Source organism: Sander vitreus, chromosome 3 (genome assembly GCF_031162955.1).
Source record: "Sander vitreus isolate 19-12246 chromosome 3, sanVit1, whole genome shotgun sequence".
Lineage (NCBI taxonomy): Eukaryota > Metazoa > Chordata > Actinopteri > Perciformes > Percidae > Sander > Sander vitreus.
In genome coordinates, this window is record NC_135857.1 from 17,670,719 (window position 1) to 17,731,666 (window position 60,948).

The 60,948-nt window shown below is 39.9% G+C and overlaps 4 protein-coding genes across 5 annotated transcripts; 3 read left to right on the top strand and 1 right to left on the bottom strand.

The window, feature by feature from the left end:
* The first annotated feature begins 5,972 nt into the window (after window positions 1-5,972).
* On the top strand, window positions 5,973-9,089 carry LOC144515448 (uncharacterized). Its single transcript, XM_078246299.1, has 2 exons — window positions 5,973-6,109; window positions 6,750-9,089. Exons 1-2 carry the CDS (start codon window positions 6,077-6,079, stop codon window positions 7,992-7,994), a joined length of 1,278 nt encoding a protein of 425 aa, XP_078102425.1. The 5' UTR covers window positions 5,973-6,076; the 3' UTR covers window positions 7,995-9,089.
* A 26,267-nt stretch (window positions 9,090-35,356) lies between these two features.
* Window positions 35,357-40,123, top strand: LOC144515449 (mRNA decay activator protein ZFP36L1). Its single transcript, XM_078246300.1, has 2 exons — window positions 35,357-35,546; window positions 36,924-40,123. Exons 1-2 carry the CDS (start codon window positions 35,493-35,495, stop codon window positions 38,166-38,168), a joined length of 1,299 nt encoding a protein of 432 aa, XP_078102426.1. The 5' UTR covers window positions 35,357-35,492; the 3' UTR covers window positions 38,169-40,123.
* Window positions 40,124-45,795: 5,672 nt separating this feature from the next.
* Window positions 45,796-49,210, bottom strand: trappc6bl (trafficking protein particle complex subunit 6B, like). Its single transcript, XM_078246303.1, has 7 exons — window positions 48,949-49,210; window positions 48,468-48,565; window positions 48,213-48,280; window positions 47,932-48,049; window positions 47,574-47,657; window positions 47,210-47,303; window positions 45,796-46,948 (listed from the first exon to the last, which is right to left on the bottom strand). The coding sequence occupies exons 2-7, from the start codon at window positions 48,561-48,563 to the stop codon at window positions 46,917-46,919; spliced, it is 492 nt and encodes a 163-aa protein (XP_078102429.1). The 5' UTR covers window positions 48,564-48,565; window positions 48,949-49,210; the 3' UTR covers window positions 45,796-46,916.
* A 111-nt stretch (window positions 49,211-49,321) lies between these two features.
* Window positions 49,322-51,312, top strand: bloc1s3 (biogenesis of lysosomal organelles complex-1, subunit 3). 2 transcript variants are annotated; one of them, XM_078246302.1, is made up of 5 exons: window positions 49,322-49,382; window positions 49,700-49,815; window positions 49,951-50,140; window positions 50,236-50,336; window positions 50,539-51,312. In XM_078246302.1, exons 2-5 carry the CDS (start codon window positions 49,702-49,704, stop codon window positions 50,722-50,724), a joined length of 591 nt encoding a protein of 196 aa, XP_078102428.1. In that variant the 5' UTR covers window positions 49,322-49,382; window positions 49,700-49,701; the 3' UTR covers window positions 50,725-51,312. The 2 variants fall into 2 exon arrangements, with proteins under 2 accessions (XP_078102428.1, XP_078102427.1); XM_078246301.1 differs by lacking the exon at window positions 49,322-49,382 and adding an exon at window positions 49,389-49,482.
* The last annotated feature ends 9,636 nt before the right edge of the window (window positions 51,313-60,948 follow it).

Below are 60,948 nucleotides of genomic sequence, written 5' to 3' on the forward strand. Positions count from 1 at the left end.
TGTGTGTGTTTCACACTGATAACTTTTGTACTATTGCTTTTGAGTGTTTAGCTGCATTACAACTGATCCTGCCTTAGGACAAAACCTTGCAGAAACAAGTCTAACCAGTCCAGTGGCATGTGCATGTGTGCCATAGACTACACCTTTGCTGTTTACATCTTTAACCCTCAGTTCACAGTCCAACATCCTTTAAAACAGCCATCCTCAGTGTGGAAAAGTTTAAGCCAAAACTGAAGGTGACGTCTGACAACGGGTCATGTAGTTTATGCTTGTGTATTCATTGTTGATTTTTTTTTTAAACAATTCTGTAATGTTTTATTAATAGAGGTTATCATTAATAACAGCCGTGGCTTTACTCAGTAAAATCAGGGAAAATGAGGTGAAAGTACAGTACAGAAACAGAATGAAAGAATATAACATACATACAAACAACCTGAGGAAAAAATAAGAATCATTTCCTATCATTTTTAGTGTAATCATTTCACTTGATTTATTATGCCATCGGTTTCATAACCCCACACTCCTCATAAACAAGAGTTGAACTTGAGAAAACAAAATTAGAAAAGAACAAAACAGAAACTTGATTGAGGTACATGTGACCACATGTGAGAAGAGACCAGGAAATAGGTTTGGTTTGAGGAAATAAGGGTCAGTACGACAATCAAGAAAGGAAAACACCAGGCGAGGATGGCCAAATGACTCTTTCATGTTTTCTTTGTTGGTCCTCAACACTGACACGTGCGCAAAAAATTTGGGCCAGTCATCGTCTATTTTGACCTGGCAGATTACTGGTAATGATGTTCATAATTTACTATGCATACGGACTGATGAAAACATAGAGACAGGCAATTGTTACAACATGTGGGGATTTCTCAAAGTCTCTAACACTCTGCTATAGCATAGGGAAAAGAGTGTGTGACTTTAATATTATCTAAATCCATTTGTCCTGGTTTGTCTTCAATTAGTTTGTAATGTAGCTGCAACACCTCCACTGATTGAAAGCAACACTGTTTACACTGTGACATAAGATACAAATCCTGCCCTCTCAGCGTTATTAGCATTTTTGATTGAGGACTAGTTCTGTCAAGTCAAACGACCCTCATAGTAACGTACATGTATGTGTTTGCACGTTTGCAGTGCATTGTGGTATAGTGTGGGTTCAGTGCATGCTTTCCAAAGCACAGTCCCGATCAAATTATCGCACACAGAAACACCCTTATCTGTTACATGAGATGTATAAGATAAAGATGGCAACGCTGTGTACGTGCCTCTCCAAATATACTGTATGTATTTGGAAAAGGCAGGTACTTTCCCGGCCACAATGTCAACACGGGCTCCCGACCAACTTCAACCACTGACTCACTTTCTCTCCTCCCTCCTCGTGCTCATCTTCCTCCATCTTTCTCTCTTCTCCTGATGAATCACCTGATAAATTCAGAGGCATGAGCAGCTTAGTCTCATCACATTTCTGTGGCAGCCATGTTAGCTCCGCAATCCTGCTCCACCGCGGTTGCTAAGTAACTGTGAAACCTGTGCCCGCTTATGTGTGCAATGTTTGGCATGTCACCATAGCAATGTTATGGAGGGCCGGGTTAAATATTTGCAAAGTATCATTATTAGAGGTGCAGGCTGGTCAAACTGTGTCCGTCAGGGGCTTTAGGTGAAACTGGGCCTGGGATAAATTAAATAAATAAAAAAAGATAAATAAATAAAGAGGAAAGAGTCGAAAAAACGATTTAGGAAGGTCATATCTTTAATATACTATTAAAAGCCATTATTATTGTCATCAGAATAAATTCGAATAAATAAAAACGAAACGTTAGCAGCCACCATATTGTCACCTGTCACCATGAGCCATATGATGATGATTTGGCAGTTTACAGCCATCCACGGTAAGTCAGACTCCTTAAAAAAAAGTCCTGAAATAATCTATAATATTGCATATTATAAATTCAAACAGTGTCTAAAAGTCGCGGAGGAGGAATTGTAACGACATATTATTACGTTTTCAACCACTGATCTAGTTTCACGATTGACGTACATGTAAAAGCAGATGCTACATGGTAGATAAGGGTAAACACAGGCCTAGTTAATGATCCATTTACACAGCTCAGTGACATTACACGGTCACAGTATCAGTCGCCATGCAAGCACACTATATCAGTTTGGGGTATATTCTGTGTGACCTGTTCTGTATGAAGCTTCTTCATCTCTTTATGTTTAAAGTTTTACAGTTACTGTAAGAAATTAAATATTTCCCTTTACGTTCATTCTAGCACAACACGAGGACAACCAGCTTTTTGTTTATAATATAAATGTTTTTTTTTAAAATAGGTCTCGATTAGAATGATAGATAGATTTGCAACCTATTTTCTCAATTTCTGAAATTACACATTTTCCCACAGTCTACTCATACGTACTCAGAGTCACACACTTTTAGAACATGTCTGGAGCAGCGTTGTGCGATCAAGTCCAAACGTGTCAGATAGCTACATGTGTGCTGGCATGTCACTTACGAAAAACTTTGGTGGAAAACCTGGCACTGCAACTGCAACCTGGAACACTTGCTCGCTTAGTCACCAAGGAATAAAAAGAAGAACAAACAACAACAACACAACCACCTGGAAGCCACCGTCAGCAGGAATGCTCCTTTAAGCTTGTGTGTGTGTGTGTGTGTGTGTGTGTGTGTGTGTGTGTGTGTGTGTGTGTGTGTGTGTGTGTGTGTGTGTGTGTGTGTGTGTGTGTGTGTGTGTGTGTGTGTGTGAGCACCCCTCCCTGTTTGAGTGACTTTCCATGCAACTGAGGCGAGAGACAGAAACAAGTAGAGTGAGGTAACCACAACACAGACACACACACACACACACACACACACACACACACACACACACACACACACACACACACCACTGCAGCCATTTGCTCCCCCTACCTTTGTGCCCATTTACTGGCCTTCTGGTGAAAAAAGGTCTGAAGAAAGTACAGGAATAATGAGAAAGACAGGGGGGGATTTTTCCACACTCTTTATCCAGCCTTATAATATACTTTCCAAAGTTCATAATGCTGTCAGATTTATAGTTAGGAAAGTTATGTATATCTCACTGTAGTTATTAATAACTGAACGTGAGAGGCCTGTTTGGCTTCAGTCAGTTTGTCCATCTGTCTGCGTAAGAAGGCTGTGAGTTGTGATGATGGCGGGTGTAATTTTTACTGGAATTCTGAAATACATAAGAAAACCTTCACAATCGAGCATCCCTATGGCATAATTTTAAGAATGACACATTACAGTATGTTACAGTAATTTGAAAAAAAAAACTTAAAATATAGTTACATAAGCAAACAACTGTGACACATGTTCACAACTGTGACTCAATACATGTAACTAATGACATGGATACACACGTGGGGAAACACTGAAGAAAGTACAGTGAGAACAGAATGTGTTCTGGCGGTATATTTTAGTGAAACTATGGTTTTCTTTGTTTACTTTATTTTTACATTTTATTGCTTCACTTGTACTTCCATTTTGTGAGACTTTACACTTTTTGCCACGTAGAGTTGTTTGACATCTGTGGATAGTTTTTACATTTTAAAATACAAAAAGACTTGGCATTCAACAGAAACATGACTCATAAATTGAGTATATTAAGTAGGAAGACTGCAAGCACCTATGACATTACTTATAGTCTGAGCGGAACGGCTACTTTTACTCAGGATATTTAAGAACATTTTACGCCTAATAATTGCTTTTACTACAAGTGAAGGATTTACTTATTGTGGTAGTGTGTTATTTTTAATGATGAATTTGAATAATTTATGAACTACTTATCGTTAAAAATCCCTCCCTTGCTTAGAAATGGATGTCAAATAAAGCCTTGTATAATTGGCCTTATAGTCACAATGGCTGGATTACATTTACAGGCCCTGAAGCAAAATTCCTTAACTACATTTCAAAAAGACAAATAACATTTTGTCAACCTTTAACTCATCATGGGATCCTAATTATGAGAATGTGTGCCTTGCTGCACAGAAAGATAATAGTTGTGTATTTTGGCCTCAGGCGTTTTTTCTGGTGGCACCCTTCTTCTGTTTACCAGCATCATGCGGGAGCACTAAGCAATTAATATTGCAGTAACTTTTCTACACTTGCACAACATTTATTAGAACGTTTGCGCTGTCATTGCCAGGACTGAATATGACTCATCTGAGTGGGTGACACATGCAGCTGCACAGAAAATAATATAGTCTCCTGATTAGCTGATATCAGTCCTGTAGAAAGGAAATGGAATCGATGCACACCAGATAATGTATTCATTGGTCATTTATTTGAATTTCACCAGGTCAGGTGATTTATTTCTTTAAATCTCTCTGCTTCACTCTCGCTCACATTTTCCCACCTATCTCACTGCTAAATCACAATGTCTCATTATTCAATATTCATCAACCTTCTGATTTAATTAATGAATTAAATAATGAATACGCTGTGCAGGTTTAGTCAAGATTCAGTGATACAGCTCTGCTCAGATAATAAATTGATTAAATGTGCTACAGATAAGTGAACTTATATAGTAGGCTACAAGAAGAGTGTGTGACATATATATAGACTTGAAAGTCAGGTGACACTGTAATGTGTGAGTCAAGGAAATAACCCTTAGTGAGTATGTATACAGTAGTACCCTACAAAATAACATAGGATCTCACACACCACACACACACACACACACACACACATTCTTGTGAGGGGAAACAGCTGCCATACTCCTCTGAATTCCTATGAGAAGAAAAACAAAAAGACAATGCTCACTATAGAAACCAGAAAAAAAGCCACCAACAGTAATCTTCTGGTAATATGACATCTTCAGTTTTGTTTGCAAAATTAGTTTGCAAGATGAAGAAGGATTTCCGCAGTGGGCCAGAAAGTTGAAAGTGTGTTGAGGGTGGCAATCTTTCATAAAAAATAAAAAAAACAACTTCAAAAAATGGTTGGTATGGTTAAATGTAAAACATCTAAATATTAAAATTATACTATGTTTGCAAAAGTGCTAAAAGAACACAGCGTTGAGCATGAAGTATTAGGCATACAATACAAGTATCTGGTTTCTACAAATACCAGATGAGAATCCAGTATTCCGGTTCATTCTGTTTTGATTACTTGATCCTGGTGTTTATTTTTCCTCACTTCTATCTTGTTTTCAACCAAAAGGATTTTGCCTTAACCATTACTATTATTGATTGTGTTCTGTTAACTGTTTGACTTTTTCAGTGCTTGGGTAAATACTGGAGCCCCATTGTAATCGCAACAGAAACCGAAGTAAATAAGGGGAAATGTAGCTGTATGATTTCTGGTAAACAATAAGGTACAGAGATATATTATCTCCTCTCTGCGGGTAAATGCTCAGAAACTTTACATTCATGTGACCAGGGACAAGATGATTTATCCCACTTCCTCAAAACATACTGTATACCATTAGTCATAGGAATGTATATACTGTAAATGTATGCCTGCGTACGTGTTGAGGTGTTTGCTACAGAAAAACTCTGCTTTACTTGTCAATGTGGGATGAAAAGGATCAGTGTACAGGTCTAAACAAACAGCCTTATTTGCCACTTCACACCTAGGTGCTTCAGATCCTGAAAAAAATCTTACAGAGCAGGAATGATGTACCACTCTGCAGAAAAAACCCTCTACAGAATAAGATTAAACACACAAGTGTGTGCTATAGGCCTAGATGAAGAGCATGCATGAGAGCTATGTAAATAAGCCACTTTGCTTTCACATGCCTGCGAAACTGAAGCGTTTCACACAGCTAGCTAAAAATACACAGTTTTCTTTCTTTTTTTTTTTTTTACTACCCGCCCTTCTCTGAGCTCACTATGAAACTTGAGGCGGAGGGAGGGTCATCCGGGAACATGGCAAGTGGAAACTCCTCCCAAACCATGGGGGAGGGGTTTCATAGCATATACATAAAAAGGTTCTTCACAGAGAAGAGATCCAACTTGACTTTAGTCTGGACAACATATCGAACAGTCAACCGTGGATCAGAGCTGAATCTTCTTCTTTTGGCCAAAGGGGTACAGCATGTCCGAAATGCTTGACAACATCTTCACGAAGGTGAGTCAAAGTTTAGAAATTTTGTTTTGGAAAAAAAGAAAGAAAGACTTCATAAAGTTGAAGTGGGTCAGCTCTGTAACTCCTCTCCCAAAGTGTTTGTTTATTCCTGCTCGTTTTATTTCTGTGAATCACTGATTTGACAGTGAATTTCCTTTGAACCGAGTATAATAGTCACATAGGATTTGTTCAGTTTAAAGAGATAATGATGGAAGGGACACAGCGCTGGGCTGTTTGTTTCTTCAGTTCCAATGTTCCACCATCAGAATATTCAAGAAAAACTGAAAATAGCCCAAATTGCAATTATCTACATTTAATTTGTATTTTATGATTACATAAAAATGGAAGATAAAGGTGTAGTACTGCAGATTTCTTTTATTTATTTTTTATGATTGCTTTCTTAATTACTTTGTTTTATCTTTTTTTTTCGAATGTATGTCTTTAAGAAATACAAGATCTTAAATATATACTTGGAATTAGCTATATTTTGCTGAACAAAAGACTTCAATTAATTATTAAAATAGATTTGTTGTAGAAAGTAGGTTGTAAGAGGAAAATGATGATGATGATATTCAACATACAGTATATTGCTCTAAAATAGATTTACGGTCTGTATATTAACTATGTCAACCCTCTGTAACAGAACTTTAGGAACCTGGCCCTGGATAGGAACCTGGACCTGGATGCCTTGGTCTCGAAACAGTCTCAACTCAAAGGCCCGGGGCAGAGTCGACTGAACCGGTCAGCCTCCGTCTTCTCTCCCCCCTCCCCCCTTGCCTCCTCGAGCCACAGTTTGAGCACCGAGCATGTTAACAATAATGACAACGGCAGCCCTTTCTGGTCATCTAACATCTGGAGCCAGGGCCCTGTCTCCAAGCCGAAACCGCTCTCCTTCAGGCCCGACCGCTCCATGAGCCTGACCGAGTCCAGCAGCAGCAGCCTGCTTTCCTCGTTTGGACAGCTCAAGAACCTGGAGGCTTTCCCCTCTGCTACTACTGTGGCTCCACCGCCTGGCTTCCCTCCCTCATCTTCCCTCCAAGCCCAGGTTCCACAAATGGTGGCCCCTAATCGTTACAAGACTGAGCTGTGCCGTGGCTTCCAGGAGACAGGCAGCTGCAAGTATGGCAGTAAGTGCCAGTTCGCTCATGGCGAGGCAGAGCTGCGTGGACTGTTCCGCCACCCCAAGTACAAGACCGAGCCCTGCAGAACCTTCTACAACTTTGGCTACTGTCCCTATGGCTCACGCTGCCACTTCATCCATGAGGACAGAATTAGCGGAGCGCCGTTATCATCGGCCAAATTCCAGAATCAGCAGCAACCGACTCCCAGTGGTCAGAATGCACGCCACCAGCTGCGCCAGTGTGTCAGCTTCGCCGGGTTCCTGGGGTCTTCACGCAGCTCACCTCCTCCATCATTCACTTCATCCTTCAATGATCCTAACTTGGGCTTCAGCCGTGCTCCCTCTGTTTCCCCACCTCCCGCTGATCTCCTCTCCCCAGTGTTTGGCGACTCCCTGCAGCGGGAGGCAGCATCATTCCAGTTTGGCAACCATCAGACCCGTGCCAGCACCGGAGACATCCACAACATTCCTCTTATCCTGGAGCCAAAGTCACGCTGTGTGTGTGGCCATGGAAATAACTTTAACATCAGCAGAGTCTCTGCCAGCGTGGAGGACGGGCACCAGCAGGACAGCAGCATGCTGTTTCCTGGTCCTGGAGGCCACGGAGGATTCATGAAGCCTGCTGGACTCCAGCGTTTCTCCTCTGAGGACTCCCTGGAGGACAGCTACAGCAGCAGCAGCGGCGGTTCCAGTGGAACCGAGTCTCCAACATTCGATGCAGCCACTAAGAGGCTCACTGTGTTTGAACGCCTGTCCCTATCCGATTAAACAGATCCAAAGAGAAGGAACAGAAAACAACTGACACCTTATTAATTGTGTCTGTTTATCTGGACTTTCTTCAGAACCAGAACTGATCAGGACAAGTCAACCTTTGACACAATAACACTTAAAGTTCTTAATTTAAGTTTGTAAAATGAAACTCGTCTTGGACAATACACATATTAAGATGATTTCAGTAGCCAAATGTTATCAGACTCTATTTTTATACTTAATGTAGCCTATTGATCAAAATGGCTTATCTTTAGTGATATCTACTAGTGAATCATGATCTCCTGTGCCTTGAAGATTCTCCCGGCAACATGGCTATTTACTCTTAGTGCCACAAACAGTGTGTTTGATTCAGTAGCCTTAATCAGTGAGACCTGACATGTGTCATTGATGCCATTTCATCTGTGATATGCACTTTACAGCTAATCCAAATTGGGGAAACTATCAAGTCTCCCAGTAGCATTTAACCAAAGCTTCATACTTCACTCTGCTGTGTGTGTGTGTGTGTGTGTGTGTGTGTGTGTGTGTGTGTGTGTGTGTGTGTGTCTGTCTGTCTGTCTGTCTGTCTGTCTGTCTGTCTGTCTGTCTGTCTGTCTGTCTGTCTGTGTGTGTGTGTGTGTGTGTGTGTGTGTGTGCTGTAAATGTGCGTGCGTGGGTGTAAGTATGTGTGCAACCATGTCATTTTCTTGAGACCTGGGGTGCAAGCATGTATAAGTTGCAGAATGCTGGAAGATCAAAAATGTGTTACCAGAAAAATGCATGTCAGTGAGTTAGGATATAAATATATGTATCTTGACCTGTAAATTGCACCCCATCTTTTATTGTCCCATTTGTTTGACAACCTAGTTCAGGGACTTTAACACCGCAGTATTCCTTTTGGTTATTGGTTGCCTTGTGTTGTTTAACTTAAACTTATATATTTATTATGATATTTATTTGTGTTTAAAGAAAAAAAAATGTATTTTGTACTATTTATGGAGAAATATTCAACCTCTGTGAAATACCAATGTGAGAAAAAGCAGTAAAAAAAACAGAGAATCTTATATTTTTAATTGCCTGAAAGGGACAAAATAAAATTCTAAAAAAAGAAATGAACGTATGCTGTTCTCTTTGACTCCAATTTGTTATTTAGTGAAAATGAGATGCTTGCTTGTCTTGCTTACAGTAATTATATCTTGCATCTTCATATGAATGCCTATGTAGTTTTGTAACTTACTCACCCAGTAGCTTTTAGAGATTAAGAGGGGAATACTGGCCCTATGTTGTAAACAGTAAATGGCTGCAAGAAAAGGAATCATTTTTAAAAATATTTATTCTTAAGTAATGTTTTTCAGCCATGTTTTAATAAGTGGCTGAAGATCAATTATTAACTGATTTTGCCTGAAAGTAAATAATGAATAAGGACACACTACTACATGTCAGCCTCATACTCATATAGTATTTCCATAGGGCCCAGTTTCCCTCCTGAGAGTTCAAAACATTTGTCGTTTTAAATATATACAAGACTTGATTTTTTATTCCTATTTTGTTACATGTTACATTCACAGAAACAGAAAAATAATAGTCTATTGCATGTGGAATTCTGAGCCTTTGTTTCTCTCTCTTATGTGTTTTGTTGCATACAGTCTTCTTGTTGTGTATACAGTACAGATGACAGCATTTGGATCACCTCAAGAGCACTGGCACGGATACACATTAACACACAGCTTTTCAGTCCAAAGGTAAAAAATGTGGTGCTTTGCAATGATACTCCAAATTGGTGTAAGAAAATACCTTTGGATCTCTACAAATAGTTAAAAAATAGACAAATAAGATATAAAACAAAACATATATGTTTAAATAAGGTCCCACAGTACACAACGAAGATTGGATTCAAAACATGGGTCAAGAGCAGGTAGTGTTGGTAGTTCACATGCAAGTTTCATGATTGAGAAATCTAAAACAGAATGAAAATTCCAGAGACTTCTTGATCTTTCCGATCCCACTTAGTAGTTGGGCAAAATGGACTGCAGTCAGGGAGGAGACCAATCCAGAGATGGGGACTCAAGTCTGAGACTCGGACTCGAGTAGCACTTAAGTCGCACAAACAGCTGACTTCAGACTTGACTCGGACACGACCCAAAAGACTTCAGACTTGACTTGCGACTCAAGCTTCGAGACTCGTCAACAACCTGTTTTCATGCAATTATTGCTTTTTAAATCTAAATTTATTCATGTATTTCTTTTTTCTTTTATGGCGCATATACGTTGGGGAAACGTATGATGAGCTGCATGTCCCCTGCCCTTTGCCATAATGTGCAACGTAATGCATGTGTTATGCCTTATGTGCGCACACTCACATATAAAAAATGCATTGACGATGGCGACACCAAGTCCTCCGGAGTTGTGCCTTTTGTCATTAGTTTTACTTTTTAATAACTTGGTTAACAGTGGCAGTAAGCTAACAGCTACATGCAAGATGTGTGGCACCAAGATAAATGATGCCGGATCAACAACGTCGAACTTCATCAGGCATCTCCAAACGCACCCAGGCAGGTCAGTCACTTGCTAATGTGAAAGAGACGTCACATTTAGCGTATATCGTCACAGGTAACAAGCTAACCATCGCAAAGTGTTGTGCCAATGCTGGGAACAGGCAAATTTTATCTTTATAGTTAGTAGTTGCTGAGGCTCAGACATCCATGGCGCATAGGAGGCGGGAAGCACAGATCCATCTCCTCAGGAACAAACGCTGTGTCAGGTGGGCAAACTCATGTGACGCGTAAATGATCCCGTGGATGATTTGTAGGCTATTAAGTGAACAAGGTGTACCCGGTCCACCAAACACTGGGCCGTCTTGACTGTCTTAATTCTGCACATATTTCTGTTACTGTAGTCCTATTTACTATTTCATTATTTCATCCATGCGTGGCACAGCGGATCCCTGCGCACTGTCACCTGCCGTGGAGACGCTGGCCTCACTAACCTCTCCTCCTCTGAGTCGGATCTCCCTCGCGCTGGACTCAGTTTTACTGAGCGTACTAACACTTAGAAAATAAATAAATTGCATTACATCAGTGAGTTCAAACTGCTTATTGTGCGTAATTTGGACTGACACTGAGATGCATGTTGTTCTGTAACTGGTGTGGCGCTGCCACTATTCTCTTGATTTCCACTTCGACATTAGACATTTTTTTGAGTGAAAGAGACATTAAAATTAGCATATATCGTCATAGGTAACAAGCTAACCATCGCAAAGTGTTGTGCTAATGCTGGGATTGCCTGGGAACAAAGAAATTGTATCTTTATAGTTGTATCCATATGATGTGACAGACTTAGGTTAATATTTCACCAGGTCCGAGGGCTAGAGGGATGTGTTAAATAGACCCCATAAGGTTATCCTACAACAGATTTTGATACTGTACTGTCTGGATGGTAGCTATAGGACATGCTTTGAATTCATAACATTTAACAATACAGTGTTAGGGACAGATCAAATGGCCAGAGACTTGAGACTTGACTTGGACTTGCCCCTCAAAGACTTGAGACTTGACTTGGACTCGAGCTCAAAGACTTGAGACTCGACTTGGACTTCGAAAAAATGACTTGTGAACATCTCTGGACCAATCACCAAAGGAATTGCAAAATGCCATGGCAAAATCAGTCAATGCAGCCCAAGTTGCGGTTAAATGTCAGAGACACCAAAAGAAAGCCAGTTCTGGACAAAACATACACCTGGAGCTCTGGTAGCGGCAGGAAAGATGTTTGCGGTTTCTACCAGGAATTGTGCTACCAGTTAACCCATATAGAGTTCTTAAGATATGGGTTTACACATAATTCTCTCTCTTCACTGGGAATTTTCCAGCTGCTGTAATTAAACTTTCAACTGATTTGATTGATTGATTTAATCACCTCTGCTTCCTGAGCTGAATCACCAATGTTCAGAGCCTAACTGATAGCAACTCTTATGGACATGATTGTGTAAGGCACATTTACAAGTGAAGCAGAAGTTCACGAAAACTCCCTGTTGCAATTTCCACTTTACACTCCCAGTGCAAACTAGTGTTGAGCAACCCGCCACCACAGCCACCACCCCGCACATACTGCCAGAGTACTGGATTCTGTGTAGCGAGCCTACAATCTAGAATCTGGGATTTCTTAAGAACTTCAGAGCCTAAGAAATGTGCATGGGAAGTTTTTATTTACAAGGCTACACCGGGGCTACTTTTTAATAACTTTCTATTATTCTGTAACATTAAAAACATTGGTTCAGTTGAATTAAACTCTTGTATTTTTGCCCATTGGGTCTGGTTCAATTGGGCTGGTTTCAACACTGCCATTGGCCTCAGTCCATTTCCACACAAACTCTACTGTGGTTCATTTGTGGTGAGAACATATGGTGGCCCAACCACAGGATTGTGTGGTAGTGGATATGTGACACTTGTATGAATTGAAAAGCTGAAATAAGCAAGTTTCCACAATTTGTATGCTGTCTAATCCCCCTACATACTGCAATTATCAAAGATCATCTGGTAACCATGGTAACATGTTAGCATGTCATGTTGTGAGTGTGGGGATTTTCCACTACATTCAGGGAGTGACAATAGGTTTAAACAAACGGTGTGTTGTGCTGGTGTCTTACTTTAGGAAGTTCTTCAATAAAAAGAAAAAAAAAGTAAAACACTTTTTCACATCAACCATTTCCCCTTTCATATTTTTGTGATCAATTATGTATTACTTCATAACTTAGGCCACGTCCACACCTACCAAAACAATCTTTTTTTCCCCTGTCTTCCCTGGCATCGTTTCAAGAATAGTTGCGTCCAAACGGATCCATTTGTAAATGACTCAACACACTACTTCATATTCCAGGCCTATAGGTGGCGCTGTGTCTGTTACAGTAATTCACCAAAAATGGAGAAGAAGAGGCAGAGCATGCACGTAAAGCTTGCGAGCTGTATACAAACAGACAGTAGAAGAAGAAACCAAACACAAGAAGAAGACTACGAAAATGGCTAGTGCAAGGAAACCAGAATCGTTTGTGTGGACCGATAGTGAATTGTTGTTGTTATGAGACGTCGTCACGGGATAAGAGGTCGAAGGCTAGACATTGAGGGGTGTGGCGATGACATCATCGATACGCAAGTTCGATTTGTTTGGACGATCGGCCAAAACAATGCTAAACACATGCGTTTATACCAAAAAGTGTTTCCGTGTGGATGGCCCCTAAGAATAAAAAACAACAAAAGTACAATTCTTTAGTATTATGGTAATTCCACCACATACTACGCACATATACAATAGCATGCCTACACCTTGTGCAGGGAAGTAATGTAAGAAATAATATATGCAGACACACATACAATGGCATACACATTGTGCATGCCAACTGTAAGTGAAACAGAAACAATAAAGTAGTGAAATTCAGTAGTACATTAGAAAACTATGCAAAAATTAATACTTCACCAGGGTCTCCAACCTAAACACCCCCTAATCCACCCACACCTTATTTATTCCAACCCATCCCATTCTCCTCATCATACTGCAGCATATGCGTTTCTGTCCCTTGTCTCCACGTGTCAATCATTGTTTATGGCAGATGAAAGCCAGTTGCCGTCTCAGCTCATGGTCAATTATTTCTTTATTTGCTTTGTTTTGCTTTTGACCACCAGACAGGATAGAAAAATCTCACAAGGCACAGTGGAGGAGAACAGTCAGAAAAAGTACTTTCAATACTTGGTTCATGTGTAATAATAAAGTGTGAACACAACATATATATATATATATATATATATATATATATATATATATATATATATATATAGTACACCATAGTACTTTCAGACAACAAAACTTTTTTTCTCTTTAGTCCAAAACAAGGACCCAAACTACATCCTTAGTGGTACTTTCACCCACTTTAATGTCTACCTCATGTTGTTAGGTCTATGCTAAGTGTTATGTGGGCCTAAAATTGATAAACAGTTATGCACATATGTATATACACAGATGTCCTGTAATCGGAAATTCTCTCTTAAAGCTCTTTTAAATTTCCATATGACAACTGGTAAACTCCTGTAACACATTGCCTATGACAGGACACATTTAGCACAAACAGAAAAATAGCTGGTAAGCTTTTAATAGTCAAATTGAAACAAATTATATCATCATAGCTTTTCCATTTTTATTATGTACTGTACTGCTGAAATATACTTGATTTAAAAAATATGAGCAACACACCGGTTGAGATTTCTTTAAGGACTAGATTTTAGAAACTCAGTAAACCTCAGCTATGGCCACAATTGTGCATTGTGTCTTTGGACCAATGGCAGGATGTGTTGCTATGGCGATGGACAATGACCACAAAGTGTAAACAGCAAGAGACAAAAAGAATGGATCAGTGTGTGTTTGTGTTCACAAATATTAACTCCCCAGCCTGTTCTCACCCCAGACTGGTTAAAGTTCACCAAACTCCAAAGGTCTTACATGACGAAATACTGTAGAACAACAGATAGATTCAAGATCACTTGAAAATCCTCAGTGGCACTGAATCAGATGAAACTCACTCACTCATCACAGTTTAAGCTCTTAATTTTCAATTTAAAAGTATTAATTTCACCATTACCTATCTTTTGTTTCAACCACCATTGCTATTCAACCACTGCAACAGGTCATTCCCTCAACTCAACAGTTCCCTGTGGAACTGTTAATAATCAACCACAAAGCTGCTTTCTTTGCCCAAGTCACCTGAGCTCTCTCTCTCTCTCTCACACACACACACACACACAAGATAAAATCTAATCTGGGTGGAGATTTATTAAAGCAATTACATACTGTGTAAAGGTGAGAAAGAGACAGAGATCCTTATTCAAAAGAAACGTAAGCAACAGTTACAAAAGGACAAAACAAACAGGCATCCATGCATGTCATAACTGCTAACAAACAGCAGAGTGTTTGTTCTGGAGGGACAAATTAGAGCAAGGTAAGGGTAGGTAGAAGATGAGTTAACCTTTTCAAACTTTAATTGGCTGTGAACTGAGCAGGTAAGAAACAAAAACTGAGCCATAAGGGAGGGACAAGAGGGATTAAAAGTGCAATAAAAAGCAAGTAAGAAAAGGTGAAACTTCAGTGTGGTGAGAAAATAATTTAAGGCGGTAAAGACTATAAATTTGTTCTTTTCACCAGGTAAAAGGAGGAATTTCTGCCTGCAATCTGTTTTCAACTTTGCTGCTGGTCAGGCCAGTTCTGCTGGAACTTTTCACCCTGAAGCGATCAGCAACCAAGATTGGATAAATCATGCAGAAACATCACACACAGTCACATTCCTACCTGCAAAATGTGTGTGTGTGTGTGTGTGTGTGTGTGTGTGTGTGTGTGTGTGTGTGTGTGTGTGTGTGTGTGTGTGTGTGTGTGTGTATTCAGTGAGGTTTCAGCCTTGAATTTTTTTTACAGCTCCTAAAAACTTCTCCCTCTCTTTCTGTCATAACATGCAGACTACACATTACGGTTGAGTAATCTGTCAACTCCAAACCTTCGTCAACCATTCAGAGAGTGACGGAGCACGTTATGTAACTTCTACTTTGCTAACTAGGTCATTGGAAAGCACTACCTGTTTTTGTTCTTGGAAAAGATAAAAACTTGGAGGTTAATGCACCTTAAAATACTTAGAAACAGATCATTTGAGCTTTGACCCAATACTCCTCCTAAAACCCCTCTTCATTTGGGATTTTCCTGCAGTTTGGAGTGGCCTCGAAAAAGAGTGGTAGGCTAACTTGACAGCAGTGTTAAACAAGATGCAAGTCAGAATCAGACAGACACCGACAGAAATATGGCAGCATTAAACTAACGACAAGCGCCGAGCTCTGAAGAATCTAACTGCAGTTCACGTCCGCTTTAATGCTGCATTACTGCCCTCCACTGTTCAAGATGTTAGGGGTTTCCCATGATGCTTAGCGCGGTGCTGATGACTAACGTCCACAGATTGAAGTTTTGAGTCACCACTATGATTCACATTCACGTATAATCAGAAGGGGGAGGGTCAAGGCGCGTTGGTGTGTGAAGTAGTAGATCAAAGTAAGGCCTACATCTAAATAACTGACAAAAGTAAGGATTTGGGAATGTCAGTTGTTAAATATGTATTGTCCTTTATTTTCTAATTAATTGGCTAACTCTAATTCGGAAAGATGTTAAATTAAGTTAATTTCTTATTATTATTTAAAAAATTAAATGAGAAACTTCTTCCACTAATGGCTACAGGCTCTTATGTACAAGCATAGCTCAAGCTTGGCTAGACCTTAGCTTTTTATTGTATAGTCACAGTTGTATTCATTTTGAATACCCGGCGCTGATTGCTGTTTCGAGTTTTTGTTTAAATGTTTTAATTAATTAATTAATTTCTTTCCCCCCTAAATATCAAATTTTACACAAGGAAGCTATTACTGTAACAGGATCCATTTATCTCATCACATGTTATCAATACAGAGCAGTAACTAACTAGGGCTGGGCGATATGGAGAAAATCAAATATCACGATATTTTTGACCAAATACCTCGATATCGATACCGCAACGATATTGTACAGTTGACTATTGGTGCTTTCACAAAATATTTACATAATGAGATTTTTGATAAATAATCATCAGTAATGTGGATATAATGACCAAGTGGGTAAAGGCAAATAATAGAACAGTTACAACAGTCTGGTAAGTTCAGAAAATGACATCACTTTACTGTGATGCAGCCTTTAAAACCAGGAAAAGACAACACTTATGCCTTATTACTATATTACGATATCCAAAATCTAAGACGATATCTAGTCTCATATCACGATATCGATATAATATCGATATATTGCCCAGCTCTAACTAATACGAGGTATGACTTGACTATAAAGAGTATCAGCTAACTGAATATGAGAGATGACTAAGCTTCTTATCTACCTGTATTCTAAGTGCATAGCTAATAGACTGAAATGGGCAGAATGCAACTTTAATGTTCAAATTCCTTTTCCGGGAAAAAGCAGAATGTAGTATAATTCATGAGAGGCTGATATGTTAAACATTGGAAACATGATACATGACCTGCAGTGCATAGATTTATCTCCTTATCCATCATTCCCCCCAAGCAAACATCCCCCTATGCTGACCTACATATTTACCTACGTATTTGGCTAGAAGGGGAGGAGGGAGACCCAGAGAAATTAGAAAGAAATAGCAGCGTCACTAAGTCAGTCTTGGCAGGGAAGGAAGGAGGAAATATTTAAGTAGTGACATCACAGCAACAGAGTGGAAGTGCTATCCTTTTATAGCCATGTTCTCTCTCTCTCTGCCACATTCCTCAGCTACAGAGCTCAATCAACTCCTCCTCCCTGCCCTCTTCCCCCTCAACCCCCGACTTGTGACGCAAACGCAGGGAACAGGAGGAGGAGGAAGGTGGAGAGGAGTTGGTAACCCCCCCGTCCCTTACTCCTACTCCAAGAAGGCAGAAAAAAATCCCTGAATTCCCCCCTTCTAGCCTTCCTGACCACTTCTCTTTTCCTTTCACTCCACTCTTCCTCTCTCAACTTTTACTTTCACTGGCTGGTGTGATTTGGCACAGGCGGTAGACCTGGAGGAATTCATGACAAAGTTCTCCATTTCCGATTCACAGGAACACCTTTTATGAAGTTTCTAATGTGTCTTGAAAAAAGAAAAATTTCTCAGGATACCTGTGCTGTGCGTCATACATACACAGTTATGTTGAAAAACGTACAACATTTTCACTGAGGTTAACAAAACATTGCACGTAAAAATGAGGAGACCCGTGAAGAAAATACTCATCCACAAGAAAAGCTATTACATATATTATAATCTAATTGCTGTGATCGTCCTTTTTACAGAACAAGAAGTGAATCTAGATGAGTATGTACGATCTGATCTGAAAAGCAGAAACAGCACCCATGGGCTGTTGCGCAGATTAAAAAAAAAAACAAGGTGTATAACTTGGATGGCAGCCTTCTGTAAGCTCTGATCATACCAGAGTTTGAACTAATTTATTAAGACATGAAAGGTGCACCAATATACTGTATTCACACAATTCAACAGTCATTGATACAATGGTTCTTCAGATGCTATTTCATTCCCCAGGGCATGTCGTCAGATTTTAGTGGCAGAAAAGAACTATTCACTGCACTACACCAATTTATTTTTATAAACCATGATAATATTGAGAAAAAACTAATCATATTTTAAGTAAATTGCATCAAAAAGAACATTAGCAACATGGTTTTGTTTACACCCTTATATGAGTTTGTGTGTAAATGCAAGTTAAACTTCGCCCAAGCTGCTAGAGATTACTCAATGGTCTTCCCCGCTACATTGATCGTGAATGGAGAGCAAGATCATTTTTGTCATATTCTTTGACTTAGGCTTTAACTGATGCATTTGCAAGTAAATCCATCTTGTGCTTTACATTTCATTCTACTGTCTGAATACATTGTGCTAAACCAAATCTTGATAAACATGCTGAAGTGAAAACACTCATGCTTGTTTATTGTTACCACATGATTAAGAGTCCTTCAACTTTAGATCTACTTCACATATCACCCCAACCCCCTCCCCCACATTGTTGTGTGCTGCCTCTGTAATGCCTCTCCCCCCACTTCAGGGGTAAAAAAAAAGAGTTTGAGAACCACTTCGAGGTACATATTATAACACATATGTGAGTAAGTCTATTAGATCTGATTTGTGTCCTATTGTCAGACTTTCATAAACTGTAGGCCTGGTCTGATCAGTCATATCGGGGTGTTGGGCATGAGAAGAAAGTCCCTTTAGACAGTTTCACATCTGTTTGTGTTATTAAAGTCAATCTTTCACAACTAGCTAGCCCATACATTGTTCACTGCACGCTTCCTGTTCATGCTTACACTCGGTACATGCTTCTCCTTTTAGATTTCACACTTCCTGTTTTTATGTCCTTTTCTTAATATGGTATTAAAAAGTTTAGCACTGCGTCAGTGTGTTTATTAACACCAGATGTGGGACCTGCACATGAGAATAAAAAAAGCTTCATTACCAGAGGAGAGGCTTAGTTTGGTTTTAAACTGGAAAGTATGTAAATCAATTCATATTTCTATCACATATATGTGATCAAAAGGCTTCATTTGAATTATCATGATTGGCTATAGATAGTATAATGGATTTTTTACCTGAAAGTAATAGTTGTATGGATAGGCACTTACAGTGTAGAGTGTGGACTAGTATACATACTAGCATAGCATACTAATACTACAGTATTTGTAAAGTTATTAGTGTATTTTGTCAATTTGAAACCAATTGTTGTAATAGTTAAATTCTTATCCCTAGGACCAAAGTCCATTAACACAGTGTTCAGTGTTATCAAAACCAGTTTTATTTTCTCGTCCTTTGGTCTTAACAGTTCATGATGCTCAGGCAACATTTCAAATCAGTTTACGGAAACTAGTTAATGTTTTGAGTAATTGTACTTTTTTGTATTTTAGTCAAAGTAGAATGTCATGGATGCCTTATTTATGTCTCAGAATTCAGTTTTAGGCTGCAGTCATTTTATACCAACATTGGATCAAAGGACTATGTGTATTATGAATGGGGTCGCTCATGGTGACGAAACCATAGAGAATTTCTCTACAAAGCATTCAAGCGTACAAACATTATTTTTATCTTATTTTCCACAACTTTACTCTTTTGGTTCAAAAGGCACTCAGACAAAGCTAGCCGTTACAAACAGCTTAGCTAACTGGGCTCGTTAAACAACAAAGAACACCGCAACTAACGGCTAAATTGGCCGCTAACATTAAACCCTGTCTCCTTTTCCCTGCGTGTTGAGGTTAACACGGGAATTAGACTAACTAGCCTGACTGCAACTCTTTCCTACTTCTGGAGGGGTTTGTGTTCGTATCAAACTGACTCACCCATGAAGTTGTTGTGTTCGCATCTAAAGACTGGCCTTTCGACTCGATGACTGCCGCCTTGAGCGACCCCTGTATAAACTTCCCGCATGAAATCGGGACATGCTCCACTGTTTCCTTCTCTTCACACTGACTGCGGTGGCCAGTTGGGTGTTTTCCTATTATAAAAAGTGTACTGTTCAATCTACTGTGACCAATTATTAATTACACTGATAATTACTAGTTCTTTTCTGTTAGCCCCACTGTTTTTCACTCCTCCTACTCTATTTTGTATTGCATGTAAGTCTCCTTTTTCCCGCACTATCCCAATATCCCTATTGTTGCCACTGTTTGGATACTTCCCCCCCATACCAAGCTTTTCCCCTCCGACTTTGACAGTGTGTAATTTCTACATTTCCTTTCTTGACTGCCTCCTTTGCTAACTTATATACTCTCTCATTTCCTAGAATTCCTGTATGTGCAGGTGCCCACATGAAGACTACATGTTTACCCTGATTGGCGAACCTTGAATAAGTAACCAATATTTCATATACTAGGTCTTGATGATTTTTGGTTGGTCCTGCTTTGATACTTGATAATGCTGACACTGAATCGCTACAGTAGGGTATTGTATGTGCTATCACCTCTTCCCACCCATTGTAACAGAACTGCAAGTAACTCAACATACACAAGGTACATAGACTTAAATAATCTGATGTTCTCTTTTCATCTGAATAAAACTCCCAGTTTTGCTCGCTGGCCTGATTGCATCCAACACGTTTGTCTTGTTGGCCTTAATTGAGTCACACACCACACCCCTACTCCAAGTCTACTCCAAGGTGCTGGAAAGGAGGGTTCGGTCGATAGTCGAATCTCAGGTTGAAGAGGAACAATGCGGATTCCGTCCTGGTCGTGGAACAACGTACCAGATCTTTACTCTCGCAAGGATCCTGGAGGGAGCCTGGGAGTATGCCCAACCAGTCTACATGTGTTTTGTGGATCTGGAGAAGGCATATGACCGGGTGCCCCGGGAGATACTGTGGGAGGTGCTGCGGGAGTACGGGGTGAGGGGGTCCCTTCTCAGGGCCATCCAATCTCTGTACGACCAAAGCGAGAGCTGTGTCCGGGTTCTCGGCAGTAAGTCGGACTCGTTTCAGGTGAGAGTTGGCCTCCGCCAGGGCTGCGCTTTGTCACCAATCCTGTTTGTAGTATTTATGGACAGGATATCGAGGCGTAGTCGGGGTGGAGAGGGGTTGCAGTTCGGTGGGCTGGGGATCTCATCGCTGCTTTTTGCAGATGATGTGGTCCTGATCGCATCATCGGCCTGTGACCTTCAGCACTCACTGGATCGGTTCGCAGCCGAGTGTGAAGCGGCTGGGATGAGGATCAGCACCTCTAAATCGGAGGCCATGGTTCTCAGCAGGAAACCGATGGAGTGCCTTCTCCAGGTAGGGAATGAGTCCTTACCCCAAGTGAAGGAGTTCAAGTACCTTGGGGTCTTGTTCGCGAGTGAGGGGACAATGGAGCGGGAGATTGGTCGGAGAATCGGCACAGCAGGTGCGGTATTACATTCAATTTATTGCACCGTTGTGACTGAAAAGAGAGCTGAGCCAGAAGGCAAAGCTCTCAATCTACCGGTCAGTTTTTGTTCCTACCCTCACCTATGGTCATGAAGGCTGGGTCATGACCGAAAGAACAAGATCCAGGGTACAAGCGGCCGAAATGGGTTTCCTCAGGAGGGTAGCTGGCGTCTCCCTTAGAGATAGGGTGAGAAGCTCAGTTATCCGTGAGGAGCTCGGAGTAAAGCCGCTGCTCCTTTGCGTCGAAAGGAGCCAGTTGAGGTGGTTCGGGCATCTGGTAAGGATGCCCCCTGGGCGCCTCCCTAGGGAAGTGTTCCAGGCACGTCCAGCTGGGAGGAGGCCTCGGGGGAGACCCAGGACTAGGTGGAGGGATTATATCTCTAACCTGGCCTGGGAACGCCTCGGGATCCCCTAGTCGGAGCTGGTTAATGTGGCCCGGGAAAGGGAAGTTTGGGGTCCCCTGCTGGAGCTGCTACCCCCGCGACCCGACCCCGGATAAGCGGATGAAGATGGATGGATGGATGGATGGATCACACCCCTCATATCTGCACATGTCAGTCTGACCCTGCCCACTTTCTGAAAGACCTAGCCTAATATCATAACATAGTGAATAGCTGATAATGGAGCATTTAGCAGCTAAAGACCCATATCATTTTCTCAGGAGTTGGTGGAGACAAGACCAGAGTCAGAGGGAGAGTAGAAGACTCAGATTTATTAGGTGACAAAAAACATGTTGATTGAACAATGTTGCCAAATGTCTCCTGGACGTGTGTAAATAATAATAATAGTAAGCAACTATTTGCTAACACATTCGCCATATCAACTTCATAAGGTGATAATATGTCAATTTACTGTTTACATCCTGTTTCCGCTGCCCTCAAGTTATTGTAGGTTTACACCAAAGCAAATACACCATACTGGTAGGGTTGGGCTAGTGTAAAACAATTTCAAACTGGATTGATATTTAGCCAAACACCGGACCGATATACCGAATTTTGTGTTCTAGGTGTCACACGTGTCAGCAGCCGCTCCAAAGTTTAACATAATGAGACTGAATATAAGAGTGTAGTGACTCCAGTCTACATGGTGGTGGTAATGTGAAGCGGCACCATGATCAGCAGGACTATAGCTGCATTTCATAGCCCTTAAATTGCCTCCGCGAGTCCTCCACTTGCCTCCCTTCCTCGCGCCTTAGTCCCGTCCACCGAGGAGGCACAGGAGATACGTGAGGAAATCATGGGAGGAGAGAGGCAATGAGCAAATGTGTTTTAGAGGGATGAGACATCCTTTCCTCTGAAGCGTCACATGAATTTGTCAGCTGTATGGGCGGAGTTAGCAACTCTTTCAGCTGCACAGCTTTCGGGAAGGCTGCTCTCGTGTATCCTCGCCTATAGCTTCTCGATGATCCCTCCTCGATGCTTGCTCCTTGGTCCTCAGGTCAGAAGTAAGAGCTTTGAGATGGCCTTCATCAAGGAGGGACAGAACAACTTCCGGTTCAGCCGAGGACCGAGGAGTCGATGAGCTATCAAATAAGGGCCATGAGATGCAGCCTATGTCTACGTTTTTCGGCTCACCTCTTTCGTCTGCTTCAAATCCATACTGCCATACTGGTCATACTGCCAAATCTCGTCTCTTCCTACCCATTCTTCCGTAGCCAGACCTATCTTCAAAGCGCTGTGTCAGCGCTAAAGAAAGGTTTGAAAGCATCCATTATTATCATTCTGCTAATGGGGGAAAAAATGCTATGGCTTTTTTGTTTTTCTTTAAACCAATGGGCACTAAGGCCTGGATGCAGCGACGGTGCCTTTGCAAAATAGATAGCAGAAATAGCAAAAGGGGAAGAGAATGCCAGCCCAAATAGCTGGCCAATGGCAGGCCTATACCCACAGTCTACATCCAGGGGGTCAGACGTCACCCCAAAAAACACATGAATTTTTCAGTAAACAAATACTACGTCAGACACTAGTGGCTCCATTAGTCTGTTTATAAACAAACAATATTATGTTAATCACGCTGCCATTTTGCTTTTGACTAATGCAATGTGACGGACGTGACGCCGTTGGCACAGGTTGCTGATGTAGCCAACTTTTTAGTTTGTCATAAAATGACATAATGACCAATGCCAGATTTGACTGTTTAGCTCGTAAACCGGAAAGCAACCAAATTCTACATACTAGGTTAGGTCATTCAGCTTGTCACACAATTCAATATTTCCCAAAAGCACATAAATAGCAATGCATCTGTGAGCTTGATTGACTCTGGCTATGTTGGAAAAATAGTACAATTCCTCAAAAGCAAATTCTTTTTGTTTTATTTATCAGATCATTACTGAAATCACTGAAAACGGACCTAAAACCTAATTTATTCAAACATTAGTGATGTACACAAATATTATACATCATCAGAGAACATTAAAAATTGATTTGTTGCCTGGAGTTAGTTTTTTTCGTTCTTCTTCTCCATTTACATATTCACCCGCATCATCTCTTATCTAAATAGCCGCCTCTACAGCAGACAATATGCTCATTTTCTGTGACAATATTTTCTATGGGTCACAGCTTTTTAGACATTGTGATTCACGTCCTGATCCTCAGAAACACCCAAGCCTTGATGCTGAGGGAGCACTATTAAAGCTCAGCTGCTTCTTGTCAGTGGACGTGTTTGTTTTAGGTCCAGTGTTTTAGTTTTAAGCTAAAATCAGCATTGGGCTTGTGGCCGCCCAGCCAATTCATGACACAGCACACACATCTTTGCCTGGAGGACAATAGGCCTCTCTGTGAGGAAACGTTCCCAGTTCCCACACATATGCACATATACACACTGCTATGTTTATACAGGTGGGCAGAAAATGAAGTGGTTAGCGAGGTGTGTGTGTGTGTGTGTGTGTGTTTGTGTGCGTGTGTGTGTGTGGTTAGTTTGGTTATTGAAAGGAAAGGAATGGATATGGCGTATGTGTTTAGCCTTGGCTTCCCTCCCAGGAATACATACCAAAGTGACACTAGCAGTGCAGAGACCAGCAAAATTCCTTCTTGTGAAAATAAGCATCACAGAAACATAGAGGAGAGGAGAAGAGAGGAGAGGAGAGGAGAGGAGAGGAGAAAGTAAAGGGGAGGAAAAGAAATGAGGAGAGGAAACAAGAGGAGAGGAAAGGAGATAAGAGGAAAGTAAGAAAGGAGAGGAGAGGAGAGGAGAGGAGAGGAGAGGAGAGGATATCAGCAAATGAAACTGGCTCACGTGTCATAATGTGACCTAAGTGTGGAACGTCAGTCACATGACAACAACCACTGATTGGCTGATGAAGCTCATGACATGTGGTTGAAAGCACAGGAAAAGAATGGTGAGTACACCTTGAGTTGAGATTGTTTTGACACAAATACTGATCCCAAGGTCAAGAATGAACTTTCATGTATTACTCCAATATATTTACCCTATCATGATAAAGATAAACTACGGTGTTTTTTTTAAACCATATGGTTCAATCAACACCTCTCTGTTTCAATAAAATACTACCTTCACATGCTCAGTTCTGTTTCAGGAGTTTTGTATTGGATTGCACTAGATTGTGTAATTGTGAGACTTCTCATGCAGCAAACAGTACAATTATTACAGCGTCACACTTAATGTATCCCCACTCCTATCCACCCCATCTCCCACAGCCAACAACCACATGTGGTTCTGAGCTGATCAAGCTCATATTGGGAAGTTTCAAATGACAGGGTACATCTATGCATGCGTACAGCTTTTGGGAAGTGACTTGTTTTGGGAGGTGGTTTAGCAGTATTGACGGCTGTAAAAAGAGGAAGCAGAGATTCTGATGATGCTGGGCAGAGTGTTTGGCTTGCAGCCTAACAAAGTATTAATGAGCACTAGTTAGCAATGGGAAAACAACTGATTGGGGATTTTCATGATGGTTGTTCCCAGAGGTGTGCGTTCTCTCCTCTCCTCTCAGGAGACTATAGCCGAGTCTCTGGGTATGCTTTTACCTTAGCTTGACACACACACACACACACACACACACACACACACACACACACACACACACACACACACACACACACACAAACACACACACACACACACACACACACACAAACACACAGACACACACACACACACACACACACACACACACACACACCAATTCACCATGACATAATGTTTACATTACTCTGGCTAGAGCACTCATCACCTAGAGACGCTCCCAAACAAAAACCAAATGTGAATGTTTGTGTAGTAATTTCTGTCATCACTGTCACAAATAAAGTAATTAATTGTACATATATGTACAAGTCTTAGTCGTAAATATTAGATATTTCTTTGCCAAGCATGTGGTCATCACAAAGAGGTCTAATGAGCAACCTTTACTGCTGTGCAGCAGATCTAGCCGGTTTTGGATGAGCGCCTACAATAATCTTGTATTTATAAGGCTGTAACAATGGTTAACATGTACATCTGGTCATTTCCACAGGGAGACATCTTGGACAGGGAGGGATACATTTGGTCTACACATTGAATTTCATGACAACATAAGCATTTTTAAAAGGACACTAACATCATGAAACAATTGCCATGATTCACAGGCAGTCGACAGACATGTAGGTTGGTACAAAACATGGAAACTACTGGGGGAAGTTGTCACAGGAAACAGTTGTGGAACAAACACTTTCTATAAGAAACCCTAACCTATAATTACACAAACACACACACACACAGGGATGTACGATGCAGACACGGGCAAATAGCCTACATCCCAACTCTTATAAGGAAATGAAGGAAAAATACACCTAAATGCACCCATATGAGTACGTTCTCTGGATACCAGTACATAAATAAAAGAAAGGATATGATGATGATGATATGAGGCTCCAGATCCATCAATATCCCTCTGATCAAACACACTAATCAATATTATGATATGTTGCCTGGATACAGTTGGATGAGCGCTGTGCGTGAATATACAGACTGGGAATCATCCCAGACACACTGACGCTCACATCCACATATCAGCTAATATTTTAACATTACTATTCGACTTGGGTTAAATAAAATGTTTGTTTTTCAGGTTGTTATTATACATACAAACATACACACACACTCTGTGGCCATTATGTATAGAGAATATCATGTCACACAAGCAGAAGGTAGAAGATAGAAAGAAGTCACAGCTGACATGAATAGAGGTTGTATCTTATGGGAGAAAAATACATCAAAACAAAAAATGACATTGCACTGAAGGAGTTATAAACATACATTCCACCAGAAAATAAATGACCAAACCTGCTGCACCACTTAGGGTCAAACACTGAAAAGTACGTGTGCACACAACTATGCAAACATAAACCCAGTGATAACATACACATAAGCTAGTTAGCCTTATAGCGGCAACACTGCATGAGCTACACACGGGCATACCGCCAGATAAATGCTAAAATATATGTGTTGAAGCATATCTTTTTTTTTTAAGATTATTGTTTGGGCATTTTTAGGCTTTTAATGACAGGACAACTGAAGAAATGAAAGGGGAGAGAGAGGGGGAATGACATGCAGCAAAGAGCTGTAGGTCAGAGTTGAACCCGGCCTGCTGCGTCGAAGAGTAAACCTCAATATATGGGTGCCTGCTCTACCAACTGAGCTATCCAGGAGCTGAAGCCTAACATTTTTTGATAGAAGAAATGGACATTAATACACATATTAAGACCCCTTACGCATTATGATGGAAATGTCTTGTTTACAACAAGGCTTTAAGATGAACACACATCAGTTCAATCAGTTTAATATTATATTCTGTACTGAGATCATTTTAAAGAAGCAGGAAAGCAGTTTAAAAACCACTGTTTGGTCTGCATAAGGGGGCCTCATTATCTGTACACAAATACCTCTGTGCAGCAAGAACATCCAGTATGTGTCACACAACACTGCCAAAAGAAAATAATTGTGCTCCTGTTTTTTTTTTTGTTTTTTGTTTTTTAAATGCACTCAATTCTATTTACTTTGAGTATAAACATGTTATGTAAGTTTAAAAAATACCAGATTCTGGGATTCAACACACTCTGAACTACAGGTTTAGAGACTCTGACGCATCCACAGACGTGTCTGTCATTACATGTAATCTGATAAGGAACGTGCACACCCAACATCTCATTATTATCACAGTTTCATCTCACCTAAATGACCAAAGGATTTGCCTGGCATGTAACAGGACTAAACATTCCTGTTTTCTTTTAGTCGTGACAAAAACTGCACATCTGATGATGTCATAGGTTTTCCTCGGCTTCAGCAGCCCTGACACAAAACCAATAAACCTTGGGGAATTTTACACACAAAAAAATGCCTGACACTGCAGAGTAGCAGATATGATGTTCTGTCTATGTTCCCCTTTTAAACAGCTTCAATAAATAAATATGTGGCAACACAGCTCCTTATGACGCTTGTTCTGCGTTTGACTGCATTTCAGTATCCAAACACCTGACATCACTCTGCACTTTTTACGTTAGTGATCTTGTTTCTCTTTAAGCCTGAGGCAATTAAAAAAATAAATCCCTTTCTGAGTTTTTACTTAAGAAGATTTATACAAATTAGGTTCAATTATTTTTGACATTTCAGTTAAGTAAATTCTCTTTTGGGCAGGATTTTTTTCTACTAAACTTGCTATGAGAACACCAGGACAAACTGTTCAAATGGTCTTTCACATTGATTTCAAGGTAGAATATTTGAAATGCACAGAGCCCACTCACACTCTCTCTCTCTCTCTCTCCGTTTGTCTCTTTTACATTATGGGCACACACACATGCATTTTTATTTTTATTTGGCTTTCTTGAATTTTAAAACATACAATTAATTTAAAAAGGAACTATTTCATTTACTATTATAACACTTTTTGCCTCTCCCTAGTTTTCTTGCTGTCCTCTCTCCTCTCTTCCTCTCTGCCTCCCCCTATCCCTTACATCTCTCTTTCTGTCTCAGCATGTTCCTGCTATTCATTTAAAACATCAAGACTCCATTTTCCCTCTAACCAAAATGAATTTCTCCTGAATCGCATACTTTGCTTAGAAAATGAGCTTAAGACGAAATTATCTTTCGTTGGAAATCTCTGATCACATTCCCTTTATATAAATATGTTTCCTGTTTTCTGAATAAACTACCCATTTTTAAGGCTTTGCTGTTCCTTCTTGTCACACATAAGGCAAACAGAAACACAAAGTGATGAACAATATCTGTGTTATTGCAACAAAGATTTATTTTTTTGTTTTTTAGGTTCATGAGGATCTCCAGGAACTGTTGCTTAAAAAAGACACACACACACACACACACACACACACACACACACACACACACACACACACACACACACACACTGTTGTGTGGCTCACTTCCTCAGACTAGGGTTGTGTAAATTCCTACCAGTGTCTGTGTTTATTCACAGCTCTGGCTCCCGGCCTCTTTCTCTATGTGTCTCAACAAATTGACCTGTTTCATGTATATAGTAGTATGCAGCACAGACATGAAAAAATAAATACACATAATACCCATATATAGCCTGATGGTGTTTCTTATGTCTTTATACAGAAACTGAATTAGCCAAATTAGTCTAATCCACTCAGTGAAGTCCATAAAACTAACTGGAAATGGTGTAACAGCTCCCCTCGCTGGTGAATCACACATACAGAGGAATTGTAAATTGCAGTATGGTGTTTTACATACATGTATTTGCAATGACGTTCATTCAAATGCACATAATCTCTTTACATATATATGAATCACCAATAACAATTCTAACATAAAATATAACACAGCAACTTTTCTGTGTGGCAATAAAATCATGTAGGCCTATGATCTTTGACAAGTTGGAAGTGTTACTTTAATACTTTTTAACAACCTGATGGTTAAATTACAAATCTACTTAAATGTCTTTTCTTAAAAACAGCTCAAATGAATCTCAAAGCACTTTGATAAAGCACTTTACAATATAATTCAAGAGTTGTGTGTACAGCAAGGATGGAAAGAGTACTAGAATATTGTACTCAAGTAAAAGTACTTAATACCTAGCTATACCTGCACCCTGAAAATATGAGACAAAACGTTGACAATTAAACAAAATGATAAAATGGGTAGCTCAAATTAAGCATGAATCCTTTATCTATGCTGTCTATAAAGTCACCAGACCCAATTGACAAAAACAGTCATTTTACCAAATTTTACCATAAAAACAATAGACACAGCGGTGGGTGCAACACCATTAAATAACTTGGCTGCAGAATAGGAGGTAGAAGAGTTAATGTTACTCCCACCCCTGGTGTGCAGAATTAACATTACCTCAGATACTGCCTCATTAGTGCACAGTAGTCATTTTATGATTATATAATACATCAAAAGCAATCCTGTGAATCATTTGGGTCCAATCCTATATAATACGGTTTTCACAATCAGATCTCACTGTGTAGCTTGTTGACAGTACAATCAATGGTTGTGATGTTGATTTGCAATCTTAATCCAGCAGAGGGCAGTAGAATAGAGCACATGAGAACAAGATCTCAGTTTGATCATACAGGATGTAAATATTATGTTCCAATTCATCCCAAAAATATTGAATGGGCATGAGGTCAGGACTCTGGAAAAGTTCATCCGCAACTACGAAAACTACCTCTCTAAACACCATGCTTTGTGCTTGGGAACATTGTCATGTTGAAACAGAAAATGGCCTTTCCCAAACCCTTTCCACCAAGTTGGAAGCACACTATTGTGTAAAATATCACGGAAAGGCATTGAAACTTTATTTTTACAGCAACTGTCAACAAGGTAATACAAGGTCACATAGTGTACCCCCAGTATGTCTGTATGTATGTATGTTTGACACTTTCATCCAAAACAAATGAGTAAAAAGAACTGATCTGAACCTCCTCTGACCTCTATCACTCTCTAACACTCAGTCATTGTCTCCTTTTCCATTGCTACACCTTCTGCAGACATGTGTCACTGTTATCTTGTTTTAAAACATTATATGTCCTCCTCTCTTGCTCTCCTTCTCTGGAGCTTTCTAATTGAATCCACAGGAGTGAATTCCAGTGGGCGAGTGAGGGAGGAGGTGATGTCAGAGTTCAAAGGTCAGGTTATGACCTCTGCCCTGTGAGTAGAACCCTACTGTGCATTTCTGGATCTGTGTGCATGTGTGCGTGTGCGGGGACGTATGTGCATTAAACAGAGAGAGCCACAGTAGTCTTATGTATTTATGCATAACTACACTAGTGCAGTCACTCGGGTTATCATGTCAATTCATTAGCGAGGTGGTGTGCCTTTAAGTTAATGGTTTGATATAATGCCCTTTACTTCATTTGACAGACTTTCTTAATAGTATGGTATCATTTCTGTGTTGGTAAGTATGCTTTTACAGAAAATATCCTTTAAAACTATTATTAAAACTACTACTACTATATGTTTTCCTACCAATGACAGTCAGTATAACTTATAACATTTTGGATTGCCACAGAATAGATGCTAAGATTGGATGGAAAGGTGGTGCCATTGATTACATCACATACTACTTACACTGAGGGTACCAACTGCTAAAAGCTCACTGCCACCAGGGAAACCTTCTTCCTAAATCCCAAACTCTCTCTGTGGATCCCAAAGGCTCTCTGTAAACACACACACACACACACACACACACACACACACACACACACACACACACACACACACACACACCCCACACACTGTGTGAATGGGGCAGAGGGTACATTGTGAGTGAATGAAGGTAGTGAAGGGGGGGATGAAGAAAAGGGGAGGAAAAGAGGAGCAGATGTTCATCAGGTCCACAGACCCCTCCTCCCCTCTCCTTAATATTTCAATGGCAATAGTAGCCTTTTATCTGAAGATGCCTGTGTGGGGCTGTAGAGGATGACTTCACTTAATCATGAGAGTTTCAATCGGTTGTGTGAGTATCTGCCATTCTCAGTTTTACACACACACGCACGCACACACGCACGCACACACACACACACACACACACACACACCGTCGTCTCGGGGCAACCCCACGGTGCAATGTCACCTCTGTAAATCTCTTCAAATATCAAGCAGATGTTGAATCAGCAAATACTTTTCTAATGACTTGGCTAATTATTTCACTGCAGGAAGATCGTGACGAAGCAAAGGAACGCATCCCATGACCCATCTTTATGCATCTGGTTGATTAATCTCAAATCTGTAGATAAACCTTGTTGTAGATTCAGTCTCACAAACCCATCTCTTTCCTCTGATTCCTAATCCCTTCCTCTCATTTCCCGTTTCTTCTAAATAGCCCCTAATTCTGCCCCCTCATCCCTCTCCTCACCCCCATCTCCTTCCTCCTAACAAGCCCTTCTATCCCACCCATTCACTGCACTCTGTGTGTGTGTGTGTGTGTGTGTGTGTGTGTGTGTCTGTGCGTGTGTGTGTGTGTGTGTGTACGGGGGTAGAGTCACAGAGGGCGGGCCATTAGTTTGTTAGTTGGTTCTGCAGCTCATTGAGCTCATTGTGCTCCAAAGGCCTTCTAGCCCAGCTGGACTCAACCAGAAGCAAGAACTCTTGTTCAAATATCTCTCCTCCTTTCTCCTCCCTTCCCCCCTCCCCCTTTCCTTCAGAAAACTCCCCCGTCTCTCTCTACTCCCAGTAATCCCCAGCTCACCCAAAAGGGATTTGTTTATGGAAGTAAACTCCACTCGCGGACCAAATAGCTTGTTTATAGATAACACTTGTTTACTTAACCAAATTAACAGAAGGGTCTGCTTACCTCAAGGCACTCATGTTGTTGACATCTTGCTAATGGCTTGTTGTTCACAGTGGTGGTCTTCATCGCAGGGTCAAAAAACAAACACACAGAGCCAACCTCTTAAGACAATGAACCAATTAGGGCAGTGGCTGATTAGCACCCAAAGGTCAGTCGCAATATAATTAGGCCTTGTTCACACACTTTGAACACATTGAAATACAGGAGTGAACCCAGCCAAAATGTACACTGGGATCCTGGAAACATTGTCCACATATGTGGGGCGTCATGGTGGCCTGGCGGTTGTGATAGTATTCACAGTTCGATTTCCAGCCGGGGACCTTTGCTACATGTCATTCCTCTCCCCTGATTTTCTGTCACCTCTCTAATGACAACCGTTGTTGTCAAAAAAATGCCCAAAAATACTTCAAAATGCATATGTATTGTGCAATCAGAATTGCAAATCCAGAATGAAAAAGTGCATAACCCACTTTTTAGTGTGCATTTTGTCTTTCTGCAACAAAAACCCATTACAGTTGCTTTACCAATGCAGAATAAATGCAGTTTTTTTTCTTTCTAGCACATGGCACATTGGAAGCAGCCACTGCAATGCTCAAATATGTACTATTCTGTTCAGATGTCACTCAAGATGCATTTAGGATGAATTATGATGTCAGCGGCTTAAAATAACTCACCGTTGTCGGCTACGGCCGCTGAACAGGCTACACGTTATAAACAGCCGTGGCCGCTTGCCTGGTTCCCCTGTAACGTTAGCAGGGTTAGCATGGTGGTGTTAGCCAGGACCAGTCGGGATCACTTTAATGGCTGTGTCTCAATTGTTTTTTGCTAGTAACTAACTTGGGTACTCTCGCTATATAATTCAGTGGGAGTACACAAATGTTGAAGTGACATAAAATGCCCGTCCCTTGTAGTCATGCTAAATTAGCCTAAAGCTAATGCTTACCTGTTCAGGATGAAATTAGCTAACTTGGCGTCCTTTTGGGCTCTAAGCTGTCTCCCTTTCAAATACATCTCCAATATTTACCAATATTTATTTATTTTGGGTCGGGTAGAATCTATCAACGTTGATCCTGTTTGTTTGTTTGCTGCTTTCATGGCTGTACTAACGTTACAGCTGTAGCGCACTGGGTTTACGTTTTTACAGGTATATCTGGCAACCCGGCCTGGCTGTCAAACTGGGCAGTTGATAACAACACACAGGCCAAAACACAAACAGAAATTCCGTCACGGAACGGAAATTTCAAAAGGAGAAAATACTGGCATTAGCATTGTTGTCAGAAAAGATAGTATTTCAACTTAGCATGTTTCCTTAATATCTCATGACGCATTGTGGTCATTTTTGGATTTATTACAGTAAATATATTACATATTGGACCTTTAAGTGTTTCACATATAATTTATTGATTGAATGATTGACTAATTGATGCCCATTTCTTTAGGAAGATGACAGCAGAGAGCGAAAGGACAGAAAAGAAGGATGACGTGCAATGAAGATCCACTGCAAGATTCAAATGTTGAATCTTATGTCTAAGGGCGTTTTCGTGACACTTGTACGCGCCAGCTGGGCTGTGTCTAGTCTATAAGACCCTTTAATGGGACCACTTGGCTGGACCGAAACAAAGCTTTTCGGCAGGCTTTGTTCTCAGCTGAACTCATCTTTTTAAAGGGGCTTTTAAAGAGTTTTAAGCGGTGGTTTCAAGAACAATAATATTTTTTTCTCGTAGTGGGGGAGAGGGGGAACAACTCAAAACTTGTATTTATATAGACTTTTTATTTTATTTTTTATTTAAAATAGTCCTTTTATTCTAACCATACGTGCTTACACTCTCAGTTTAAGTTTATGCCCCAGTGAGAATCCAACCCCTATATCCGGCCACTGAAAGCACTGAACTGTACAGAACAAACTGAAAGCTGTTTCTTTCCCCTGTAGTTGCAGCCAAATGTTTGCCAACTCGTCAGGCTACTGGGCATGTTGTTGCAATCCTTACAATCCCAGAGGTGTGACAACTTCACTTCTGGCAGACCTGTGTGTGTGTGTGTGTGTGTGTGTGTGTGTGTGTGTGTGTGTGTGTGTGTGTGTGAATACGACTGTCAGATATCCTCATGGCTCTGCAGTGGAATTTTTCACACATCCACCTTTAGCCTACCTTTGAAATCAAAGACTTCACTCCTCCTTGTCTGTCTCATGGGGCTAGGCTGTCTCCTGTCTTTTCCACCCATGTGTTCAGTCTTTCTGTTTGCTCCATGTGTTGCTTTTTTGTCCTTGCAGTTGCCTTTTTATTTCTTGTGGCTCCCTTTGTTTTATAACCTTTTTTTGGTTTGTTTTAGCTACTCCCAGTGGGACATCCTGTGTCCTCTGATAAAGAGTCACTATCTGGCTTAAAATAATTTGGGGAAAAACATATTCTGCGATCAGCCATCAGACGTTATCTTAAAGTATCAGGATTATGGCTAAAAGTGCACATTGCAATAGGCCGAATTATTTTAATAACCAGGATGATATCAAGACAAGACAACACTTCTGGTGATATCAGTGACACGGCCTGCACTTATCAGCAAAGTGCTAGTGCAAAGCAGAGGAACATTGTGTTTGGGTGACAAAATTGTATGCAGCTATATATTAACTTCAACAGATTTTATGGTCAGTATTTTTCAGCAAGCTCACCAAAAAAGACCTAATATTATATTTCTGTGTGACAAAGAGCATAGCTATTTGTTGACCTGTGTTAGCTAAATTAATTAATTCATGCATTTTTTTTTATTCGCTGATTGTGCAGCTGCTGAGAACACAGTATTAAGTAAGTAAGTAACATTACGATGAAAAAAAAGTCTGGAGAATGTTAACAAAAAGGACCTGCAAGTATTATAAAAATGATATAACGTTACCTATTTGTTGCACTGTAATCGTGATGCTAACTGTATAGCTACACTCTAAAGAGAATGATACCATAATATAGTGTTCCTACAATGAAACCATGGCTCTTCTTAAGGAATTAAAAATAGGTTAGATAAAACTACTTTTCATCGAGCTGGGGACACACATGCAGTTCAGGGACAAGGACTGCTGGCTCTGGTGACAACAACTTTGGGCAGACTCACAGAGGCGTGGGAGTGGCTAACAGCAGCGTTCGGTTTTAAATCCACACGTGGTCTGAGTCTTGGGCTTGTTTTGCACTGCATACACACAACTGGAAACTTCTGACCAACTCATGCCAGCGAGTTGCCCACGTCTATCACTGCGGGGGCAGACAAGATCGGAAGAAACCTTTGCAGCAAAATGCCATCTTTCCCCCTCAACCAGTTTGCTGACCTGGAAGAGATGATGTGCAAGGTAAACGAAAAGCGCAAAGAAAGTTGTGCGGCGCAAAAGTTGGCTAGCTAGGTCATGTGGGGGTTAACGTTAGCTAGCTAGCTACACTGCTAACTTTACGCTGTTTGCTCTTTTCAAGTGTTGTTTAGCGGATGGCCTACTGTTGTTGTCCTGTATTTATCGTGCATTGACTACCCGTGGCTTTATCGTGATCTTAAAATGTAAGCATGGACATAAACTTGTCACAAAGTGGGACCGTTGTTGAAGTTGATAACATGGGCCAATTAAACCGTCTAACGTTACTAAGTTAACTAACGTTAGCTAACTAACGTTAACGTTGTTGATCTAGCCAGGTTTTATTACCACTGGTGACAGGCAGGTTAACGTACAACTTGTAAACTCAGTAGCTTATTAACTGTAGACTAAAAATAAAAAACTATAAAAACACTACCGTAGACAACCTAACGTTAACAACTATATAACTTGTGCTCGAAACAACAGAAAGTCGACAGTTTAAGTTGTCAAGCTGCGTTCCTAGCATGGAGGGGTGTTTAATACATTGGATGCTAGTAAGTATAAGCAGGTTGTAAACAAACTAACATTCATTTTTCTAGAAATACGAGGGATTTACTGTAACGTTACTTCATGCGCTACATTACAAATATACATCATCTCGTCCTTGCTTATTTTCATCACAATAGAAGATGCAGGTATGTGCAAGATCCCAGGTTAAACTTTTTTGGTCGTGTTAGTGTGGATTTAAAACGCATCAGACATATTGCTGACTGAAGTACCTGCACCTAACGTCGTAGTGTCTGCATTGCATGACTAAAAAACCTGTAACGTTAGGGGTTGACAGAAGTTCATAATGCAAAAGTAAATATTTGACAAATGTTTTCATGTATAACTGTATGTGGGTACTTAGTATCCCTAATCCATGAATAAAGTTCTCCAGACATTAATTTATTCTGCCAGACATAAAACACATTTTTACATTAAAACAGAAATCCCAATGACAAGTGTACCAGGTAGAATGCTTTCTACACTGGGTGTACAGTTGAAAGCTGGAAAATCAATGAGCTTAATGCATCTGTAGACAACATGTTGGATAATTAGGTAAATCTGGGAGGAAAAAACAGTATTATGCATTGGCCACATGTTACTTCCGTAGTGTTCAGCGTGGAAACTGAAAACAATTACATCCTAACAATGGTTAATCAACAGCACAAATGTTCATTAATTGTTCCATAGTTTCTAAGGGAAACGTCAACAGATGTCAATGAATAGAAATGTAAAATCATTGATGGACAAAGAAACATGGCACAGGGATTTTTTTCCCCAACGAATCACTCAATAGTAAATATATGCTAAAATTGTGTTGTCTGTTCTCATTTACAGCAGTTAATGAATCTCGACTTGAGGGAGCAAAACGGACCAGTACCATCCCTCAGTCTGGCAATGGCAACACCAGGGTGCATAGGTCAGCCACGGAGCAACATATCATTTTCCCTCTCGTCTCTCTCGTGCCTTCCCACTGATCCTTCAGAGAGTACATTTCAGACCTCCAGCCAGTGGGGGCAGCAGTCAGAAAGCTCTCTGCCCTCCCAGCTCGCTAATTCCACCCAGTGGGGGAAGTCAAGCTTCCTTGCCCAGCGCTCCATCAGTATGGTAGAGACCAGCAGCACCACAGCAACGAGTCTTGGCTGGCCCGGGACCGACATTACGCAATCCCAAAGTGACATCAGCCACACTGCACTGAACACCAGCTCCTCCTCTTCCACCTCATCCGTTTCCTCTTCCTCATCCCGCTATAAAACTGAGCTGTGTCGATCCTTCAATGAGAGTGGCTTGTGCAAGTATGGCTGCAAGTGCCAGTTTGCTCACGGGCTAGATGAGCTGCGGGATCTCAACAGACATCCAAAATACAAAACTGAGCCGTGTCGTACGTTTCACACCATCGGCTTCTGCCCCTACGGCATGCGCTGCCACTTTGTCCACAACAATGAGGAAGAAAAGAAACACTCCTTCTCTCGCTCCTCCTCATCATCCTCTTCCTCAAGCATTCCCCAGCAGCCACCACCCTCCTTCCGTTTGCACAGACCTCCTCTTGTCCGACAGAGCTTCAGCTTTGCTGGGTTTCCCTCTGCTCCCCAGCAAGCCCTTCAACCTGCCCTTAATGCTCACCCTCCTCCTGGCACTGCTTCTTTCACACGCGCTCCATCGGCATCTCCTCCTTCCTGCGCTGACATTACTGACCTCCTTTCTCATGCCTTCCTGGAGATGGACTCTGCCTTTGAGGCGTCCCCTGCCCACCAGTTCCAGCCTCCCATGGGCCAGGCCACTGCAGTAGATCCCCGGTCTCCATTCCTGCCTTCCCCAGACTCCGGCTGTTATCCATGTGAGCTGTCTCCGACTGCCTCCCCTTCCCTGAGGCAGAGTCCCAGTGCTACTGTGGTCTTTTCTGGGCCACTGGGTGCCCGATCCCTGTCCTACACCTCTCTGTCAGACCAGGATGGAAGCAGCTCTGCTAGCTCGCTCAGTGGCTCTGAATCCTGTGGTGGCATTAATGAAGTCAATGGCAAACGCCTGGCGGTATTCAGTCAGCTCTCTGTTCCAGAAGATGCTACTGGGTTCTGCATTTAGACATTTGCAGTGTGCTGTGGACACATACGTACATACATATTTGCATACATTCAGACACACACATGCAGACCCGGGATACTCTTGAGACACAATATATGCAGTACACACACACATCCACGATCAAGCACACACAGTGCTCACACACTAGAACCCTATAAATGCACACATACCCTCACACCCATCCACTGGACTGACAGCTCAGACGTTCTTTGCACCTGTGTGGCATCAAAGGAAAGACAGACTTGGTGACTGACTAAGAACGCACAGAGAGATTTGCCTATTTGATATATGTGGTTAAAATGTCACTGTTATCTGCGTAAGGGAAGCCACAGTGATGCTGTAACTGAAATGTGTGTTGCCACCAAAACCGTACATATTAAGACAGAAGGTAAATAGTGCTAAAAGTGATGCTTAACCAAAATAATATGTTGAGATCGAAAATTGCGACAAAGATATTGTAATCACAGTGTGATTGGCCTCAGTGTCGCCTGTTGTTGAGTCCAACCACAGCCTTTATATTTATACATTTTACCAACATCTTACGAATGTGAGAAAGCCAAAGACATCTTTGTAGCTCAAACGTTTTTGATTATGCTGGTACGAACAGACAATGTTTAGGAATTGATTGTTTTTTTTTGTTTTTTTTTCCATTAACTGTACACAGTATTGTGTTTATAAGCTGGTGAAACAGTTTTTTCCTCATAACTCTACAGTCTGAGGTTATGTTTAGATCACTGGGCTCGAACCTGAATGTTACGTTTTTAAACAACTGAAGTGCCTGTTGCGTTATTTACCAGGTCATGTGTTGAAACAGTATTTGTGGGTTTGTTAGGAGAGATGTGTGGAGGGGTGCGAGTCTTTTTATTTAGTCAAGTAAGCTAGTGTTAGTGAGTTCAGGTCTCTTTGTTGTTAAGATGACCACAAGTGTTCTTCTGTCCCTCGTGCATTATTGACAAACTGCCACCAGTAAAATGCCTGATGACCAAATTGAACCTGCCTTACAGGAGGAGGAAGGAGGACTTAACAGAAAAGCCAGTGGGCTTATCATACTTTTACTTTTAATCATACTTTCTCAAATCACATGTTCATGACATATCATTAACTGTATGACTTGCCAACTGGAAAAGCAGGACATTTTCTAGGCTTTGATATGTGAAGTGTGTCAGCACAAACGGCATTGCAGAAAATCCATCAATATTGAGAGTCCAAGATGGACCCAGAATAAGATGCCATCGCAGTATTCTGCATCTTATTTTGTGTAAACTGATATGATCTGAACTTGGCTTGAGTTGCAAGGCACTTGGTGTAAAAGGAAAGTTGAATCGAGTCGTGAATGTTTCATTCAAGTCCTGTTTTATCTCTGGCATTTATCTTACAAAAAACTTGTGGTGCTAATTGTATTTTAGATTATCTTGAACACAGACATTCCCAGGAGTGTTTTTTTTCCCCCCTCCCTTGTCCACAGGCAGCACTGGTGTTACATTTTTGATAAATATTCTTGTTTTTGTGACTCACCCAACCCAATTTCATCTCTCCGTCAGTATTAATTCTTCCTGTTATGACTTTGTACTGTTATGAATGTGTAGCGTTCCTGGTCTCATGCATGTGAACTGTGCACCCAGATCCTTTGCCTTACTGAGCGAGATCCAGCATGTTGTAGGGTTAAGGTGTATGTGTGTTAAAGCAATGTTACTTGGCTGTTTTGTGTGTTTATGACGTAGTTGGTTAGAAGAACAGACACTGTGCTGTTACTAGTCTATTTAAAATTACCTTTTCATCAACATGTTTGAGGCCTGTTTAGTGTTAAAGGTGATAATCTTTAGTAAATTAATTTCTTTAATTTATTTTAACGTATTTATAGAGGACTTTGACTTGGTAATGCTTGTATCAAGTTTAATATATTTGGTTTCTTTTTTGTACTGGAAATAAAGTTTTTGATTTTTTTTTTTTTTTAACTGACTGTTTTGCTTATTTACCTTCTCAGGGTTACACATGATCCTCTACAGGTAAAACCTATACAGGCTTGTTTGGCATATTGGCTCAGAAACCTTGCATAGCTGATGCTACAGTGCAGGAGTTAAGAGACTTCAACTTTCTGCCTGGTTGTATGCATTATGCTGGCTGTAGTAACTTTGCAACATTGTTTACACCTTTTGTGATGCAAGGTGCAGGAAGTAAGCAAGCAGGAAACCAGCGAACTGTCACTTATGGTTTTTCATTGTAGATCACAATCATTCTCCCCAGTGGCACTGTTGAGGGTTAACTGTATATACACACACGCAACGCAAAAAGTAAAAGCATTACGTAGCTTCACTCTGAAGTTGATATCTCAGACTGACAGCAAGGACAATAATGCATCTTATTGAGGGTTTATTAGACATAATCAATCCATAAATGAAAATTTGATCATTTAGTTTACCTGAATATTTTTTATTGAATCACCACACAAACGGACAGGTCATTAAAGAATGAAGCTTTATGCTGTGGGAAAATACCTAGTACTCCTTTAGTGTGACTTTGGATTACAGTTTATCATTCAAATGGCTAGCAAGGGTAATCAGAGACTAGAAACCTCTATTTTCATCCAGAAGTTCCACTACAAGAGTGAAACACAACAGGTCCTCCATGTTTCCAGGTGAAATTGTGCAAGGGAGCAGGCCATGAATCGCACATCTAATCTGTGGTGCAGCCTCAGCTTAAAGAATGCTTTCAAACCAGTGCTGCTGATTGATTCAATTCGAGCATTTGTTTTTCTGATTCCACTAAAATGTATACATTTTTGAAAGAATGCAAACAGTGTCTCCTGAAATTGCCTTAGCAGACTAAAGTGAGGTATTGATGGTTACGAGATACAGCTTGATGTCATATTCTAAAAAAGACATCTTAGCAAAAATGGCATTACGTTTTAAGTTTGCAAAAACTGATTTAAACAAGCAAGTCGTTTCTGCCTTAAATGGTCTGCTGCAGGATGGCAAGAGGTGTGTGTGTGTGTGTGTGTGTGTGTGTGTCATGCAATTGAGATTTCATGTGGAGATAAGAAGTATTTTGTTTGGTGTTTAATTTGACCAATCCTGGGCTCCCACACATGTCCCTTCTCCCTCACTGCCTCCACTGATTCCATCCTTCCTCCCTCACTTTGTTTCTCTCCTTTTCTTCAGTGAGGTCCCCTCGCCTCTCCACTTTCTACACTCGGAGTAGCAGCAGAGTAATTATTTAATCTTCTGTTGCTATGGTGAGCAACACAAGTTTGCAGAAGCAGGATCTTCATTAGCAGGTAGACCACACAATTTGGTCCTTTTTAAATCCAATGTCTTTAGAGCAAATCTGTGTCTTCAGATATCAGGGAAATCATGTCATACATGTAAAAATGTAAACAGGGAAAAAGCCTTGAATATAAAACCAAGGCCTAAGTTACATTAAGTGTCAAACTAAGTTTAATTTCATCACCATAGTATTTTTTTCTCTACCTTTCACAATGTCCCCCCCAAAAAAACATAACAGGGCTGCATGGTTGACCCTCCAGGAATCTCTCTTTCATGCACACAAGAGCTATTATCTTGTCACTGTTAACATGAGATGGGCCGGCTGTCTGGGAGTGATTAGTGGCTGTGAAGGGGTTAAAGGCATGTGTGTGCTTGTATGGTTTCTGTGTGTGTGTGTGTGTGTGTGCGCTTGCTTGCTGTATTGTGTCTGATAGACATTCTCCCACACTCTTGCCCTGTGGGACATAGGAAAGGCAGGCAGATGGCTGTATTCAGGTCCACCACGGGTCAACATATGGCCCCGAGGGACAAGGTTTGTGTTTGTGTGTGTGAGACAGAGAAGCTCACTCTTACCATGCATGAGTGGAGGAAGTTGAAAGAGTAGGAAGGGAGGGGAAAAAAAGTTAATAGTGGTAGCAGAAAAAAAAGCTGTGAAAAAGAAGTTGTGAGATAAAGAAGTGATGGGACAATTTGAGAGTATGAAAATGGGCGGCATCCTGTGAGATCATACAGGTTTTTTTTTAAAAAGCACACTTGGTCGTCTTGGTCAGTTTTGTTAGAATGCTGGAGGACAATGAGACCCGCCTTTTGAGGCAGTGCGAACCTATGCTTTAGTTCATTCTTCAAGTATTGCATATCACAATTCAATTTGGAATAAAGCAGGTGTGCAGATAAAATTAAAAAGAAAGATATGAAAAACTGTTCAAAGCTTTCGTAAAGTACCGTTCTAAGCTAACATGACCGGTTATTTAACTAAGTAGGGCTAGCTAGCATATCAGAAGCTAGCTAGCAATTGATTTAGCTCTACAGTTTACTAATCAGCTAACTACTAGGTTAATGTTAATGCTAGCTAACTCAGTTAAATGATTAGGCATACTACACTACTGTTAACCTAGCCAACTGCTAGCTACTTCACTACTAAGAATAAATGTATAAAAAATAAAGTATAAAGAAATAAGTATGACTACAGCATACTTTATTGATATAATCCTTCTGTTAGCACCCAGGTAGCATCAACATAACTGCATTTGTTGACTTCAGTTTGTTTCTGCCTCCAGACTGAAGTGAGCATTCAGGAAACCTAACCCAGATCAATAGTCTCTGTCAACTTCTCACACTACAAAAAAACGTTCATTCAGGCTATGTCAGTGTTACTGAATTTTAGCAACTCATCAATTTGAGAGAATGAATGCTGGTTTTACCTGCACACCCCCAACACCTCCTTTCTTTTCTTTTAGCCCCTGAACCTCCCCCTCCTCCTCCTCCTTTACTCTCCTCCCTTCCTTCATTCACCATTCCTTTGTGTGAGTGTATTGGTGAGATTGTGATGCAGGGTAGAGCAGGAGGAAGGGGAGGGAAGCTGTGTAAAGCAACACAAAACAGCTGTTGCTGAACTCTCACCATCTATGCCATCATCCCTCAATTTCGCAGAGCCATTCTCCAGATTCCCTCACTTTATACTGTTTGTAAGACAGGTACAGAAACTTCTCACTCACTTCATCTTTCTCTTCTTGTACACTGCTCCCACTTTGCCCCCCACCTCTAATAAACTTCTTTTTTCTACCTTTCAATTCCCCCCAGCCTCCTGTAGAGGCTATTTATTCTCTCCATCTCATTTTCCTATTGCCCACCCTCTCCTCCTCCGCCTTTCTACAATTCTGCCCCCTTCCAAACTTTCTCTCTAATCCCCCCTTTCTGTTTCTTTCTCTTCTCTCCAGAGAGGATTTGGGCAAAGTGTTTAATGGATGGCAACAAATGGGCAAAAGAGTGGGCTATAGTCCAGTGCTGCACATTTATGCAGATGCCTAACTCAGTTTTCCTGTTTTCTTCTTTCACAACAGTCCTAGTTGAATATAAGTTCCACAATCCACACATCTTGCTGTCACCTACAATGCACTATGCAGATCAGCATGGGTAGAGTGGCAGTCTACTCAGCTCATTCAAGAACTCTTGTCTTGAGGGCCTCCATATTGAAATAAGGACTTAGGCTAACCCAGTTTGAGTGCTAACCCAAAGTTAAGAATAATAAAGGGAATGTAGTTTTGCACTTCCATGAAGTTGGGGGACTTGTATGAGATGGAATTTTAAAAAGAATGATCAAAACTAATGCAGCAGAAGCTGAAGCCTCCTGACTTTAAACCCTACGTGGGTCAAACTCCACAAAACAGGATTCTACACTTCCGATTATGCAATCAACAGCAACTCTTATATTAGCCCCTTCCTCCCTAAGTCCATGCCATCAGTTTGTATTACTGTGTTCAAAGTCCCCAAACATAGCTGACCACGCTTCAGGTGGAATAATTTACCCCAATCAGAGGCTATATATACTGCCTTCCTCCCTTTGTTCCTTCTTTTCCACTGCAATGTGTGCTTCCTAGAAAAAACACAGGCAGAAAAAGGCAAGTGAAGAATCTAAATTGCAATCTGCCTACTGAATGCTCTGCTTTAACTGCCAATCTGCTGACTGCGTCTCATTCATGCTGACATAAATTGAGTCAACTCTCCAGTGTTTCCCTACAGCAGGCTTTTTGTAAAAAACTCTGTGGTCTGCATGCCCAATCCAAAATAACCCTGATGACATCACCATGGTCCTTTTCTTAAACTATAAAATGCTCCCACGAGAGCCACCAAAGCTATTTTACAACTGTTTTCACAGGCCGATTGGAAATTGGTGGAGTGCCTCTTTAAGTTGCAGTCCAAGTCATTATTTTTCCTCTTCTCCTACTATGGCAACCCTTTGCTTCATGGTGTTTTTTTAAAAAAAATGTTTACAAAAATAGTTGAGTTTAAAATGACACAAAAATATATATCTGCCTGTGTATATTATTATTGCAGTGTTTAAGGACGTCTAGATTTAGTGCTTACGGTAATTGCTTAAACTTTATTGTTAAAGTATGTGCACGAGAAGTTGTCCACATCATTACATACACACATAATTCCGCTCTGATGTTGTCATTCACGATAATAGCCATTATGTCAAATATTCAATGAAATACCAAGGCCAGGGTTTTTTCCTTGTATGGTGAAATACAAACTCTATGGTGTGTATAATATAGGCAGTAATTACTGTTGTCAAGCAAATTTGCAAAGTAGCACCCACACAGCAGTTTTTCAGGCCTGAGCCTGAGCCAGAGACACATGGGGAGTGCATAAAATGGATAAAGTTACACGCAGAGACCTTTGTTGTGTAAAACTATTACACCGATAGTTACAGTTGAGCCTGTCGGGACAAAACTTTGATTCTAAATATCTCAGAAGTGCAGTGCGCTCACATACAGTAGAACCTCTTAATACCAAGCTCATGATATGGATCAACATGAAAGAAATATTAATAACTTAAGCAGGGATGATGGGAAATGGAACTACTGCTGCTACTAATGCACACAGGGAATGTGTTACACAGAGGAGTAATAAAAAAGCGAACAGGTAACATCTATTTACACAAGAACAATATAACTAAAGAGTTCTCTTTAATGTGTATCTCGTTCTTTACAGTGTCATTTAGAAGTGAGAACAAGTCTTGAATTCATGCCATGTTATTTTTCAATGTGAAAATAGATTTTTAAATATTTTTAATGAATAAAAAATACCATGCAAAATAGAATATGCAAAGGGTATTTACACACCTTGTGTTATCACCAATGAATTATATCAATAACAGATATTTGACTAATTAATGGAAGGAATTGCAATAACTCTGACGCACTATTTAGAATGACTTCTTTGTTAGAAATGATTATGTTGCACAAAACATTGTGCAAATAAATATACAAGGCACTCTGCAGTTGTCCCATCTTCCAGACAAACACTGAGAGTACATCAAAAAGATAAACTACAGATTTGAGAGAACAAGGCAGAACAGACAAGGAGACAGTGGGAAGAACTTTGCAAAATGTCAAAGTAACAAACATGAAAACAGTGACAGCTTTGTGTGTCCCTCTAGTGGCACAAAGAGGCCACAGCATCTACCGGTGAGGTGAATTTCTTTTTCCCTGTACCAGTATTCATTGTGTTGTCTTTTGTTGTTTATCAAGGCCTGGTTTTTGTGGCGTTTGTGTCACAACATTATTATTCAATTTAGAGAAAATGTTAAGTTGAGAAAATGAAATAATTAGAACAACCAGAACAAACTTACAGCCTCGCAGTTTTGAACTATTGTAGGACTCATATTTGAAGAGACTTTTATTAAAAGCAGTGTCATTAACAAATGTAACCCAGAAATCCATGTGAAATGATTTCAAAACCATACAACACGTTCCAAACACCTTTGCAGCTTACTCTATGCTAGGAAAATCTCAATACTACATAGTACACATTAATGCTGTACAAAAGGACAAAAATGTACAAAAACATTATCTCTTAACCCAGTTTGAGTGGTCAACTTTGAAATGTGATATTACTACATAAAAACAGAGTGATGCTCAGAAACTGTTATCACACTGATAATAAAATATAATTAGACTAACATTCCTGTACCAATGACTTATTCTATATTTGCATTTTTGCCTTTTAATGAACTGAAATTCCAAAGATCACCAGCCTACATGGAACACCCAGCTCCTAAAGGCAATCTGCTACAAGGCAGAGCAAAGCACCAGGAACTAGTTAGGTATTCTGTGTCTGCAGAGAAACAAGTGTTGAACAATGAATCCGATGTGCCAGGTGTAATTATTTTTCCAAAGGCTTGCCAGCTATTATCTTGATGGCTGCTAAAAGAGATGGTATGGCAATTGATGTGTTATCCTAAATTATTTTCCATTTTCAATTATTTCTTAGTCAGTCCTCTCAAGTTGGGCACACGGCATTGCAACACATTACAAAGAATATTAAATTACCTTGTGATTGACTATACATTCACATCACTGACAGTCAATATTTATTTTCAAAGCTTGGCCAAGTGGGGTCAGTCAGTGCCAGGCTCCACTTGTTTCATGAAAACTAAAGTTGAGAACATCATACATTGTTTCAATCAAATGAGAAATAAACTAATGACGATGAAAATCATCAAAATGCAAAAGAAACTTAACAAATCTTGTTCTGTGTCAAAGTTCGACAAGTAAAGGGTTAGCCCTGGCTAAGCCCTCCTGTCACAGGTACCTGGTTGTCAGCAGAACCTGGCTAATCCCGTTTGACCGAGTTGTGGAAATCAGGGTGATGTTTGATTCCCTCTGTGGTTGGACTGGAACTAGTATCCTCTCTTTAGGATTAAAGGAGCCCCACAGGGCCCTGCTCATCAGCTCCAGGGTAGCAGAGAGGATCAGGTTGGTCACAACTTCTGGATCACCACTTGGAACTTACCTGGCATGACAAAATGAAGGGGAGGTGAAAAATGTGTATGAACCTTAAGAGAGGTACTCAAAATTTTAAAACAAATTAGGTACATTAGTCAAGGATATCTCAAGAATTTCACGTACATGTCCTGACCTACCTGACAACACCACCATTCTGACACCTTGCATGAGTAACAACAGTTTGGCTTCTATCCAATGAGCCTGTTATGTCACCTCGCTCTTTCCCACAACAAAGAGAATCATGGATTGGTATTCTGATAGTACTTACAGGATGGCATAACAGAGACCTCGGCTGTCACCACGCTGTCAAGACCAAGGTTAGACAGAGCTCCTCTCACCACGCCACACGAAAAAGCGAGGTACTGAGAGAAAACACACACAAATACACATTAGCTAAAATGAGATGGAGTCTGAGCGATAAAAGCATTCAATTTGAAATATGTTTCGTGGTAATACTGTATTGCTACAGCCGGGACGCCAAGTATTGATCCTTTACTTTATAAATTACACATGAGAATTTAACTTTTTGGTACTAGAATAGATGAAGTGAGATGAACAAACAGACTAATGTATTTCTATAAGGACTATAAGAGAGAGAGAGAGAGAGAGAGAGAGAGAGAGAGAATACTAACCTTAGGTGCCTGATCCAGGTACTGTTTTCCACTGGAGAGCTGAGTCAGTAGAGAAAACTTGTTGTCCTGCAGGACATAGGTACCCTATGGCAGAAAATAAATGCATGTAACAACCCTTGTAACAAACAATAACAGATTGTAACCAACACTGAATATGCTTCTGTATATATTAATGTCCTAACATTCAGAGGGGATTTAAGTAAGCTATGAGCTGAATTGAGTTTTATTGAAGATTAGGACACTCTAAGCTCTTCTTTGCCATAATGATCTTTAATATCTATTACAAACTAAGTCACATGTTCACAAAAGAGACTGATATTTCTGTTGGTGGAAAGACTACTCTCAACTTTTATTTTACCTGATGGTTTGTTCTGAGGTTGTCAACCTGCCTCCTGAACACCTTCGTCCAGAAGTCTTTACAGACAAACTTCATTACATCCAACTCATCCTTGAAGCTGGGAGAGTCCCTGGTCAACCTAGACAGAGCAAACATCAACACAGGCACGTAACATAAGTGAGGATGCAAGTCATATAGCATTCAATCAGTCTGTCTGTCTGTGTGTATATATATGTGTGTGTGTGTGTGTGTGTGTGTGTGTGTGTGTGTGTGTGTGTGTGTGTGTGTGTGTGTCCGTCTACCTTTCAATGAGTCCTTGTCCCACCCTGAAACCCATGCTTTCAAGGACAGAAACACAGACAGCTCTGTCCTGAAGAGAAGAAATTCAAGCGGTTTACTGGCTCATTCATTTGTGTGTTAGTATGGTAACGTTATGTCATGTAATATGGCCATGTTAAAGATACACTATTATAATGTAATAGCATAAGTGTAGTGTAGTGTAACTCAAGGCTAATGTTTTTCTAACGCTAAATATTATGTGTCAGATGATGTCACACCTTGTTGTCCATCTCTCCTTTACTGGATTGCTGCTCTTTGTAGATATGTGACACGATCTCCATATGGAGAAAGTCAAACAGAGACTCGTCTGCCATCCCTGACAAACATACAGAAGTGATTATACAGCCCAATATAACGCTTATGTAAAACTGTTTGACTTAACCTACAGTAGTTGTGCTTCAAAAGACAAAATTAACAGTAACGCTAGCTCAATGTGAAAACCCTTAACGGCGCTAGCGTTAGCTTCATAGCTATCGCCAGATAGCTAACGTTAGTGTTGTTTGCGGTCTACTGTCCAAGCCTAGTTTTTCCTTTTGTCGGCATATGAGGACAAAAAGCCTAACCCATGCACATATATATATATATATATATATATATATATATATATATATATATATATATATATATATATATATATATATTACATATCTTGCAGTTATCTAAATAAATTAAACATAGTAAACAGTTAATGTACTGTACCTGTCAACTGACTGTAGGCTACACGAAGTAAACACAACCCTGCTATATGGGTTGAACTCGATATTTCTGCCAGGGTACACCTATAGATTCATAAGGGCGGAGTTAGCGGGAGTTGTTAACCCATAACGTGAAAAAGCACCCGGTGGTGGCGGATTATGGTCCACTACAACAAGAACAAGAAATCATACATCTACTAATAGAACATATTGTTCTCATATGGAAGGCATCAATAAACATGTGGAGATTTAGCTAAGCCCGTCTGAACTTTACGTTGAAATCGGCGTACGCCGAGTTCATAATAAACAGACTCTTGTATATGAGCTGGCGTGTCTTCCAATCGCGGTATGAGACGTCAGATGTCACGTGACATCATAGCTCAGAAAACAATCCACTTCCTCATTGCTCATGTGATTTTTTTTGTCATCACAGTGAAGGTTTGACAGTTTTGGGATTTTTGGACTGTATATTTGAGCGTTTAGCTTGTAGCTAATTTTATATTATAGATTCTCGTTGAGTTAACTTGTACTTAGCAAGGTGAAGCTGATGTCAGGAGTACTGGAACACTATTTAGCTACAGCAACAATCTATAACGTTACTTTGTTTCAATGTAGCTAACGGAGTTTTGTTGTGTGTGTGTGTGTGTGTGTGTGTGTGTGTGTGTGTGTGTGTGTGTGTGTGTGTGTGTGTGTGTGTGTGTGTGTGTGTGTGTGTGTGTGTGTGTGTGTGTGTGTGTGTGTGTGTGTGTGTGTAGCCATGTCCAGCGGGTACCAGATAGTGGTGCAGGGCGAGGCCTCTGAGACAGACTCTGATGATGAAGTTTACATCACCTCCATGCCCGCTCCCCAAACTGCTACAGTCGGAGCTAAGGTTGTCTTGCATGATGTGTATGTTTGAGCGTAATACAGAGATAAAAAGTGTGTTTTCTAAAGAATCAACTAATATCTCCACCCCTCCTGACATTAATCTACAATCTGCTTTGTCTGTGATATCTATCTTGGATAGGTTCCTGGGGAGGCGTCTGAAACAGACAGTGAGGGTGAGGAGGAGGAGCAGGCGGGCCGAGCCTCCTCACTGAGCCAGGAGAGCGCTCAGATACTCAGGAGAGACCTGCCTCCTCTTATCGTAGTTAGAGACCATCCTGATATACAGTCGATAGTGGAAGACAGGCCAAGTCCCACACACAGGCCACAAGGTGAGTATTTTGTTGTGTATGGCTTCGATCAAATAAGTGAACAATGAAATGGAGGTTTAGTTCTGAGTTATTTTAGTATTTCATTCTGTTTCCAGGTGACACCCTTTTACAACAGAAGCTGCGGGAATCTAACAGCTGGCTATATTCTGACGTGGGACAGACACTACGGCAGGTTTATGGCAGTGCCAGTAGAGAGGTACGGAGATGTGTTTGACCCAGAACACTTTTTGTCAAACATATGAATTAGGAATACAAAGGTCTCCCAAAATGCCCTTTATACTGCATCATTACTACAGAGACCACTGCTATATTCTATGATAAGCTGCATCATGTAACAGCTAATTGGTTGTGTTTGTAATGCCTTCATTTGAGTTTTTTTCTGATTGGTTGTGTAAAAGGTGAACAGTGCAACAGCTCAGCTGAATACTTCGCAGGGCGCCATCATCAATGCCTCCCACAGCATAAGATTAATCCTGGATGACCTGAAGGCTGTGTCTGAGAAGATTGATATCATCACCAGCTGTCAAATACTGCCTGATATTAACATCAATAATCCAAATAATTATACTGCTCCTGTACCTTAAAGAAACAAATTAATATATATTTATTTAAAATATACATATCGTCATGGGTATATTTTCATTTAATATCAGAGAGTAGGATTCAAGATGGAAAATAAATAGTATGTTAGCTTTACTTCAGTGTTTACAAACAAGCAACAATAGCATATGAAGAAATGCGTATATCTAGCGATCACACACTTTATATGCATTTGTCTGGCAGGATTCTCGGTCCTTGTGTCTGGAGCTCTGTGATATTTCTGTCAAGAGATGATGTTCTGTCATCCTGCGTTTTGCAGCTGTCCTCCAGGGTTGCACTTTGACATAGAACATAGGAACATATTTGCAATATCAATTTTCTTTCCTGCAGTTCTTTGCAAATATAAATATACCACAACATAATCCCTTGAACCATTGTACGATGATTCTTATAAGGCATATCCTTTTCTGTCTTTGCTGTTTTTTTCTGGCTCCCTGTGAAAGGTCAAGGATGCAGACAAGTTTCTCATGCTATGATTCAAATGTTTGGTTCTTTTTTTCAGTTTGTTAAAATTGTAAAATAAATGCAACTAAATAATAATAATAAAAAAAAAAAGTGCTTTTGTTGGTAAACCTGAATGCTGTTAAATGTTTTTAAATGTGTTGACTGCTATCAGAAAACAAAAAGGGTCTCCAGAGCTGTAATTCTGTCCTGGTTCATTGATGTGGCTTTGAATGATAGTAAATGTGGATATAACTTCAAATGTATTGGTTATACTTTAATTTTCAGAAAACAATAGCACCAATCAGAAAACAAACATACATTGCATACATATTGCAGACACAATTCAAAATAAAAGAAAAGAAAGTTAGTAAACTCACAAAAATCAACAACGCAACCCGATCTGGCAAACTTGCATAGTGCGGTTATAGCCGATAGAGGGCCGCAAAGCAAATGTAAGCCATTCACCCTGTTACGAGTTGATGAACCACTGAAACGATTTTGGAAACATTATTTTAAGGTATAAAATAATCTTTGGTGTTGCTTTAACTTTGCGGTAATCTAATCACAGTTACAAACCCAACTACAAAGGTTGTTGTAGGCATGTCAGATTGCTGTGTAGATATACACTAACACCACTACCAGCAGGTTGAGAACTGTGCCCACAATACCCGCGATGCCAAGCATGTCCTCAGGGTCCACCTTCCATGTGTCCGTTCCACCATCAGGAAGCATGCTGACGGGATCGGCCACCTGAAAGAGAGACAGAGAGAGATGTGCAGTGTGTGGCCAGTGTGTACAATTTACATGCACTCAAGGCAGAAATGGTTAGATTTGTTTTAAGTGTCTTGACATGTTTGAGCCACCTGATGGCGCAATCGATAAAGACATGACATGACAATTTACACTCACAAATCACAACTGGTGTCTTCTCTGCTGAACATGTTATATTAGCCTACATTTGCAGTTAAGTCCATATCTGCACACCTTTTATGTCCATAATTATGTGTAATACATGTATTATGTCTAATGCAGTGGTGGAAGACGTACAGAGATCTTTTATTTAAGTGAAAGTAGAAATACCACGGTGTAGAATCACTCTGATTTAAGTAAAAGCCATGAAATCAAAATTATACTTAAGTGACAGTACAAAATTATTAGCATCAAAATATACTTTAAGTACCAAAAGTTAAAGTACTCATGCAAAATGGCCCATTTTAGAATAATGTATATTATTGGATTATAATTATTTTTTATTTAAATTTTTTTTAAGATCATTTTTTGGGCATTTTTATTGACAGGACAGATGAAGACATGAAAGGGGAGAGAGAGGGGGAATGACATGCAGCAAAGGGCCGCAGGTCGGAGTTGAACCTGGGACCGCTGCATCGAGGAGTAAGATGTGAGCGCCTGCTCTACCAACTGAACTATCCAGGCGCCCATGGATTATAATTATTAATGAGTTAATGAGTATATCACATTAATGTTGCAGCTAGTAAAGGTGTGGTTAATGTAGCATCATAATAATCATAATAAATAATCATCATTTATTTGTTGATTATTTTCAGAATTAATAATCTGAATCTGCAAAGTATGTTACCAAATAAATGCAGTGGAGTAAAAAGTACAATATTTTCCTCTGACTTAAGTAGAAGTATAGTAGTAGCAGAAAATGGAATTACACAAGTAAAGTTCAAATTTGTACTTAAGTACAGTACGTCAGTAAATGTACTTAGTTACTTTTCAACACTGGTCTAATGTTATACACAGTATAAGTTAAATGTATTCATTTATAGACACATGATAGTGATAGATATTCTCTAATATATATTTCTATGTAATATAATGATATAGTGACAATATTGTGATGAAAAGTGTTCCAACCACGTATTTTTGTAGGAAGTAAAAAAAAGATGAGTATTATGTTCTCTGAAATTTACCTCTTTGCTGTTTTTATTTCCTCTGTCATCCCTCGTCTCCATTGGCTCCATTTCACCCTTGTCAAACTCACTCAGTGCAGTAAAAACTACTTCAGCCTTACAGTAATCCTGTTCAGTCCCAAAACAAATAGATCCAAATATTCACAGGGATGATGTCAGGCAGGACTTTGTGCAGCACCGCTCTCTGAGTTAAAGTCTTCTTTATCTTCTCTCGGGGCTCCACAGACCCACAGGTCTATAACAAATGGGAGAATAAAGGGATGCTGTTTTGTTTTGCTGTGCGGCTAATGGCACAGACTGTCACACAAGGCCAAGAAGCCGCCCGGCTGCCCAGCCACTATTTCTGTATCAAGTCAATATTGTTGGCTTGTAGCTGCCTCTGTGTGCGTGTTTGTATGTGTGTGTTCAGTGTGTTACTAAGGGATTGAAGAGGCCGCGAATACGTGGTGACGTCCCTAATGCCCTCTTATTTGTGTGTATGTGTGTGTGTGTGTGTGTGTGCATTCTAATTGTTGCCGTCTCTTTTAGTGTGATGGATAAGATGTGCCACTTGGTATCTGAGGTGTGTGTGTGTGTGTGTGTGTGTGTGTGTGTGTGTGTGTGTGTGTGTGTGTGTGTGTGTGTGTGTGTGTGTGTGTGTGTGGGGAGGCAATTTGAAAGCCCTTTATAGAGATAAAGAAACTCCCAGTAGATACATTTGTATGTGAAACTATCAGCCACTGTCATGTCAAACTACTCTAGTTTCGTTTAGGGAATTAGTTTTCCCTTTTATATTATTGTTCATTGTTCAGCTTAGGACAATTAAACTAAACACATACGCAGTGCAGTGCTGATTCACATCCATCATGCAGCAGAAGAGTGTTTGCCATTGTAGAACCTTGATAATAGAGATCCATTGAGGCTTAATTACAGGCAAAGCTAAGGAGCAGAGGTGAGGTGTTAGTGGTGAAGCTCCGTCAGGCCATGTGTCATTGAGTACCACTACATTAGTCCGTGCAAGTGATTATTTAACTTAATTAGCCTATAAAATATTTATAAAGTATTAAATACTTATAAAATATTTAGTAGTTTTAGGTTCAGGAAAGAAAATATTCATTTAAAATTGCTGGAGCTAACATAAATTAAAAAAGAGGGTTAAATAATAAGCTGCATTCAACATTTGGAAGTAAACAATTTAGATTAATATCCTTTGCGTGTGCTGTAAAAGACATCTACCAAATGATGACACATTTAGTGCAGATGTTATAGAAATCGGGAAATAATTGGCTAAGATCCCAATTAAGAAAAATCCATGTAGTTGCCAGTTTATTAGCTTCACCTAGCTAAAACTATTTCAGTCTAATACAACAGTCCTGCAATTAATCATATCTCATGAAGGTTATACTGTTCATTTTTGTCTAAACTGTTTAGAAAGATGTAGATTCAACTATAAGATCATTTTGGAGTTTGTGATGCTGTTGAATTGTAATGTGTTTTACTGACAGGTGTTTTTCTTATGTTGTGCTCCACCCTGGTCTCCGTCCTTCTTCCCTGACTGGAACAGAGGTAGCTGACCACAAAGGGAGCAAAGAAGCCATTAACCAATCGATCAGGGACTCTCATGGGATGCAAATATAGTATAATGAGACCCCATGGGACATGTGAATCTGCCATCTTCATTTGAGGAACCAGCTAAAAAAGCATTTCTCACATCCTCAGATATATTATTTGTCTTTTACTGTGTGTGTGTGTGTGTGTGTGTGTGTGTGTGTGTGTGTGTGTGTGTGTGTGTGTGTGTGTGTGTGTGTGTGTGTCTATCTCTTAGTGAGCTGTCCTGATTGAACTCCAGGTTTTGAGGGTTGCATGAGTGATAAGAAAACACATCAGGACCGAGCCATCACATCAACATCATCCCAATGATGATGATGATGATGATGATGATGATAGTCACATCCTCCAAACCTTCCTTTGCTTATTATAAGGTAATTGTGCTTAAACACATTAGAAAATATAAAAACGGAAGTTGTACAACATGTTGTTCTTTTTCCTCATAGGAAAATAAGTACTAAGTAAGTAGAAGTAAGTAAGTACTTCTGCATTAGCCAATGGCTGAGGGAAAACATTTCATTATCAAATGGTAATGTGAACATATGAATATTTATGTCATGTAAATGTGAAGTATATTGTATATTGTATATATATATATAGAGAGAAAGTGAAATGTGAATGACTTCGATCTTTCAGGACACTGCCTGTGCATTGAATAGAGACCTAGGTGCGTCTAAGGAGGTTAGAAACAATAAATGAAAGCAAATAACTATGTGACTCAGTGGGTATTTTCATTCAAGGCTGGTTGAGTTTCTGAGGGACTTGTTACACTCAACAGGACATTATAGCACTCTTTACATAAAGCATCTTTCCTTGTTCCAGTGCTTGAGACTCAAAGCAAGGGATGGAGTTCATGCTTGAGCTGGCAAACTAACTAAAGCCTAAAATAGGAACATGACAAACATTGGACCAGGGCACTGAGAAGAGATCATAAATGTTTGCGGTACAGAGAGTGCAGAGGGTAAGGGAGAACAGGAAGAGAGGAAAGAGACACTAGATTGTTAAATCATACTTGAGCTGTAGTCAGATCTATGCTAGACACTGTAGGCTGGTGTGGGTGAGTCTTGTGTGTGTGTGTGTGTGTGTGTGTGTGTGTGTGTGTGTGTGTGTGTGTGTGTGTGTGTGTGTGTGTGTGTGTGTGTGTGGGCACAGAGGGCAGCCACCCACATTAGCCAGGTCAGCGGCTGTGTCATGGGGCGCCTGAGGACGCACAGTAAGTTTATTTGGTTGACTGAACAAGGCTGCATACAACAGCACAGGTCTGCCAAAGCAGCTATACTTTAAAAGAGCTCAGCTCTGCAGGTGATGACCTTGTTGTCATGCTGACAGTACATTCAAGACAACACAGAATTAGGATGCTTCCCTCTTCCCTCTCTATTTTTCTGGGGAAAATTAACACGAGGAAAAACCTTCAGAGGACCTAGGGAACAACAGCACCAAGCACTCAAGTTGTATCCGGGTGATAAAAAGTGAAAACGTGAATACAAAACTAGACTTCATGAAAAAATTAAATTTGGAAGAGTTAGGCCGCTCAGATGGATTATCTTGTCAGCTGAAACTCAAGGAATTACTTACTTTCAGGCTCCCCGATATAATTTAAGGCAAGATTCATCAGGGCAGAAGGATAAAAATCCTAGTCATACACGTATAGAAACTGGAAGTATGCTCTATTAATCTAAACATGTTCAACACATTAATTCGTGACAAATGTGTAGTGTGTAGATATTATGCAAGTAAATGATGATGCAAACCCCTCATTTGTAGGTAATTTAGAATTAAGAGTACCAAAACAATTTGCAAAACACACCAGCTGGACAAATGCCTCAAAATCACACTGATATTTGCAGGGTTTTTTTTTTTACATGTGAAGGTAATTTTAAAATAAAAGTCACAACAATCAGTCATTGTTGCTGACGCTCCATCTCTGCTGCCTGCCTCTGTTATGTCTTGTATGTGCTTTCAATGTGGCCTCTTGAGACTCTTCTCTTTTCCTTTGTCTCTTTCATAACTGCATGGACTGATTTAATGCCATTGCCACTATTTGTGCTTGTCTGTTTGTGTGCCACTTTTTTGTATGTTTTAACCCTTTGTGTTTAGGCGTGCTGTTATTATAGATGTAATGTAACTGATTTTAATGTGTTAATCATTGTATTTTAGGATGCCTATTGTCAGCTGGCCGGGGACTACAGCTGGAAATTAGCCGTTGAGGCTAAAACTGCTCCTTTTACTGTATAGTTCAATAAAAGGGACTGTCCACGACATTATAAACTAATAAACTAAACTAAACTAAACAATAGATGTGTTAGATGCCTTTTTAAGTCAGATTATGCCTGGGTGGTCAGGATAATAAAACTACAGCAGAACTACAACAGATCTAGGAGGAAAAGAAGCAGATTAAAACAGGCAAAAGAGATGTAAATGTCATGAATGTTTGACTTCTAACCTGCATTACTAGTGCATTTGAAAAGTGTTGCATTCTTTACAATATTTTAGCTCAATTTTCTAATGTCTGAGGTCCAAAATAATATCAAATCAAAGCAGAGGAAGAACAGTGAAACTCTTTGAAAGCTGTGTTCTCCATTTTTATTGGCATTACTATAATAATACATTATATATATATATATATATATATATACATATATTTATATATCTATATATATCTATATATATAGATATATAAACATTACACGAACGTACACCAGATCTTACAGCATTTGTTCAAAGTTAACTCTAAAGGATCGTTACAAACTGTTTCTTTACCGGCTTTATCAGAAATTGACATTATTCTTACACAATTCTAGAGACAATTTCTTTATTTTGATAAAATAACTGTATCACTTGCTGATAGTAGCAAACAGGATCTGTTAGCTAGTCATTCTGGACATCTCCCACTTCAAATCTACAGTTTGCCTGAATAGTACTGTAGCAGCTACTGCCCTGGAATGTTAGTCAGTAAATCAGCATGTCACACAAAACTTTGGTTAATGGCTCATTTCTCATGCTTTCTTACACCTGACAGTTGCCTGAATCACTGGTCCTGTTTGCTTATGGAATTATTTGCAAAACTGGGATGTAACAATTCAGCCTTCTCATGCAAATCAGTGCTTTTCTTTTTAGTTATTTATTATTATTTTGTCAAAATCTGAGATAAATCAATATTCTTCAGCTTTGTTGCTCTGAAATAACATTAAAATATCTTAGGGATCATCTTGTCCACAACATTTTCTCTTATCTAGTCTTAGACAGTCTGTGTTCAATATGTCCTCTCAGGCTAAAAATGTATTCAGCTCATGCATCATGAAAAAACACGAGAATCAGTCTTTGCTTTGGCTAAACATAACACAGTCGCTGGCTGGCTCAGACTCAGAGTATTTTGGAATCCAGACTCAGAATGAGCATTTGCCTGTCTTTGAACACTGCTTTCTTGTTTTCAGTGTTTTGTGTTAACAATCCGTGCCTGGGGCAGTGGTTAGGAGTCCCTGATGTACTTCGATGCATCTGTTTTTCCTCTGGCATTGAAGACTATTTCCATAACATAATGTGTGTGCACATGTTCGCCTCCTTACCTTGTCAAATTATAACAGAAAATACTATAAACAGGCATCTAATAAATCATAAACAATGTAAAAGAGTTTTTTTTTTTTTTTTTACTGTAATGTATAAGTGAGACATTTGTATTGTTAAAAAAAAGTCTAGGCTGTGTATGTGTGTTTCTGTGTGTGTGTGTGTGTGTGTTTCTGTTTCTGTGTGTGTGTGTGTGTGTGTGTGTGTGTGTGTGTGTGTGTGTGTGTGTGTGAATTTTGAGGAGGTGGCTGAATGTCTACTGGGACAGCAGATGGCCAGCACTCACCCTCTAGGCTCTCTCTCCTCTCATTGGCCTGCTTGGCAGTGAGTCTGTTAAAACTGGTCTCAACCGAAAACTTGAACTGCATGCAGAACACACAATAACATGTATTGTAGCCATGGAGTTAGGTCGACTCATCAAAAGCTACTGTAGACAAATCCTAGACGTTTATCTAATAACAGTCCATGCTGTTGACTCCTGACATGATGGAGGTTCCTCCCTAACCAAGGCAGAAAACTATAATAAAGGCTATAAATCTGCAAAGATTATTATTATTATTATATATATATATATATATATATATATATATATATATATATATATATATATATATATATATATACATAACCTCAATACATAACCTTGGTTGTATAAGATGGTTCAGTCTGCCTCATAGTTTTTAAAATATATTTACAAAATAAGTTTAAGTTGTTTTATTCTTCACATATTTTAGAAAGTTTTACTGCCGGCCTTTTTAAAATTGGTACCACTTTACATAGCACTCTGTAAAAGGGATTATAAACACAAATTCTGTTAGTAATGGGTGATAAATAATTTACTATTGCTGTATTGATGAATTAGAAAACTTTTATGAGGAATGTTAGCTGGTGTTTATTCTTTCTATTTGTTGTTAATATAGTTGGTAATGTTAGTAGTAGTATCATTAAATAAATGTTCATGGGATTCTCATTTTATAGTAAGACATATTGCATTAGTACATGACAGTAAAGGATTTATTAAACTTAAATGAAGACATTACTTAATACTTACTAAATCATTTATTAAAGTGTGCCTTATTAAAAGGTGAATAAACACTAGCCAAAAGGCAACGCAAACTTTTTTTTATTTTTTTTTTTATAGATTCTTCACAGCTGTGGGTTTGACTGTTACAGTCTGACAGCATATGTCTGGCAAACTAAAGGTGGCTTACTCTGGGCTTTGGTGCACTCCCAAAATGGATTTAGCTCAACAAACTCCACTGTACACTTATTGGATGTGACGGGAAATAAATGTGCAAGTCACACTGATCTCAGCGTGCTAACGGGCGGCTCTCCTGATGTGTGCTGAAAGACGGTGTAAAATTAAACTCATGAAGAGAGATGCAAGTAGCAAGTGTTTATGTGTGTGTGTGTGTGTGTGTGTGTGTGTGTGTGTGTGTGTGTGTGTGTGTGTGTGAGGACCAGTTTGAGTCTAGGTATTGAGAGTGAGAATGTTTTGGATTATTTTGGCTGGTTCTCACTTCAAATATTCAAGGTTTAAAGTTTTAGGGTTGAATAAATAAAAAAGAATGGTTTATTACAATTTGGGTTTTATTTTTGTAGTTTAAGTACTCTGAACTAATTGTTAAGATCTCAGTATGTGGCAAAGCTAAAACTAAGTTTAAGGGGCAGCAAACAGTAGCAGTCAGATAATCATACAGGTTGTAAACAAGCCAATGTTTTTGCCATATTATCTTAATTTGAAGATAGAATCAAAAGTGAGTAAACCTGTAACGTTGCTAATAATCTCTCACTGCATAGAACAATCTTGAGTGTGCATAACTACAGCAAATATGGTAGGTCAAAGTTGAACCAGGAAGTTGTCAGCTAAACAGACAGCTTGTGTATTAATGTTGAAAGTTTGCCTTCATTTTCTCTTCCGAATAAGTTTGACTAACCTTGTGTATTTTGCTTTGTTGGATATCTATTTTTTGTAATGTCACGAATCCCCAGATCTTAGCAATTACTTTGGTGAGTACAATGTTAACATAATCAATAAAATAAATGTATTTTTTTTTATTTCCAGAATTAGGTTCAGGTTAGCGTTACATACTGTACAGTTTTGGGATGAAGCATGTTGTGTTAAGGTTAGGGAGAGGGGCTAATGCAATTTGTCAATAAGGGTCCTCAAGTAAAGAAGTACAAGTGTGTGAGATGGTGAGAAAGAGAGAGTCCTTATACAGATAATTAAAATATGTACCTTTTTGATTTGTCCTCTTTGCTGTTTTAAAACTCAACAAAGCAACTAATAGTTCTTAGAAAACGCTAATTATTCATGCAGGAAAATTACCGTCACTTGTTCATTCAGCATTCTGTAGCCATGACCATGGAAATACTTATCTGTACTATTCTACACTTCATAAAAATGTAACCACCAGAACCATAGATATTTGTTGAGCTTCATACCAAACATTGTTGCTTTTGACTTTGCTTGCAAACCTGTCCAAACAAAACACTTAATGATAAACAGATGCTAACACTAAGAGCATACATACGCTATGTAAGAAGGAATCTTATATGATTATCAAAATCTCAGTACTTATTCTTACAAGCCAACTTGTGAAATTGTAAAGTGAGTTGAAGTTGCTGGTTGTTCTGTTTCTGGGGTCCTTTGGTCTGGGGATGCGTCTTCACCCT

Bases quoted from the DNA above. Each gene is read 5' to 3' on its own strand.
- LOC144515448 (XM_078246299.1), top strand. From the start codon at position 6,077: ATGTCCGAAATGCTTGACAACATCTTCACGAAG. The intron at 6,110-6,749 runs GTGAGTCAAAGT...CCTCTGTAACAG, and splicing joins TTGACAACATCTTCACGAAG to AACTTTAGGAACCTGGCCCT.
- trappc6bl (XM_078246303.1), bottom strand. From the start codon at position 48,563: ATGGCAGACGAGTCTCTGTTTGACTTTCTCCATATGGAGATCGTGTCA. The intron at 48,281-48,467 runs GTGTGACATCAT...TCTTCTCTTCAG, and splicing joins AAGGAGAGATGGACAACAAG to GACAGAGCTGTCTGTGTTTC. The intron at 47,658-47,931 runs GTAAAATAAAAG...TTTCTGCCATAG, and splicing joins ACCTCAGAACAAACCATCAG to GGTACCTATGTCCTGCAGGA.
- LOC144515449 (XM_078246300.1), top strand. From the start codon at position 35,493: ATGCCATCTTTCCCCCTCAACCAGTTTGCTGACCTGGAAGAGATGATG. The intron at 35,547-36,923 runs GTAAACGAAAAG...TCTCATTTACAG, and splicing joins TGGAAGAGATGATGTGCAAG to CAGTTAATGAATCTCGACTT.
- bloc1s3 (XM_078246302.1), top strand. From the start codon at position 49,702: ATGTCCAGCGGGTACCAGATAGTGGTGCAGGGCGAGGCCTCTGAGACA. The intron at 49,816-49,950 runs GTTGTCTTGCAT...TATCTTGGATAG, and splicing joins CTGCTACAGTCGGAGCTAAG to GTTCCTGGGGAGGCGTCTGA. The intron at 50,337-50,538 runs GTACGGAGATGT...GTTGTGTAAAAG, and splicing joins ATGGCAGTGCCAGTAGAGAG to GTGAACAGTGCAACAGCTCA.